Source organism: Danio rerio, chromosome 14 (genome assembly GCF_052040795.2).
Source record: "Danio rerio strain M-AB ecotype USA chromosome 14, GRCz13ab, whole genome shotgun sequence".
Taxonomy (NCBI): domain Eukaryota; kingdom Metazoa; phylum Chordata; class Actinopteri; order Cypriniformes; family Danionidae; genus Danio; species Danio rerio.
In genome coordinates this window covers 31,008,263-31,080,351 of record NC_141034.1, presented here as the reverse complement: position 1 = coordinate 31,080,351, position 72,089 = coordinate 31,008,263, and the positions used below count along the sequence as shown (strand labels likewise).

General features: G+C 36.1%; 2 long non-coding RNA genes across 3 annotated transcripts; one reads left to right on the top strand and one right to left on the bottom strand.

The window, feature by feature from the left end:
- Positions 1–50,585: 50,585 nt before the first annotated feature.
- Positions 50,586–56,413, bottom strand: LOC147833968 (uncharacterized). Its single transcript, XR_015507534.1, has 3 exons — positions 55,334–56,413; positions 50,933–51,609; positions 50,586–50,845 (listed from the first exon to the last, which is right to left on the bottom strand). It is a non-coding gene; the product is annotated as an uncharacterized LOC147833968 (long non-coding RNA).
- On the top strand, positions 52,216–55,066 carry LOC137487526 (uncharacterized). Of its 2 annotated transcripts, none has more exons than XR_015506961.1 (7): positions 52,216–52,329; positions 52,434–52,567; positions 53,191–53,268; positions 53,425–53,479; positions 53,579–53,654; positions 53,729–53,900; positions 54,204–55,066. It is a non-coding gene; the product is annotated as an uncharacterized LOC137487526 (long non-coding RNA). The 2 variants fall into 2 exon arrangements; XR_015506962.1 differs by having other exon boundaries at positions 53,191–53,302.
- Positions 56,414–72,089: the final 15,676 nt, after the last annotated feature.

Below are 72,089 nucleotides of genomic sequence, written 5' to 3'. Positions count from 1 at the left end.
TCATTTAGACAGTACATCTAGAATCCCTGAGAGGTCGACAGTAGATGTCAGACCGACAGATCTACGATGGAAAAGAGTCATCAAGGTGTCAAAAAGTTGCATATTTCTATAAACGGCCTATAATTTGTCAGCATGCTCTTAATTAAACAACAGAATTGAATTTCTGAGCTGGTCTACGACAAGAATGGCAGACTGTATAGTAATTTGGTGTCTGCCGAAGCTAGCACAATATTTCAAAAGTGGAACCTCTGTCAGTGACAAATGCCAAGGATGAAAGTTTTAAAGTAAAACATCAGATGGTCAATTACTCCATCAGGGGATCATTAGGCCAGCTGAGAGCGGCTTTCAGATGCACTTTAACTGAGGAATACAAGACAAAAAAAAAAAAAAAAAAAACTTCCTTTTTTTTACCTTAAATTTCAGCAATGTCATAGTTCTCCTCAGTTAGAGATTTGTATTAGCTTCCTTCTTTCGGTTGTTTTTTTTTTTCACCAAAATACAAGTAAAAATATGTTTTTAAATGAATTTTACTATGATCTCAAAAAATTAACTGCAGATATTAAATCAATAATCTATAAATAATAAATATATCACCCATAATAATCATTTATCAGACCAAACCTTGATGTTCAAACCTCAAGTTCTTATAATAAATTGAAAAAGACTTGCATGTGTTATTACAGTATATTATTACATTTTACCAAATTTAAGCTGAAATGGAGGCTCAAGGTTTTAGTCATGAAGATTATTGTAGCTGTGTGGGTGCAGTTTTTTCTGTCCTTGAATGCAATTGGATCAAATCTTATGGCACTGACGATGAATTGCTTTGCAAAGGCTATATAAGACAGCATTGGCTATGACTAGACAACTAGGGTCTAAATGGTTTCTCACACCAAGGGCGGTAACTATGAACATAATACAGGTAAAGATAGTTTTTAAAATCATTCTCAATATAAATTAAAAGACTTCAGACCACAGTCATAACAATAACTGTATAGAGAAGCTGATAAAAAGATTAGTTGCTAATCAGAATCTGTGTAAACATGAAGGGATTGTGCACTTGCAGCAGCAGACATTGTGGAGAAGTTTACTGCTTTATTATAAATCTTCTTTCTAAAGATAATGAGTAAACTAGAAAAACAATTAGTCATGCCTTTAAAATCATTGTTGAAAACTACTAACAGAGGCTTAATGCAACCATTGCAAAAAATAAGTTTTATTCTAAGTTTGCTATTAGCATAAATATATTACAGTTTTTCTAAATTGTTTTGGCACATTTTTGAAACAGTCTTAACATTCTCTAAAATCTGAATACAAATATCAAAACTGTTTGCTGGAGCTTCAAAACTTTATTGCATGTCTGCAAAATGTACTTACTTACCCAAAAATTTTCATTCTTGCTTTAGAACCTAGGTATTGTGTCAGTATTTTTTGCCAAGGCCACCAAAAAGTATTTTTGTTGTTGTTTGAGCTACACTGCTCAAAATGTTTAGTTGTTTTTTTACCATTAAAGTCAAGCAAGGAAATTAAGGGATATGAACATTTAAATGTATACAGTACATTTATTTTTGTACAAATGTATTTTGTACTTATGTATATTTTTATGAATTAATGTAATTTTGACATCTTGTCGCTTTTGTTGGTCTGTACAAAGTTTCCATCTACACCACATCTGATGTTTCCCATTGCCATGCACCTGGAGGGAAAAAAATCTTCTTAAATGTTGTTCCCATTTCCATTGCATAATCAGCAGTGATGTCATCACATGAAGCATTCATGCCATCTAACTGAGACATCTGATCTTGTGGTGTGTGATCATAATATTTCCACCTCTATGCAAAAAAAAAAAAAAAAAAAAAACTCAGGATAAATTCAGGAATGGAGAGCATGGGGGTATGCAGGAAAGAACTCCATTTTTTTCATGTACAGCAAATCACTTACTAACGGTGTTGGTTAGGTGCAAGCTGAAATTATTCTAAACAACAACATAATTTGGCCATTCTGGTCCAACTAAACCTTTTTCTTGTTTTGGAATCAGATGTCTGTAATGTATTTTTATGAACGCCAAGAGAATTTAGGTATTCTAGGGTCCAATGTGTGGAATATGTGTGCTCACACTATTCTCCTAAACGGTCATGCACATTGTGATATTGGCCCCATGTTGGCCTGGTGTGTCTGTTGTGGCTCTATGTTCATATGCAATCGCTGCCGCAATTCAGGCCTTTAAACAGATTGAACCTAATCTCATCCACAAAAAAAGAATGTGGGTGGCAATCAAGATCAGAGTAATAACAAAATTTTTGAAATTAAAAATTTACTGAAATCTTAAAAATGATTTGTCCACAGCTGCTTGGATATTTGTTTACTCTTTGCATTTGGCGGGATACATTTGGTAAAGTCTCACCTGTAGTAAGTCAGTCTTCCTCTGGGAACGTGCTGCAAACTGTAGAATAAGAAAAAGGCATTTATGTGAATTTCTGTAAAAAGTTTTCCTAAATATTAGTCTACTGTAAACAGAAAAAATAGATGTTTAATAAAACCTCAACATTTTGTAAGTCAATCTGGATTCTGATAATGTGCTGCAACTGTTAGAATGAGAAAAACACATTTGGGTAAACTATTGTAAATATTTGGTCTTAAATATTTGATTACTCTACAGTTATGAATGAAAGTAATGGTAAAATCTCCGCTTTAAAAAGGCAGTCTGCTCTCTGGGAACAACCTTTAAAATGAGAAAAGTACATTTAAATAAATTACTGTTTATATATATATATATATATATATATATATATATATATATATATATATATATATATATATATATATATATATATATATATATTGTAGCGAGGCAGAGGGAAAACACCGACACAGTTGGATAAGTTCACAGACAAGTCCCCGGAGGGTGCTTTATTTACAAAGTGCAGGGTGTGAATATGGTGCTCTTCTTAGAGGTGAGGTGCTCTGGTGCTCCGGGAAGTAGGTGAAGGACAGTGAGTAGTCGGGTGTTGGATCGTCACGAGCTGGAGTCTGCTGTGGAGGAGAGACAGAGAGACAAGCATTAGCGCAGGGAGTCATTAGTAGAATGAAGCTCGTCTTCCTCTTGCATGGGCTTGGCTTATATGCCTCTCCTTCTGATGAGGTCCAGCTGTGAGCGATCCGGTGTTAATGATGATCCAGCTGGTGTGGATCTGCAACCAGGGCGACGTGGCATGTGTGTGCTCGCTACATCCCCCCCCCCTTAGCGTCGTCCTGGTCCTGGGTTTACTGCGAAGGAAAGGTAAAGTATTGAGAAGGGGGGGTTGAATGTCTTGACAGACCTGCCCATCCTGACCAGAGCCTTGAGAGACCGTCAGCGTTTCCGTGGGAGGCCCGGCTCGATGTTGTACCGTGAAGTTATAATCCTGGAGCGATAGGAACCATCTGGTGACTCGAGCGTTGTTGTTTTTCGCTGTAGCCATCCACTGTAAGGGAGCGTGGTCGGTCACCAGGGTAAACTTCCAGCCAAGGAAATAATACCTGAGCTCCAGGATTGCCCACTTGATCGCCAGGGCCTCCTTCTCCACCGTTGCGTACCGGGTCTCTGCAGGGGTAAGCTTCCGACTCACGTACATGATGGGGTGTTCTTCATCGCCGTGGACCTGGGAGAGGACCACGCCCAGGCCCAAGTCGGAAGCATCTGTCTGTATAATGAAGGGGCAGCCGAAGTCAGGTGCGTGCAGTAACGGTGAGGATGTGAGTGCCGTCTTCAGGGCTTGGAACGCGACATCTGCTTCTCTGTTCCATTGGATCCTCTCCGGCTGCCCCTTTCTGGTCAGGTCTGTCAGAGGGCTGGCTATGGATGAGAAATTAGGCATAAAACATCTATAGTAGCCCGCTAACCCCAGAAATGCACGTACCTGGGTCTTTGTGGTGGGTTGTGGAGTTTCTTGTAGTGCTTTCATCTTGCTTTGTTGTGGCTGTATGAGACCTCTTCCGATGTGGAATCCGAGCTACTTGGCTTCTGCTAGACCCAGGTGGCATTTCTTGGTATTAGCTGTGAGCCCAGCCCTTCAAAGATCTAGGAGCACCCTCCGCAACCGGGATAGATGTTCTTCCCATGACTCGGAGTGGACGATAAGGTCGTCGAGGTATGCTGCTGCATATGGCTGGTGGGGCCTCAGCAGGATGTCCATCATTTGTTGGAATGTGGCTGGGGCCCCGTGGAGCCCGAAGGGAAGAACCCGGTAATGCCAGTGCCCACCGGGAGTGGAGAAGGCAGTTTTCTCCTTGGCGCTTTCACTTAGTGGTAACTGCCAGTAGCCTTTGGTGAGGTCGATCGTGGATATTAATCGGGCTCCACCCAGCCTATCCAGCAGCTTATCCACCCGAGGCATGGGGTACCCGTCGAACTTTGAGATTTCGTTGAGCTTCCTGAAGTCGTTGCAGAAGCGGAGGGTGCTGTCGGGTTTGGGAACCATTACTATGGGGCTGGACCATGGGCTACGAGATGGTTCGATGATTCCTAATTTCCTCATCTTTTTGATCTCCTCGTTGATAGCCAGCCGGCGAGCTTCTGGTGCTCGATAAGGCCTCTGCCGGACAATGGTGCCAGGTGGGGTGTTGATGTCGTGCTGGATGATGGTGGTTCGGCCCGGTTTCTCTGAGAACACATCCTTGAACTGACCGACCAAGGCTTGCAGCTCCGCCTTCTGATTCGGTGAGAGTTGCTCACCTATATGGACGACGGGAGAAGTTTCTTCTGAGAAGGCAACTAGATGACCTGGAGCTGCAACCCATTTCTTCATCAAGTTGATGTGGTACAGTTGTTCTTCTCTTCTTCGTCCCGGCTGACGGACTCGATAGTTTACCGGCCCTACCCTTTCTACCACTGTATATGGTCCCTTCCAGGATGCCAGGAACTTTGAAGATGTGGTAGGTATGAGGATCATCACCTTGTCCCCTGGGTGGAACTCTCTGGGTTGGGCGGGCCGGTTATATAATCTCTGCTGGGCACACTGGGCTTCGGTCAGATGTTGCTTGACGATGGGCATGACTTTTTCAATGCGTCCTCTCATGTCCCGTACGTGTTCAATTACAGACCGCTGTGGTGCTGGCTCCTAATCCCAGGCTTGACGAGCCACATATAAAGCCCACGTGGTTGGCGGCCAAACAGCAGTTCAAAGGAGGTGAAACCTGTGGATGCCTGGGGAACTTCTCTGATTCCGAATAACACGTACGGGATCATGAGGTCCCAGTCGCGCCCATCCTCTGCCACCACCCGGCGGAGCATCTGCTTCAGCGTCTTGTTGAACCTCTCTACAAGACCGTCAGACTGTGGATGGTAAACAGATGTTTTTATTTGCTTTACCTTGAGGAGGCGGCAGAGGTCTGCCATCAACCGGGACATAAATGGGGTGCCCTGGTCGGTCAGTATATCCGCTGGTATTCCTACTCGGCTGCATAGCAGAAACAGCTCCTTCGCGATCAACGATGACGTGGCTTTCCTCAGGGGAATCGCTTTAGGGTATCTGGTGGCGTAGTCGAGGATGACAAGGATGTGTTCATGTCCCCGGGCCAACTTCGGCAAAGGCCCTATCAAGTCCATGCCAATGCGGTTGAAGGGCACATCGATGATGGGTAAGGGTATCAGAGGGCTGGGGGGTGGTCGTTGGGGAGACGTTCTCTGGCAGATGTCGCATGCCTGACAATACCTCTTCACCTCTCCGTCCAGCCCGGGCCAGTGAAACCGATCGCGGATTATTTTAACTGTGTTGGCCGTTCCTATATGTCCAGCCATCGGGTGAGTATGTGCCAGCTCCAGAACCGTCTCCCTCTTGGTCCTCGGAACGACCAACAGTGTCTTCTTTTCCCCCCGCCTCTCTGCGACACAGTACAGCAGACCATTTTGTACAATAAAAAGCGGGAGGGGGTGAGGGCTGGGAAACCGTTCATTACCGTCAACGATTCTCACTTGTGGCCAGCAGTGTTTCAGCGTCTCGTCTTCTCGTTGCGCTCTTCCGAAATCGCCACCTGCAGTTATCTGTTGGAACAGATCAAAATATAGGTTAGCCGATGATGACTCAACCCCTCCTTCGCTCTCGGTGGCCATCAACGCTGGTTAGCGGTCCCGCTGAGCCCGTCCTTTGTTCTTTTTCTTCGGACGAGCTGATAGAGCCTGATGGTGGGTGAGGAGATCCTCGAACCCCGGCCAGTCTCTGCCCAGAAGGAGGGGTACTGGAAGATCCGGAACCACTCCTACCTCAATGCGCCAGCTGCCCGGTTTAGCCGCGATGGTCACTCTCTGTGAGGGTTCGTGACGGGTATAATTGGGATTCGGCCTTTTCCTTCATGATAAACTTTTAAAGTTTTCGGGTGAACTAGGGTTATGGCGCTTCCTGTATCCAACGTGGCTGTTTGTGTTTTCCCATCTAGAAATATTCTTCGGGAGGGACGTTGCAATGTACCACGCACCCTGCTGTCCAGGCCGGGGTCGAGTGTGATGTGGGCTCTGTGGGCATCGGCTCGTCGACTTGGCTGGGGACCGCCGGTCTGCTGCCTGGTCGTGCTGTGCCCTCCACCGGTCGCCATGGTGCATTCACCCTCCGGGTTGGCAGAGCCACTCTCTCCCCAGTCTCCCTGGCAACGTGAGCTTCCGCTAGCTCCACCGCCTCCACCAGGGTGGCCAGCGATTCGGGATTCCTCATACTGGTAAGTGTGCGTAGTCGTCTTGGTAAAGCTCTTATCATCTTTTCAACTACCACTTTCTCAGTGACCTGGACCGCGGAAGGATCTCCTCCTAGTAACCATAATCGCCCCAATCGAGATAGGTGAGCTGCTTGGGTACGTACCGGCTGCTTTACGTCATATGACCACAGAGAAAATTGTTGCGCTGCGCTGATTGTGGAGAATCCCATTCTGGCGAGTATCTCCTTCTTCAATGCTTCATAATCATCATTTTTCGGTGTCTCTAATGCAAAATATGCTCGTTGAGCTTCTCCAGTTAAGAACGGTGCCAACATCCTCGCCCAACTTTCCTTCGGCCATCTCTCTCTTTCGGCAATCACTTCAAAAGTGTGAAGGTAAGCATCTATATCATCCAGGTCGCTGAGTTTGGTGATATAACGATGAGCGCTCACATCAGGGAACTGGCCAGGACCGGCCGCTTGGCGGAGCTGTTGCTCCATTCGGTCTTGTCTGGCGGTGAGCAGTTCGGTTATTACCTGTTGTTTTCTTGAAATTTCCGCTAGATGGCGTACTATTTCTTCTAACGACATGACTCAGGAGAGGATGACAAGCAAGCAAGAGAGCGTGAGTGGGGGAGAGAGAGAGCGGATGCCTGTCTGTAACAAAGAAAAAAATTCAGCGATTATTTCTCCTTACTGGTAAGTGTTGATTTCTGAATTTTTTCCCTCTGCAATTGCCCGCATTCTCCACCAGTTGTAGCGAGGCAGAGGGAAAACACAGACACAGTTGGATAAGTTTACAGACAAGTCCCCGGAGGGTGCTTTATTTACAAAGTGCAGGGTGTGAATATGGTGCTCTTCTTAGAGGTGAGGTGCTCTGGTGCTCCGGAAAGTAGGTGAAGGACAGTGAGTAGTCGGGTGTTGGATCGTCACGAGCTGGAGTCTGCTGTGGAGGAGAGACAGAGAGACGAGCATTAGCGCAGGGAGTCATTAGTAGAATGAAGCTCGTCTTCCTCTTGCGTGGGCTTGGTTTATATGCCTCTCCTTCTGATGAGGTCCAGCTGTGAGCGATCCTGTGTTAATGATGATCCAGCTGGGGTGGATCTACGACCAGGGCGACGTGGCATGCGTGTGCTCGCTACAATATATATATTTATTTATTTATTTATATATTTATATATTTATTTATATATATATGTTTTTTCCAAAATATTGTATACTGTACATAAACGGGAGATCCATTCAAATATATATAAACATAAATGTAGATTAGTCAGGGAACTGGAAAAGTGAAAACATTTTTTACACATATTAGGATATTGCAAATTTAAAACAAAAACAAACTTTACAAAGATTTGTAAATGTGGCCAAACACCACATGTATTATTCATTCATTTTCTTGTCGGCTTAGTTCCTTTATTAATCCGGGGTCGCCACAGCGGAATGAACTGCCAACTTATCCAGCAAGTTTTTACGCAGCGGATGCCCTTCCAGCCGCAACCCATCACTGGGAAACATCCACACACACACAAACACACTCTTACACTACAGACAATTTAGCCTTCCCACTTCACCTGTACCGCATGTCTTTGGACTGTGGGGGAAACCAGAGCACCCGGAGGAATTCCACAATGAACACAGGAGAACATGCAAACTCCAAACAGAAACGCCAACTGAGCCGAGGCTCGAACCAGCGACCTTCTTGATGTGAGGCGACAGCACTGCCTACTGCGCCACTGCTTCGCCTCACATGTATTAGCAAAGGTCTAATCTGCATTTATACTGGGAACCATCATACACTGACAATCATATATGTCGTTTTACAAGTTATAGCACACATTTGAAAAAGCATTACTTACCAATTGTGATGATTAAACAATTTACTAATTTGATTAAAAATATACCATGTGGCAGTTGTCAAACGGATTTAATGGTGCAAATTCTTCTACTTAGATGCTTATGCTTATGATGTTTCAGAACTGGTTTTTAAGTTGAGTCGACAAACATTCTAACGGTTAAGTTGAATTACAAATATTGTTACTAACTTACAAAATTAGTTTGTACAATTGAAACATTAAGTACATAAAATAATAAAATAATTCAACATTACTGAAGTATACAGGTAGTTCATAAAATCAATAGATTTTTAAAGGGAAGCCATGCTAGCAAATAAAATGCAAAATCACTTCAGGTGACCAGTATGTGTACACCAGAATATGATTGGAAAATTCACAGTTAAATTAGATGTAGAACCATAGCTAGATTCACTGCTGTATGCTAGAAATGTATAATAGCATGCTGAGACCATCTCTATACATTTTATACTCACAACAAATTTCATCTCCTTCTGTTATATGAAGGATGTCAACTACCAACAGCTTTTAGACAAGTTTTTTTTTTTTTTTTTTACGCATTGTCTTTATAGGATGTAGAACAACAGCAGACCTGAATTTGAGGTGTCCAAACTCGTGCTATCTAGCCATGCAACCACCTGTCCACTCGACAATGGTTCAGATCTCTCTGACAGGTCATGCAGGGTGTCTTGGAGGGGAGAGGTGTCCAACCTACAGCATCTAAACACTGGGGTACCTCAAGGCTCTTTTCTTGGGCCACTTCTCTTCTCCATCTACACGTCATCTCTAGGACCAGTCATCCAGAGACATGGATTCTCCTACCACTGCTATGCTGATGATACCCAGCTATACCTCTCTTTTCATCCTGATGATCCCTCGGTTCCAGCTCGCATCTCAGCCTGACTGTTGGACATTTCACACTGGATGAAAGATCATCATCTTCAGCTGAACCTTGCAAAAACGGAAATGCTTGTAGTTTCTGCCAACCCGACCCTACACCATAACTTTTCAATCCAGATGGATGGGGCAACCAGTACTGCATCAAAAATGGTGAAAAGCCTTGGAGTAATGATTGATGACCAACTAAACTTCTCTGACCACATTTCTAGAACTGCTCGATCGTGCAGATTCCCACTCTATAACATCAGAAAGATCCAACCCTTCTTTTCTGAACATGCAGCTCAACTCCTTGTTCAAGCTCTTGTTCTCTCCAAACTGGATTACTGCAACTCTCTACTAGCTGGGCTTCTAGCTAACTCTATCAAGCCTCTTCAGCTGCTCCAGAACGCAGCAGCACGAGTGGTCTTTAATGAACCTAAAAGAGCACATGTCACTCCGGTGCTAGTCCGTTTGCACTGGCTGCCAGTTGCTGCTCGCATTAAATTCAAAGCTCTGATGTTTGCCTTCAAAGTGACTTCTGGCCTTGCTTCTTCTTATCTGCTCTCACTTCTGCAGATCTATGTGCCCTCCAGAAACTTGCGTTCTGTGAATGAACGTCGCCTCGTGGTTCCATCCCAAAGAGGGAAGAAATCACTTTCGCGAACGCTCAATTTGCCCAGTTGGTGGAATGAACTCCCTAACTGCATCAGAACAGCAGAGTCACTCGCCATTTTCAAGAAACGACTAAAAACTCAACTATTTAGTCTACACTTCACTTCCTAATCTGCAATTGCCTCTCTGCATATCACACTAACTGTACCCAAAAAAATTTATAAAATAAATAAATAAAAAATAAAAACTTAAAAGTTTAAAAACTGCAGTATTTAGAAAATTAATTGTAATTGTGTGCTGCAAATATACTTTTGTGATATTTATATAGGGGAATGAGAACAGGTTTTTGTAAACAAAATTCTCCACTCTCCAATCCATAAAACATCAGCATTTGCAGACATACCATAGTGCTTCAAGTAAAGAAAATACGGTAGTTAATCAAACAACCAGTATTTCATTTTGTTTTGCATTGTAAACAAGTAGATTAAGAGAATGGCAGGTGGCTAGGCTGAAAGGGTTTTGCTGACAGTGTTTGAGTTATGAGTTATATATATATATATATATATATATATATATATATATATATATATATATATATATATATATATATATATATATATATATATATATGTGTGTGTGTGTGTGTGTACATATATATCACCCTTGTGTATTACTCTGCCCACATACAGCAACAAGCAGAGGATACTCTACAGTTTGACAAATATTGCTGCTGTTGGACAACATAATGTACTTTTGAAGCTTTTTTTTAGGCGAGAATGTAAAATCTATTTATTTTTTATTGGTTTGTTTTATGAGGAGAGGCCAGGTTACATAATTAAAATACAGACAAATATGAAGAATATCAAGTAGCACTTATTTATAATAATTTATGTTAAAATATGAAGCGATGATTAAATGCATTTTGGTAATATTTTACATAACCGAGTTAAAAAAAAAGAGTGGACCAAAGATTAGAATGTGCACTGTGGTTTAGCCTTTTGTGTGATTCTCATTTCTTGTGATAAAATGCAGAGTAAGAAGAAGCTTTTGTACTTGTCTTTGTTGTCTAGGACAGACAGAATTGTGCACAGTCCATCAATCATGAGCCCATGGTTAAGAATGAGCCAAAGTTATTTTAGATGCACTAGAGGAGGTGACAGATAAATTTAGGGGGAAAGTCTAAGACTCAGTTCAAGAAGAGAATGTAGCAGAGACACAAAAGAGTGATCAATTTTTCTTTTCTCAGGACTGCACTTAGATTATACTCTTTCCTCTGTGTGTAACGGGACTCTGCTGAGCAGCACAATGGGTTTTTGTTTGTGATACTGAGTCTTGTTTTAGCCCGTTTTTTATGTAGGGTTCTGACTGAGTATAAAACAAGTCTTTGGTTTCACATAATGACGATTGAAATGTAGAAAGTTCAGCTTTAATAGTTTGAAAGAGGTTTCTGGCATGCCTGATCTATGTTGCTGTGTGTAAAAATGTAGCCCAGAGTTGTGTATTAAACCTGGGTAATTGTATTTCTTGATAGTCACAATAAATGAAAATATCAGCAGAGAGGAACAATTCATGTACAATAAAAACAAAATGAGATCATAAAGGCTATGCAACGAAGCATCACTGTAGAAGATTAAATGAAAATCAGGCAACCAGTAAGGCTTTAAAACTATACTCTGTCATATAATAATGGCAAAGTGTTACCGCTAACATGCGTCTTAATATTCAATTTCTAAATAATAAACTTTTACCCCATAAAGATTAAACAAAATAAGACATCAAGGCTATAAGGTAATTGTGACTCTGCCAAGGCTAAGAAGATATGCAAATAACAACAGAGGAGGAGAATTAAATTATCAAATTGAACAGAGAAAAAAGTAAATAAAGGTAATTCAAAGCTTTCTAATAAATTTTGTTGTTAAATGCATTTTTCTCTTTTCTTCTGCTTTGATAATCTAAATTGTAAAAGCACTAGAGAAAATTTGTAGATTTTTTTAAATTATTTTATTCATCATAAATCTTAAATAAATACAAAAAAATGTTTTAACTGACTTTGCATGCAGTCTGTTGTTTGCCTGACAATGGCATTTGAGTGGCTTTAAAATGCCAATTTTGTGTGACTGCAAAGTCAGGTACTATTATGCATATTCATAGATCAATGTGTAAAATGAGCAGGTAAGGTCTATAGTAAAGGTGTTGTAATCGGTAGGTGTTATAGTCACATCATTACATGTACACTCACCGGCCGCTTTTTTAGGTACACCTGTCCAACTGATCCTTAACAGAATTTTCTAATCAGAAAATCACATGGCAGCAACTCAATGCATTTACAATTGTAGACATGGTCTGCTGCAGTTTAAACCGGGTATCAGCATGGTGATTTAAATGACTGTGAACGTGGCATGTTTAGATGGGCTGGTCTAAGTATTTTAAAAGTATGGTCTGAAAAAAACAGTATTGAGTGGCATTGAGTAGCAGTTCTGTGGTCGTAAATGTGTTGGTGATGCTAGAAGTCAGAGGAGAATGTTGAGACTGGTTCGAGCTGATAGAAAGGCAATAGTAACTCAAATAACCTCTCATTACAACTGAGGTATGTAGAAGAGCATCCCTGAATGCACAACATGTTGAACCTTTAGGCGGATAGGCTACAACAGCAGAAGACCACACCGGGTGCCACTCCTGTCAGCTAAGAACAGGAAACTGAGGCTACAATTCGCACAGATTCACCAAAATTGGACAATAAAAGATTGGATCAACGTTGCCTGGTCTGATAAGTCTTGATTTCTGATTCGATCAGAACTTGACATGAACAACATGAAAGCATAGATTCAATCTGCCTTGTATCAGCGATTCAGGCTGCTGGTGGTGTAATGGTGTGGGAGATATTTCCTTGACAAACTTTGGGCCCATTAGTATGAATTGAACATCGTGTCAAGGCCACAGCCTACTTGAGTATTGTCGCTGACCATGTCCATCCCTTTATTACCACAGTGTACCCTTCTTCTGATGGCTACTTCCAGCAGGATAATGCGCCATGTCATAAAGTTTGAATCATCTCAGACTGGTTTCTTGAACATGACAATGGATGTGCAGCCTACAAATTTGCAGCAACTGCATCATGCTATGATGGCGGTATGGACCAAAATCTGTGGTAGTTCTAAAGGCAAAAGGTGGACTATCTTGCTACTAATAAGTAACTAGTGGCCGGTGAGTGTATAATTTAATGTTTCCTCTAGGATTTTTTCCAGTTGTGGCGACAGGCCTCACACAGATCTACCAACTACCTATGGCGTAGTCGTGTTTGCTACCCTCACGCATCACGCACATGTCAGTCAGTCATTTAGCATGTCATCTTAAAGGTGACACGCAAACGCACAGAACTACTATGATTACAGAATAGTGATGTTTTAATTCACTTACCTTTTAATATGTTTTAGTGCAATTATAACCCACTATAATGAAACAACAACAACTGAATGATTTGATTAAGAAGCTGTAATGTAGCTGTGGCGGGATGGATTTTGATGTGGCGCCCCACCATGAAAGAATTAATTTAGCGGAAACCATGTAATTATTATGTAAGTATTTAAAGGTGTTATTTTGATTGCCAAAGATGTTTTAGGGGCCATAATAAGTAACTGCAGGTGGACTTTAAAGTGGCCATGAATCAAGGAATCAAATTGTACTTGATATGAATTTGTCATGTTACAAAATGACTTTATTCAAGCTACTCATGTCCAATGTACAAATAGTAGGAATTGCTACTTTAAATCATTTAAATCATGTGGGTAACACTGTTTATTATTATTATTATTATTATTATTATTATTATTATTATTATTATTATTATTATTATTATTATTATTATTATTTGTTTTTTTGTTTTGTTTATATTTTATTTCAGCTTATTGTATTTTAATATTTTAAGATGATGCAGTGCTGAATTTATAATGAACAACTCGTGTCAGTACATACTGTCTGACATGCAGATAAATGAGTAAGTATACATTTTAACCCATTTTTTTCATAATGGTGCATAACAGCAGTTTCTATAGTTTTAATATGCATAATTGTTACCCAGTCATAGCAGTAGGTGTTTACTTTTGTTTACTGTGTTAGACTAACTAGAACTTGTCACAACACTTGCGTATTGCTTAATGTTGATTTGCTTTTTTGTTGTTATATTTGCTTATACTCTAGTGTTCCTTTTTGTTTTTAATGCAATTATGACCTCATTGAACATAGAAAAAAAATGCAATTTAGTTCATAACCCCATTAAAGAAAATGTTGGAAACATATAGAGTCTTCATAAATTACAGATGCAGTTATTTTGTTTAACATATAACTATTTAAATGGCCTATTATAATCCTCAACACTGTGTTTATTTATTTGAGCATTTACTAAAAGTTTCAAAGACCTTAATTTGATTTTGAGGTAGTTAATATGTGCTGTTGAGCTGTTATTTGAATATTTTCACAAAAGCAGCAGAGTTCTAAACACGTTTCACTTCTAAAACTGGCAATGAACAAGCAAGAACTAAAGCAAAAAAAAAAAAAAAAAAAAAAAAGACTGTGTGAATGTTTGGTGTGTGTATGTGACCCTCTTGGGTAAGTTACTAAAATCAAGCAATCAAAAATACAGATGCAGTTACCTGTTTTCACAAGAGCAGACAGATGGTTTGATATTTCAAAGAGAAAGAAAGAAAGAAAGAAAGAAAGAAAGAAAGAAAGAAAGAAAGAAAGAAAGAAAGAAAGAAAGAAAGAAAGAAAGAAAGAAAGAAAAAGAAAGAAAAATGGCCTTGGTAAAATGCTTACACTTTGAAAACTTGCATATCTAAAAGTCTTAAAGAAAACATTTCATAGTTAAATTATCACATAATGCAGTTTGCCTTTATGATATTGAAAATCTTGATCTTATGGAATTAAATGCAGATATTATGAGACATTCAGTTCAAATCTCTGAAACTTTATTACATTGTTCTGCAGCAGTAGATTCGTTTATTCACAACAGAAAAGCTCCATACTCTTTGTACCTTAAGGCCAAATGTGGGCAAATATGATGTGGCATTCAGAATGGGTCCAATGAACAGGTCATAGTTCACAAGACATAGCCTGTACTTCTTTTCTCTATTTCTGAACAAATTCTGCAGCGGACAATGGCATACAATCCATTGGCACTGATGCACAAATGATTAGAGATATTGACGTTTCATTTATGTCTGACTTTTCAAGCAATTAAACCTCACATTGCTATGTGTATTCATCTATTGAAAAACGGGTCATTTCTTTAAGAAGCCAAGGCCTGAGAGCATTAAAAAGAAAGTCATCTTTCTTGAACATTCTTTGCAAGGCTGTAAGATTATTCAGCCATGGCAATCAATTTTCAAAACCAGACATATTCTGGCCCTGTCTTCCTGTTCTGAAAGGTGTCTTGAGTTGTTAGTTACCATGACAGTTTTAACCCTGACCATACTCATTTGCGGTGGTTTTCAGTCCTGGTCCTGCATGGCAAGCTAGAACACAGCACATTTAAAATGTGTTTCTTATTGAACACACTGGATTCAGATCATCGGCTCATTAGGAGAGTGTTCCATGAACTGAACTGAAGGTGTCAGATAGGAGAAACAGAATGGTCACTGCTTTCACTTATTTGCACCCAGAGCCTGATTCTATCTTTTCGGCAAACCTGCCAATGAATGGTGACATTAGAAAATTGATCAGCATTTCCTTTCTTTTTTACTGGCTTTGAAATTCTTTTTGCAAAAATAGGCAGTTTAGACTAGGGCTGGGCGATTCATTGAAAAGTTATCCATATTGACATTTAGATTTTTGTCAATTACTTTCCCGACTGTGGAGTCATGTAACCCCGCTCTATTAGCCACACTTTGCAGCCACATCTGATCTCTGGTCAAGTGGGATGATTGACCCATTCTTTAGCCTTACTTGAACAATGTTTGGAAGCTGCGCTAGAGATACCTTGAGATGGTATATTTTCATTACATTAAAAAATAATTATTTACATGATGCCACTTTGAAAAGAGTAGGAGTTTAACCTCAGCATCCTGGCCTAATTTACCCACTGGCCTCTGTCCATCAGGGTCTCCTAACCATCACCATATTATTGTTGGCTTCATCACTCTGTCTCCTTTTCACCAATCACCTGGTGTGTGGTGTGCAGCCTGGCGCAATATGGCTGCAGCCGTGTCATCCAGGTGGATACTGCTCACTGGTGGTGGAAGATGAGATTCCCCCCCCCCAAAATGTTTAAAGTGCTTTGAGTGTCCAGAAAAGCAATCCATGTATGCAATGGATTACTATTATTGTTAATATCAAAATATTTGTTTACAGAAAAATACAAAAAAAAATTAAATATTAATTTATTTAAAATAGTTTATTTAGTTTTTAAAATCAAAGTTATTTATTTTTCACTTTTTTATAAGAAAAAAGTGACGGTTGGTTTAGACAATATGTGTCTTAATTTCAGTTGTTCAGCTTTGATGTTCAATAAATAATCATAGATAGTAGATAGCAAGTGTTTCCTTCAGTTATTATTTTAAAATTAAGTAAAGCACTCTTTATTTAAAAATCTCTCACTTGTAATTTGAGAGCATATTTACTATTTTATATTTTGTTCAATTAATCGAGATTTTTTGTTTGTCATTGCTGAACTTTAAGATCATAGATTTGGTAACTTTTTTTTTTTTTTTTTTTTCCAAAGACATGTGGTATAGGTGAATTGGGTAAGCTTAATTGTCCGTAGTGTATGTGTATGAATGAGTGAATGGGTGTTTCCCAGTAATGGGGGTAAAAACGTGCTGAAGTGCTATAAGTTGGTGGTTCTTTTTCGATGTGGCAACCCCAGATCAGTGGGTTCTCATTTTCACACAAATTTCCCTTACCCCTATCCTCAGACGGGGCTCTGGATTCTTCCTACTGGTTTCACAATTACTAAAATAATATTAAATGAAAAACTGATCAGCTAGACCATTGGATGCTAATTACTTATAATAGTTGGGGGATTGAACTTAAAGGTATTGTCAAAGAATTGTCAAAATGGCAAATGATCAGCCAGATATTAATCAAATCTCCAAAAAGTTTACTGTAGTTTTCACTCCATTGCAGCATTTATTTTATTTTATTTTATTTTATTTATTAATTTAATTTTTTTTTAGGGGGGCGGCTGACACTAGCTGTATTTTCATCCAAATATGCGAATAAAATCTATGCGCAAAACTGAAATTCCTCATAAAGATGTGCAAATAAAGCAACGTTTCCATCCAATGAGTCAAAGAGAACAAAATTGTCACTTCCTGATTAACTACATATGTTTTTATCAACCAATTTGTTTATGCTCTTATCCAAAATATATATGAAAATAGGTGGATGGAAATATAGCTTATGTTGTTAATACTTTCAAACAATATTTTTTCCTACACTTTGCATTTGGTGAGTTCATTTTAGACCTCAAACTTGTCCAATTCTTTAAGAGTACACTTAATCTGTTCACCATTTGAATGAAGGTCATCTGAAAACATTTAAAAACCAGAATGGTAAGTTAATATTTAAAGGAAAAGGATAGTCTTTTTTATTATTATTCTCTCTGTACTCTTCAAATCTTAGCTCTTTAGCTCACTGCATAATTGAATAGAGACATATATTGATTGATTTTGATCTGTCTAGATAACACTTCCACAAGACCTGAAGAATGATCACAGCATTGAAAAACGCTGAAATAAAGCTACGACCTTTTTGATGTGATCTGAATCTTAATTTCAAAGCCTGGAAGAGTAATAAATGAAACTAATTTATTACATTTGTGTCAAGCAGGAAAGTAATTTCCTGATGTGTTTAAATGATTGACATGAACACAACAAGCTACTGTAATGTCTTATCAATACAGCAATCTATAGCTTTGGAAAACATATGTCAAGGTCCTTGTGCTTTCCTGCCTTGAGGCAAGTGAATGAGTAAGGTGACAAAACTCACAATCACTAAAGCTCCTGACAGCCAGCAGTATTACTTGTACTCATTTGTTGGCGCTCTCCACACTGATTGCTGAGTGACTCATCATTTTGAAGGAAATTGGCTGCTTGAGCAATTTTTTTTTTTCCCAAAGAACAATGTTGCCTCAATTTTTAGGTGAAGAGAGACTTTAAAAACAGGAAACTATACTCCACATCAGTATATGTGTTGTAAAACTCATCTGTCGCTTAGTTAATTGATGCAAACATTTTATACATATTTTATAAGTCACTATTTAAGCACTAATTTCTTTTAAAAAATCTGTAAAAATAAACATCTGTGTATTTTTTACTCTAGTTTTGTATTAACAATGTATTTTAATGCTCCAGAATGACTGAGCTTATTCTCGTATTAAAACAGGCCCTCAGAGAATAAAGCATTAAAGGATTAGTTCTGAAATGAAAATTCTGTCACTGTTTACCCACCCTTACTTGTATCCAGACCTTTTCCAAACCATTTTCCTTCTGCTGCAGCTATCAAATTTACATTTATGAACATGGACATTCATATACACTAAAAGAGTGTTTTTTTTTTTTTTGTTTTTTTTTTTTGTGAATAAATAATAATATTTCAATCTGTCATATTTATGAGAATAATTGAAAACACAGGTTGTATCGACTGATTTTATAATGAATGTTTATGATTTTTGGTGAACTGAACCTGGAGGTTACACTTTATTTTTCTGTTCTCTTTAAAACAAATCTGTTACTTCAAGTATGTAACCAGCAGCCAGTATTAGTAGACTGCTTAGCTGTATAACTGCAGAGGTAAATTTATTAAATTATTTAACTAATAATTTAAAAACATCTTTTTTTATGAAAGCCTGACTTGTACTAAATGCATGTATATTCCATTCTAACAATGTTATTTTATTAAGATTTCAAACCACATAAAACAGTTCTGAGTATATTGAATAGCCAAATTAACCCCATGCATTTCAGCTTCCGCTACTTATTCCTTTTCCTTTCAAAATGTGTGCTTCTGTTGCCTAGCAACGTTCTGCTAACAACAACATAACTTTCTGATAGTTAAAACATAACTTTACTTCAGATGTGTCTTTCAAACATTTCAAAAACAACATTTCACTGCAGTGAAAACACCTTGCTCTTCCAATTGTTGGACAAAGTGATGCACCTTTGTGGGCAGACTGTAACTTGTACACAACAATAGGCTCTATTACAATAATGATTGTATTTTAAGAGTAATGACTACATAAATATTAAGACAGACATCGAAAGCTTAATTCTAAAATCTTTAACACAAGCTTAAAATGTAAATATCATGTCTTACAGTCCCGTTGGAACTGGAAGCTGCTCCCGTTAATACAGTATGTTTTGTGTCACAGTTCCTAGAGAAGCCAAATATTAAATGACAAAAACAGTGAGTGTGGCTTGTTTTTTTTCCACTGCAAGTTGATTGGATGTAGGCATTTCATTCAGAAAGATCGGGGAAAGTGTTTGGAGAGAATTATTATAACGCACTGTAACAAACACTTTCTTCTCACCATTTCTGTTTGTTGTCAGAAGTGACTGTTGGAGCTGCATGATTAAATATGTTAGCCACACCCATTTGTAAACATATACATAATTCAAGATATTAACTGAAACAAAAGTACATTTTTAGATTTCATTTAAATATTAGCATAGACATTTTTGTTGGATGTCGCCTACACTATTGTTATCTATTGGAAGGAATGCTTCCATATGGCTGCCATTTGAGCAGACTGCAGCACTCTGTTGAAATGAATTTAAGACAAATGTGAAGTGGAGAACTCGCTATCTGGACCCTATGTATACAATTCTGTATCGGTCCAGGAATAGATCATAAACGGTTTTTGTGTACTGACATCATTTATCTAAATTGCGGTAACTTACCGGGAGGTAAGCGCGATTATTTCAAATGCTTCAACTACTTAAAAATGCAGAAACTATACACAATTCACTGCGTGTGTGTTTGCTGCACAGTTTTTCACTGACATTTACGGCAGAAGCCCCTGTTTCACTGTTAGAAGCTGAAAGTAAGAGCTTGTCTGCAGAGCGAGTTTTCTTCTCCACGTCTTTTATGGATCAGCTGTGATCCGTTTATCAGTGTCACTCATTGGTGTGCAGCGGCAGAGCATTCGAGCCAAAGCGAGCAGGTTATTTACATTTGTTTTTTTGCTAGCAATGTTGTTCTGTGCATGTACTTAAGTTTTTAAATGTACGGTTTATATATCTGACTGTTTGTATTAAAGGATAAAATTGTATTGCAAATAGCATATAAATATAAATATATTTATTAATTTTAATACAACAATTGTTGTGCTGTGAAGAAAATATAAAACTGTGTATGAAAAGCATCGTCAATTTACCGTGATGCACTGAGATATCGAATTGAACTGAATTGCTGTCATGATAATCATAACTAAATTGAACTGTGAGACCAGTGTAGTTTTACACTTCTAATGTATATGTTTATAACTGGGAGTTTTTCCCGGTGGTAAGTATGCAAATTTTTTTTTTTCAAATTACAGAAATTATAATTTAACATCATATTTATACATAAAGGGGTGGCGCAGTGGGTAACATGTTCCCCTCACAGCGGGTTCAAGCCTCGGCTGGGTCAGTTGACATTTCTGTGTGAAGTTTGCATGTTCTCCCCGTGTTCGCGTGGGTTTCTTTCGGGTGCTTCAAGAGACTGTAGTGTATGAGTGTGTGAATGTGTGTGTGTGTTTCCAAATGATGGGTTGGGGCTGGAAGTGCATCTGCTGCAGAAACATATGCTGGATAAGTTGGTGGATCATTCCGCTGTTAATAAAGGGACTAAGCCGAAAAGAAAATGAATGAATGAATAAATATCTATATGGATGGTTAAGTAACAGCACGGGCATAAAAATGTATTATCCTCCCTCACTGATGAATTTGATCTAATTTGTGTCCTAAAACACACACCCTGTATTATCATCATTAATGTTACTTGTTGAGCACAAAAGTTTGTACAAAAGCATAAAAAACGAAACCCTACCTATGAAATGTTCTTCCTTTATGCTTTCTTTTCTTTGTTTGCTTCTTACAATACCTATGCAGAGTGCTAAAGTCCAGCATCTTCACACTGGCTTTAGTCTTGACTAGAGCGGTTGAATGACAGTTGTCCTGAGAGCACTGTACAAATGTCACGATGCTATTGACGCATGCTCAGGGTTTGTATGCGACATTTAGTGTATATATCTATAAAAGAGTAGAAGAGCAAACTTTTTTCTTAATGATCTGCAGATGAATTGTTCACCTCAAAGTACTTCTGATCACATAACTCTTTTTTTTTCACCTTCACTGGCTCCCTGTTCACTATCGTAAACAATACAAAATCCTCCTCTTTACATACGAAGCTATTCATAACCTGGCCCCTATCTTTCTGATCTTATTCATTTGTACACTCCTTTGCGGTCATTGAGATCATCTTCTGCTGAACTGTTATCTTTCCCAAACTTTAAGATGAAGTCATTTGGTGGCAGGGCTTTTAGTTGTACAGCACGAAAATGAAGGAATTCCTTGCCTTTGCACATTCGTCAGATGGACTCTATTTCCAATTTTAAATCTCAGATGAAACGATTTTGTTTAGGATAGCTTTTAATGATTTTCTGGTTTAATATTATGCTGATATTATTACTGCTTGTATTTTAATGATGTGCTTGTGATCTGCTGTAAGGTGTCCTTGAGTGCTTTGAAAGGCACCTAAAATTAAAAGGTATTATTATTAAAACCACCGCAATGAAAGCTAACAAAATCATACGGTTAGTTTTGATTTCTTGGGGACTTGACCACTGCGACCATTTTAGTTATAAAACTCTGGTAGTTCCTTTGTTAAAACCTGCTATTTGTTTTGATACTCCCACAAGAGACATTACAAGAGACACAAGAGACATAAGCATGAGTACCTTGCAAGTATCTAAACTTATTCAGTGATCATACTGTAATAAGTTTGCTAATGTAATAAGAGTTAGTTGACATGATTTTGCTGTTTTCATTATAGTCAACAGTATGTGTAAAGAGGGTCATCAAAATAATGTGTGAGCCAAAATAATGATTTATGAGTTTAAACCCTGACTTTCCATTAAATAATACTTATTTCAAAACAGGAATAATCACAAGTTCACATTCTTTCTTCAAGTGAACCAGTTCATTAACTTAACTGTTGGCTGGTTACTGTTGCCAAGCAACTTAACACATTATAGAAGTCAACAAATGTGCGTCTGAGTAAGTCTGCTGCTTTTCTCTGACTTCAAACATAGCTTCTCGAAGCAGCTTTTACAGCATATATATATATATATATATATATATATATATATATATATATATATATATATATATATATATATATATATATAGTTTTAGTTTTATAATAATGCAATAAACATGATGAATGAAGAAAGTTTAGGTTTATGATTAGATGACATCCATAGCATCTTATCTCTTATCTTATCAGAGCAACAACTTACTGTTAACAAAAGCAACACCATGCTGTTATTTAGAACCAAACACATCCATTCAGCTTGTCACTAACCTGCAAAGATGCTATTCATTATACACCATTTTTGTTCCCCCTTTAAAATCTCTGCTGAAAATCAATGTGGTTAAACTGGCACGACTCCAGCCACCAACGTAGACCTGCAGGAGATAGCTGCAATAATTGACACAGCATTGACAAATAAAGCTAATGAATAAAGCTGTGCGGTTTGTGAGTAAACCCCAACTTGCATCAAAGAGAATAGATAAAGTTTAAGAGACGGCACTTAGTAAGAGTTTTAGAGATGACCTTGTTTAATCTTGTAGAAAGGTGAAGAGATGCTTGGATATTTTGTAAAACTCTCTTCAATATGTTTGTTTCATTTTTTGTTCAGTCTGAAAGTTTGAATGTTTAAGATGTTTGCGAGTGCATCTGCAGTATTATTATAAAATTGAAATGTCCTTCAGAGTTCACTGAGAGTACAGCGCATCATTGGCTGCCAGGACCAGAAGGATTCATATGTCCTTTTACATTCAGCTTTAGATATAAAGCTTTGCCTGTAAGATTTGATATCTTTGATGATTAAAAAAATCAATAAAATCGATAAAAATGAAAAACAAAAATAATAAAACAAAATGCATTGACATATTATTCATATGCTGCAACTCTTTGATGATGAAGTGCTTCATTTTATCTCACTTGTAAGTTGCTTTGTATAAAAGCATCTGCTAATTATTTTTTTTATATTAATTCACAATTATGTCTTATAATACTGAGAAATTTGATAATTTACCAAAAAATTTATTTTTATGGATTTTAGGCTTTGCATACAAACACACGTCAAAGGGATGTTTGTTTAAAATCACTTACTTTCATTTAGCTTGGTCCCAATTTTATCAGGGGCCACCTCAATGGAATAAAAATTCACTCATACGCTCTCTCTCATTCACACACACACACACACACATACACACACACACACACACACACACCTGTTCACACACACGTATTCACCTGTACTAGTGGTCAGAAACTTATGGCTCACATGCCTCATGTGGCTCTTTGATTAAACATATGTGGCTCTCCCGTGTCAAACAATAACTTAAATTTTGACATAATGTTTCCATTTTATTACTTGCAAACTAAATTAGCACACACAGAAGAAATCAACTTTATATATCGGAGTGTTTAACTTCTAGACTCCTGTGCAATCTGTCAGTGCGGTGGGTGCATGGTGCGTCTTCTTGTTACAGTACCGAGTCTTTGAGAGTGATGATGCTTTCAACAGAAGGGGAAGTGCGTGGACACCACTCCTCGCCACATGACATACTGATCCAGTGCGATCAATTTTTGCTTACAAGTGATCCAATCCACCTTTTATCCTGTCGTTAGTCAGAAAATCACAAAGAAAACGTGAAGCACTGTAGCCTTTCATTACTCAGAAATGTTTGATCAAACTCCTATCTTTTATCAAAAACACCATTCTTATTTAAACCTTATGCAGCTACAAATAAATACATCATTATTTCGCCATCTCCAAGGAAAGTAAATTAAAGGATTATTGTAATGAACAGATTGTGCTGTTATTCTTGTGTAAAATGTAGTCATTTTTATTCCTGTAATATGACAATTGGTCTTGTTTTTGTATGAAATATTATTGCTTGGTTTTTTTGAGACACAGTGTCAGGCAAGTGCACACATAGGGCTCAACCTGTGCAGTGCACATGGGCTTTTTAGTCTTGGATAGAAAGTGCCCTTCCAAAATGATCTGAAGTGCCACCACTATACAACGTAGCATACGCGTGCGCTTGACGCAGAAGTATAAATCAGCCTTGACACATATCTCATTTTATGTAACGTCCTTCGTCCATTGCTGCAGAGTTAGTTTGTGTTGTGTTAAGTTATTTAAATGTCTGGGCTTTGCTGCACACCCCTCACATTAACCTGCATACTAATTATTAATTGTAACGTCAAGAGATTTGGTGAACTCAACACTGGCATTGTGTTGCAACTCCATTCTGATTTTTTGGATAACCATTGCATATGGCCAAAATGTTTGCATTGTGAGGCCCCTGAAATAAACAAGAATAACTGAAACAGAACAAAATTTTACAATTTCTAAAAAAATTTATCACTTTCTGGCTATTGAATATTAGGCATGAACATATATATTGCGATCCTGATTTTCAACAATATTACAGTACTTTGTAAATGTTTATTACTATATAATATATATAATAGAGCATATTTTATATATATATATATATATATATATATATATATATATATATATATATATATATATATATATATATATATATATATATATATAATAGAGCTCTTGGACCCAGAAGCCGTTTTGTGTGCTGTCTTGCTTAACGAGCTGAGTATATTTCTGAGTAGAACAGAATTCTGACATTTAATTTAATTTTCCAGATTCTGAGAGTAATTTTTCAGATCCAATGACTTTCATTGTAAATAATGTAACTTTGTTTGGTATTTAAATGTGTGTGTGCATGATTAAATGTCTCACAAGTAATATTTAAAGCTATTGTATTTTTTTTTTTACTGTAAACGACCATACTGTCATCTTTTGTTTTAATTATCTAGTCCATCTTTAAAGCAGCATTGATTTAAATATTTTTTGCACCATCATACAGTAAGTAGATGGGTGCTAACTGACTTTGACATCTGTGTAGTTGTTATTGATTGTTCTGTGAAACTTAATGAAAGCTGAATTACTCTACAACAAAAGGCGGTATTAAAGTGATAAAAATATGCACTCTTTCTGACAGGTTAACAAGCATCAAGAAATTAGCTGCCACTTCTTGACAGATACCTTGAAAACACCTCCACCCCCCTTGAACTCTGAATTGATAAACAGAAGTGTTTCAAGTAAGGCAGTGAAGGGTGCGAAGAATGTATTGACATGGGAATCCTGCAGAGCTACAGCATGGCTTTATGAGATAAATAGAGGGTGTGGTGTGTTTCAGTTCAATTATCATGTGCTGTTTTGACACATCTGTCGCGTTCATGATACACAAGCCCTTTTGTTGAAGCTTTTGTCCTTTTTGCAAGGTTCTCGCAATGAACGTTACCATTCTGCTCTTTCAGATGCTTTGGTTATCATTAATTAAGACTCCTCGCTGTTGGCTTATTGACCTCCATGGCACAGGGGATTTTGATGGGTTGTGAGGAGCTCATGGAGTCTGGCCCAAAGCCTGTTTTTCCCCCCATTCGGTCATCCACAGTGTTTGATGCATGGCAATTTAAATCCCCTCTTCTAATTAAATGTGATCTGCGCTTGAGCTAAATGACATTTTTACAGAAGGCTATCTGGTACCTTCAAGACAAGGTGACATTCCACTTTCCATTATACAGGATTATAACAAGTAGCCGGACTCTCACAAAGTACGACTTGAGCGGTGGCTCTCCCTGCAAAAATCAGTTATGGTGATGTGCAGGCAGCTTTAAGGAATCAAAGGGATTTGGGACTTAATTCACAGCTTAGCCATTACATCCCAGGTGTCAGCACAATGCAAAGTTCAGCACTAAATCATTAATAAAATAATGTCATCAGTTATTTCCTGCAGAGTTTGTTAAATGCTGGAGATTCCGCTTTATTTTAAGGAAATTTTGCTTAGTATATACTATATACTGTAAATATTTCATATATGTGACCCTTGACCACAAAAAAAGTCTTATGCTGCATAAGTGTAATTTGGCAATAGCCAAAGTAAAAAAAAATACATTCCTTTAAAAAAAAAAAAAACTTTTATTCCAAAAACCAATTGCAGTCACATTACATGAAGATATTTAGTAAATTTCCAACTGTAAATATATCAAAACTCAATGTTTGATTAGTCTTGTGCATGGCCAAGGACATAATTTGAACAAATTTAAGGGCAATTTTCTCAGTATTTTACAGATTTTCAAATACGCAGCAGGGGCGCTGTCACAAAGTGAAGGGCGGGGAGGTGGGCAGGGGGCTTGTTGGGGAGTGCCTGCTGAGAGGGGCACCTCAGCCAATGAGGGCAAAGGGGCAGTGACTTTAGCCACCGGGCCACCCCCCTGTGCACGACCCTGCTATTTTGTGTTTGCCCCACTCACATTTAGAGCTCAATTTTAACGATCTAGGCGCAAAGTCTAAAGTCCATGGTGCAAAAGCATTAAGGACATGTCCGAATGCACTTTTGCTATTTCAAGGATGTAAAAATTTGCTCTGCACCCTGAATGGTCTAACAGGGTTGTGCTTATCCTCTTAATGAGTTGTGGGTGTGTTTTGAGCATAATGCCCATTAAACCAATCAGAGTCTCATCTCACATTCCCTTCAAGAGTCAGTTGTGTCGCGCCATGGTGCATTTGCTATTTACATGGCGAACTTTGTACGTGGAAAACTGTGCTTCACTGCATGAAGAAAAAACTTTTACTTTTTACTTTACTCCTTTACTTTCATAGATAAGGAAACGTTGTTGTAAGCACTGCACTAAAGACATCCAATGGCCTACAAATTTAATTTTGTTTGTTAAGCACAAAGATTTGCTTCAAAACTATTTCTAAATTCATTTCTAATTTCCAGCAAATTACTAAATGAACAATAATAACAAATTATTATAACATTATTAAAAAATTATTATAACAAATTTCTCCTTATTATTCCTTATTCCTCTTCTTATTCCCCATATGGGGAATCATACAGCTCCAAAATCCGACAAGTGGACAAATATAAATAATATAAACCGGTTTTTATTAAAAAAAAAAAATAAATAGGATAGTGGTTTATATATTTGTGTAGAAAATAATCATTTTTGTGACATTTTAATCCTTTAATTTTTTTTTTCATGTGTAAAGATTTAGTTTATTGCTGTACATCCTGTATGTATTAATCAATATGTCTGCTTTTTTTGTCTTGCTTTAGACCAGCTTTCAGTTGGTCAGTGACATTATCTATTTCACTTTCTCAAAATAGCAACAAGCCAACAATGTGCCTTGACTCACTTCTTTTCTAGACCGGAACACCCCTGAGTCCACAAAGTTGCGCAAATGGATTTGCTATTTACACAACGTGACGCAAAACCTGAAAATTAGGGTTCCGATTATCTGAAAATAGCAACAAATTGTGCCAAACACATCTTGCGCCTTATTTCACCGGGTGTATGGTAGGGCCCTTAGTGTTTTAGTCATAAATAAAAAAATCAATAAATAAAACCCCCATAAACATCGCTCACATATGGGTCACAACATCAGAGTATACCCTTAAGGATCTTCTCGTCCATTTTGAAATGGAATCAAACCACTGTTTCTGGCACGGGAGGAGGAACTCTAGTAAGAACGAAGCCTCTAATGTCAGTTGTTAATACACCTCTTGAGGCAAAGGGAATGAAGGATACTTGCACAACTCCTTCTAGTTGACCTCCATTAAAAACTCACCCTTATACCTTCCATACTGTCATGACACCAATATAACAGCTCAGGTTCTAGCTAAACCCTTCAAGTGAAAAATTAAACATGTTTCTGACATACAGTAGAAGGCTGGCAAGCTAACAAGGATGTTGAAGCCTCTTGCATCAATAGCTAGTGTGTCACATAAGGCCTGTGAAGTGAAGTTTACTCACAAAACTCCTACAAGTTCATCTTCATTTTACCCACCCCTCTTAAATTTCACTTCCATTTGGTTTGCTCATCTACTTTGACAAGAATTGAAACTAACATTTGTGGGATGTGGACATGCAAAGAGGAATGCAAAGAATCATTTCTTCTTGCATCAGTTTAAGTATGCCACTTAAGGCCAGGGAAGTGTGGTTAACTCAAATAACTTATATTAACTATGCACATTTTACACACCCCCATTAATATCACTCTCATGTGGGTCACGGCACCAGTATTTCCTACATGGGAGACAAGTGCACTAACAAATATGAAGTCTGTCACCTTAGAATTATAGGATTCTATCTGACATTTTGTCTCATTTGATTTGACATATTCGTATTAAATGGCAACTTATTTACATTATGGAATGTTTTTATAAGTTGTTTATATTTTAAGACTTTTTATTTAAAAAACAAATGTTCCACACATACTGTTTGCTATATGGAATGCAAAAACTCTGAAGCTGAATATCTCAAAATCATTCAGAATGTAGATAGAACCTTATAATTCCAAGGTGACAAGTTCTTGAGGCAAGCTGGCCAGTTACACTCACCTCTCTAAACACCATTCCTAGTCAGGTTAATGTATTTCAGTAGAACAGAGATTATTTTTATAAAAACATTCAGTATGTACTGTATTTTGTTGGGAGTGTTAAACCCAACTACTGCCGTTAAGAGAACATCTATTAGTTCTAAAGTTTAAAAGGTATTTAATTAAGTGTATGATGAAAAATCCACATAGAAAGCAAACAATTTTCATATATGACTGTATCTAAGGTGGATTAATACTACTACCATAAAACACAGATAATGCCACTTACTCACTCCTGAGCAGCAAAGTTGGATTTTCAGTTAATGCATACTGGAAAAAAATGTGCATGACTCATTGTCTATTGTTCATTTCTCTTCCTGGGAGATCCATTTTTATCTTTCAAGTGGGGTTGCCGTAATGACTATGTCTATATTTAGGAAAGCTAGAACTATTCAGTGGCCGGCAGTGGATGGATTTTCCTTGTTTGATGATGAGAAAATAATTATATTCACTGAATTTCGACTGGAAGGTTTTAAATCCAGCATTATTGTTGAAAAAAACGTATGAAACATGTGTTATGAAAGTGAATCAAATGAAAGGTAATCAAAGTTTAAAGTAAAACTGACTTGCATAATGCTAAATGTGTTAATGTAATTATTCATTGAACTAGTTTGTTTTAAAGTGCAGATATTCTAAATTCAGGAAGAATGAGGGAATTGTTCAGTACATTTCATAGACACCAATACTCCGATCTGAATACAATTAAGAAAATACTCTGATTAAAAGTCTACCATATAAACAGAGATTTATGATTACCTTAATTCATATTTACTGTAATCACAAATTGAAGCACGTGGAGTATTCCTATTTTAGTTGCAATATTGAAGTACAATTCAGATACTGTACGTAAACACCTTAATCAAATTACTCATAACTGATTGTAGGACTTTTCACATTTATGTATTCTCTACAATCAGTACAGAACATGCACCATGAGGTCGAGGATTCATCACACCCTTCACCGCCTAACACAATTTTACAAATAATGTCCAGGAAATGCAGAAGTTTCCTTTCTATTCACCATTTGGTATCAAAAACAACTCACTCCCACCAGTCCTTACTTCATAATCTCATCCAATACTTCAGATTTTGTCACTGGGGCATGAATGAAATGTTTCTGAATGAAAGTGAAACTGCTGAACTGCAGTTGCGACAGCCGAACACCCGAAATTGCATGAAACTTCAAAAGAAACATTGGATAGTGTGGTGATGGAAAGGAGTAATGGATCTATAACTAGTAAAATGGGAATATGAGAGGAACATTCTAAAGCTACTCATATACAAACACCTCAATCATATTATTGACTTGTTCAGATTAAGGTAGTCATACAGTATACAGTAGTCATTGTATCACTGTGTTTATGTGACATTACCGAGGTGATGATGTCTTTAACATGGTCTGTTGTTCGTTTCTTTTTTTGGGACATACAATTTGTTTTTCCAGGTTGCCCTAACACACATGTATTTATATTAAAAGTCCAGGACTATTTTAAAAGCAAGTTGATTGTTCATGTTGTATGAGAATACATTTACTGAATTGTCATTAGAAATGTTTGTTATTTTTTAATAAAACCTGATCAAGCTGAATTAAAGTGAATTTTTATGTTCAAAGAAAAAATCGCAATGAGTTTACCAGAAAGCCACTTCCAATCAAACTTATTGTTAGGTCAAATCTGTCTTCAAAGGGCAATACTGTGTCTGCCAGGCTATATTACGTTCACATGCTCAGTGACATATAAACAGTGCAAACAGCTCTTCTAAGCAAAGAATCCATGTATAAAGATAAAGCTGACTTGACCTTGCAATTTTTTACATGATCCTGATACACAATACAGTACAGCAATTTCCCTCACTCTTTGCCAGTTGGGATCTACAGAAATCCCCCATTTTGTTTCCGCAGTTCATCATCTACAGTAAGAATATATAGTGCATTTTATGTAAGTGTTGAATGCACCCTAATTGCTGTATGAAATAAAGAGTGCAAGAGTCTTCTGCTTTCTTACATACTGTGCGACCTCCGAAAAGCCTCAGCAAGAATTATTGCTTAACATGATGGCACATTCCCAGTCACTGCAGATTTAGGGTTGGCAATACCATTAGCACATTTGCAAGCCTTTGGAACAGAGAAAAGCAGCAGTGTGCCGCCAGTGCAGTCAGCAGGGAAGATCAATGAAGGACAAGAGCGTTTAGTGGCTGGGACTGAGAAGCACATTCCCTCTTGCATTCCTTGTAACATGGAATCAACTCTGTAAGCTCTGAACATTTTTCCATATAAGACACATGCAGGGTCATATTCTCTCCAGCAGTGCAATTCATTGGGTGATGAACATCGGGTGTCCAAATATTCACCATTTGATGGGAGAACATCCCCCCACGGTTAGAGCATGTCGGGAGTTGATCAGAAATCAAGTTTTGCACGCTGAGTTGTTGATACTCCAAGACAGAATAATTCTCTCATCAGGCATCATTTTTTTTAACTTAACTTGACTAGACCTAATATGGCTGGTAGCTGCAGATCTAATTTCGGTGGCTTTGCTAGAATCCAATTTCCAGTGGCATCTAGCTTTGCGATAGCAGTGTTGAAGGTGTGATAAATTCTGCTTGATAAGAACCAATAATGACAGACTGGTAAAGGAAAGAAGATGATTATGTTTTACATACTAACCTTGGCTGCCAGGGCCTGTCCTTTAATGACAGCATAATTCAGCGTTCACCTTGGGAAGCTGCCATGGATTTTAGTTTATGAGGTCACCTGCATAACCTCAATCATTCAAGTACAAGCTCTGTCTTTGCATCAGTAGCTCTCTCTTTCCAATTTTTAAGGAAAGGCTTGTGCCACTGCTGCCCCCGCTGACTTCTTTCCATATTCTTTATAAACTGTTTACTTGAGATTTGCTACCATAAAGTTTCTGACATCAGCCAAATATGCTATAAACCATAGTGTGTGTATAAGATATAATTGTTTGTTTGCTTTATGTAGTTTTTTTAATTTGATTGAATTGCATTTGCTCTATGTATGATTGAAAGAACACTTTGCCCCTTGAGATTAGAATGGCACCATCACTATCTATTTGTAAATCACTTTTAAAAATGTACTTGTTCAGTTTGGCTTTTCAATATTAATATTTTATATAGTTTTGTCGATTGCTTTGTTTTTAAATTTATTCAGTTGTTTCTCCTGGTTTTACCTCTATGTTTTACCAATTGTCTCTATATTTTACTTTGTCTTATCTACAGCACTTTGGTCAATTTTGTGGCTGTTTTAATGGAGCCAGATCAGTCTCAAAAATAATAGATTTACAAAATGAAAATTCATATATGCACAAAACAATTAAAAATGTGAAATATTTTTGCTAAATGAATTGGTTTTGTGTATTTTTGCATTGTGTTTTGAATTTACCAATTGAGTTTGTGTATTTTTTAATCAGGTTTTGAACGTACAACTTGGATTAGTGTATTTATGAATCATATTTAGAATTTACAAATTGGATTTGTGTATTTATAAATTGTGTTTTAAATTTAAAATGAAGCTGTGTCACATTTCAGAGGCTGCGCCCTACAAAGGATGCATTTAAAGTGCGCTGCGTCAATGCGGCATGACAAAGGCTGTCTCATTTTTAAAAAATTCGAAGGCTCCTTCAAAATGCAACCTTCATTCCCAGGTAATGAAGGTCACAACCGGTGGATCCTTTGCGGCCTCTAAAGTCCCAAGATTCATTGCGTGCTGATAACGACAGGACATTTTTAAAAGAAAACTCTGGTTTAAATTAATGAATTAAGTTTATTTTACTTGGATATCTAAGCACATGTTAAAAAAACAAAAAAGTATGACATGTCTTACTAAAGGGTGATTTTACAGACAGTTTACTTTTTTACGTGTACATTTATGGATCAAAGGAAACATATTTACAGCTTCTGTATACCTTGTTTTGCATTCAGAGTTTTAAAATCACTTTGAAAAAAAGCCATAACAAATTTTATTAGTGCTTAATAACAGCACCTGTTACAAAATCCGTCCTCTGTAGGCTAGATCGTCTCATTTCAAAATGCTTCGTTCAGCCGATGTGGACTTTAAAGGACTCACCTTTGAAGTCTGCATCCTTCGAAGGATGCAGACTCTGAAATGAGACACAGCTTACAAATTGGATTTGTGTATTTATGAATCATAATTTGAATTTACGAACTGAATTCTCATATTCTTGAATCGTCTTTAGAACAAACTAATTAAATTTGTGTATTTATAAGTCGTAATTTGAACTTACAAATTAATGTATTTTTGAATTGTGGTTTGAATTTACCAATTGGACTTGAGTATTTTTTAAAAGCATTTTGAATTCACAAATTTAATTTGTGAATTTTTTTAACCGTGTTTTGAATTTACAAATTGAATTTTGCAAATGGGCGGCGTGGTAGCACGGTGGGTAGCACTGTCGCTTCACAGCAAGAGGTTTAAGCCTCAGCTGGGTCAGTTGGCATTTCTGTGTGGAGTTTGCATTTTCTCCCCGTGTTCACGTGGTTTTCCTCCGGGTGCTTCGGTTATCCCCAAAAGTCCAAAGACATGCGCAATAGGTGAATTGGTGGGCTAAATTATCTGTAGTGTTGGGTGTTTCCCAGTGATGGGTTGCAGCTGGAAGGGCATACGATGTGTAAAACATGCTGGATAAGTTGTAAGCTGTGGCATCCCCTGATTAATAAAGGGACTAAACCGAAAAGAATGATTTTGTAAATGTGAATTTTGTTGTGGATGTATGCAATTTATTTTGTAAATGTATTATTTTTGAGACTGATTTAGCTCCATAGCTTTTAAATGTGGTTCTATTTGACATTTTGATCAAAAATGAGTTATTGACATATTCTCAATAAATGACGACTTATTTACATGATGGGATGTTTTTTTTTTATAAGTTGTTTACATTTTAAGACTTTTTATTTAAAAAAAACAAATGCTAGACACATACTGTTTGCTATGGAATGCAAAAACATTGAAGCTCATCATCTCAAAGTCATTCAGAATGCTGATAGAACCTTATAATATACTGATTTATATGTCTTTGGCATGTTATAGGCAACAGCTTTTTCTAACCCTAACTAATTCTGAGTGTAACTTATTATTTATTAAACAGTCTGGTTGATATTTTATGTTAAAGTAGGATCTGGAAAGCAGGAAAATGTAAATTTCCACATTCAAATTGTGAAGAAGACTTAATTTTATACATGAGTTTACCACCAATGTTTTCCACTAAATTATTTCCCAAAAGACCCAAATACATTAAACAAGTTTTTATCACTACAGTAATATTTGGGTCAGTTTTTTGTCCACACAGCATTCAGCTTAGTGAGAGTTAGTTTTGCCTTTTTTTTCTGCTGAGGAGAAGTATGGTCACTATAGTCAGGCTTTCTGTCCAAACTCTCTTAAGCATCAAGACACTGTATTTCTAAGATTCAGATCCTTACACTATTCAGAGCTGAACCGGAGAGCAGTTTTAGCTGCAGTGTTGAAATGACAGACCATTGAGATTCTCTGCATTGTTCTGTCCTCTTTCCCAGAGATGGGTTGCAGCTGGAAGGGCATCCGCTGCATAAAAACGTGCTGGATAAGTTGGTGGTTCATTCTGCTGTGGCAACCCCGGATTAATAAAGAGACTAAGCCGACAAGAGAATGAATGAATGAATGAATGAATGAATGAATGAATGTTCTGTCCTCTCTCATGCCTTTGTTTTGTACAGATGGCCAGCCTTTTTGGGGGACATGAATGAGTTGGTGACATTGCAAAGATGCAATATTCTAACAATTACACTTTTAAAATGACCAACTTCTTGCTATGGGTAAAGGGTCTTTATGCCTTTGGCCTGTGAATTGCTTTCAGAAGGTTTCAGTCACTTAAGAATGGTCTTAGAATTACCTTATCTTGAAAAGTCTGTGAAAACTGCAAAGTTAGGCTGTCAATTAATTGGGGTTTGTCAAATAATTAGGAGATTACCACCAAATTATTACCAAATAACTGGGGGGTATCTGAAGGTGTTCACTAATTTTGTTTTTGTTTTAAATGTCTTGTTTAAGTGTTTTTAAACTGCTTCAGGGTATATTTAAATGGTAAAATATGCTTAACAGTGGCACTTTTATTAAACACGATCATTTCTAAAAAAGACAAAGTCAAGTCATTTAAGTACAGTTTTCACTGCAAATGACTTTTCAATTTTCATGCATGAATATAAAACTGTATCACTTATTCAATGTATTTTCCTTAAAATGGCATTAAAAATTAATAAAAATCCATGTTTGTGTGACATACAGTGTCGATGAGACCTTTTAAATAATAGACTGTTGATTAAGCATGATGTGTGGAAGACACTTGAAGTTTTTGAGCTCCACCAACATTTCAGTTCACCTGATATGTGTAGCAACTTCTTCTGCCACCTCATATTTTGTGAGCTTCTTTTGTATAGGACAAAGTGTCCCATGGGATTTGCATTATTAAAGCACTTTGATGTGCTTTACTTGTTTTCATTCCAGAGAAAGTGTTATCCTGTGGTGTGTGAGGGGTAAAGTAGCACAGATATGTTAAAAGGCACCGCCAGCCTCCAACCAAAGCATAGGGAGAGGATGCTTTACTCTTCAGACATCACAGAGTTGCCATTTGTGAAACAATACATAAGGCAATGTGCCTGCATTGAAGGGATGAGGAAGTTTTCTAGATAACCTTCTCAACCCTTTTATTTTGCTTTATGCCAGATCACTCTGTGATAGTGCCTAGCTAGCATATTCCCTCAGGGAAAGGATTTTCTGTCTGTGTCACTTGTCAACATTGACATCCATACACAGATCACAAAGGGGCTTTAGTTCTAATGCTGCAAGTGTGCACGGCACAATGACATTGCTGTGTATGCATTTTTTAAACCTAGCAATTTCTTACCCTTGTCTTCATTCCCTTTAGAATTTTAAATGTCAGACACTGAAATGATTTGCAGCTGCATTTTTAATAAATTTGCCCTAACAACTTTGTTAAATCAAATTGACATCGCTTTTATTTTCATTATTTTGCAGCCACTAAGTCAAAAGACTTTTTACAGCAACTAATGTGTCTTTCGAGCTATTTTTCAGTCTGTTTGTACCTTTTTGTTAAGGACCACTTTAATGCTAATGTGAAATAGCTCTCTGAGAAATCACTGCAAGGTCTGACATGCCTTGCCAGTTCAGCTCCTTTACCAGGTCCTGTCACTGTTCCTCATGCTGTAGACAGCAGATGAGTTTGAGAGACACTGGAAAAGGTTGGCATGTAAGAACATCATGCATGTCACAAACCAGCTGTCCAAGAAGATTTTTTTGAAGGATTTAGCTATTTAGTTTTTCCCTGTGAAGTCATGAGTGAAGTTTATTTTTATTTTTTTATTTACTTTATTTATTTTTTTGCATTTAGTCATTAAATAGTTAAATAGTTTAATAGATTCAATGCAGCAATCTACCATGTATACAGTGGTCAGCATAAATGAATACACCACAGTTATTCTAATGAAAGATAATATAATTAAATTCAAGCAATACAATTTTTTTACTTAATTTTTAATTTATTTATTTTTTGCTTCTTTATTTTTTTCTCGTATTAAAATTTGTATTTAATATTTTTCTATAACATGTCAATGTTGGTATACTAGTTTTTAGACCATTATCATAAGTAATTTGGTTACATAAGCTCCAGATTTGGGGGCGCAGTGGGCAGTATGATCGCCTCACAGCAAGAAAGTTGCTGGTTCTAGCCCAGACTGGGTCAGTTAACATTTCTTGTGGAGTTTGCATGTTATACCTGTGTTCCTCTGTTTCCTCCAGGTGCCCCCACATTCCAAAGACATGAGCTATAGGTAAACTGAATAAGCTAAATTGTCCGCAGTGTGTGTGTGTGTGAATGCAAGAGTGTATAGGTGTTTCCTATTGTTGGGTTGCAGCTGGAAGGACATCTGCTGTGTAAAACATATTCTGGATAAGTTGGCGATTCATTCCGCTGTGGTGACCCCTGATTAATAAAGGGACTAAGCCGAGAAGAAAATGAATGAATGAATGAATGAATGAATGAAGCTCCAGATTTGGCTTTAGTACTGACTACTCGAATGCACAGATATAATATTGTATAGCCTACTATTAAAAATAGGAATTTTAAAGATGGATTTGTGAGGGTTGTACTTATATATGCTGAGCACTGTACTGTATGTGAATGTATTTTTCTTTGCATATGAATGCATCTTTCATCATTTGAGGGGGAAAAAATGTGATTTTGATATATTATAACAATTTAATATAAATATTTAAGTATTTTTCTATTTGAACATTTTTCTTTCTTATGACAGTTAATTTTCTGCATAACAAATCCAGACTTTAGAATCACATGATCTCTTCAAATCATAATGATATCCTTATTTGCTGCTCAAGAATATTTATTTTCAGCTTCAATGTTGTAAACAGCAGAAGAGCTTTGAGAGACATTAGAAAAGCTAGACCAGCTGTCCGTGGTGATTTAGATACAGACAGGAATGAGCAATTTAGATCTTTTCCCTGTGAAGTCACAAGTAAAAGTTTTTTTTTTTTTTTCCTCTCTCTCTTCTTTTGCATGTAGTCATTAAATAGTTATGGATTCAGCAGAGCAGTCTACTAAACATGTTACACTTAAGTGGACAGAAATTACACACTGCACAACCATTTATGTAAGTTAGGCATTCTATTTATAAATATATGCGTATGAAAGCATCTTTCATCATCTTGAGGAACCTGTCAAGTGGCCTAACAAACAATTTTGAAATACCTCAGATTAAATTAAGAAAATTAGTGGAGATGCTCTAGGCTGTGTGGTGAATTGCTGCTCTCTAGACATCCATTTGGACTGCAAGATGTGCACGATTCATTTTACTGTGTCACTACATTGCCACCTAGTGATGGTCACTCTTTTACCTTTGTCCTAAAAGATCTGAAATTATTCTAAAATTAAGAATGCACTGCTAGGAAAATATTGCTTGTGAGAGATGGCACTCAAAATCCAATGCAGTTCATTAAAAAAAAAAAAAAAAAAAAAAAAAAAAGTGTGGAGGCCTTCTATCAGTATGATTCATATGAGAAGGGTAAAAATTATATTGTTAATAAAACACCTGAAGTGATTGAAACACTCAGAAATGTAGCTTGCTGAATTTTGCATTATGCTCACTCTAATAAACAGCACAAATAGACTTGTTTTCTTCACCATGATCCAGAATTTACACAGTAACTCAGATTGTAATAAATTTTTAATCTGCAAAGTGTATTGCGTGTCACACTGGGTTATTACTTGACAAACTACATTAATCCTAAAAAGTGATTATCGATGTTACAGTAATGCAATGGTGATGAAGACAATGCATTATGAATGACGTTTTGCATAAGAAATTTGTTGACAAGGACCCCGTGAAACCTATTTGAATATTTGCTGCAAAGTCAAAAAGAGAGAAACATTGTGATATTTGGGTAAAGTTGATGTTTTCAGCCATTTAAATACTAAAAACAAGTTCTAAAGGCCTAATGTGAATACCAAAAGGCCCCTAGTGCACGAAAGTCTCTTTTCATATCTTCGGGGTTTGTGGATGTGTTTGTACGACTTGCCTAGCTTAACTTAAGAAACAACCTTAGGGAGTTTTCTGTCCAATCAATAGTCTAGTCATCAATCGGAACTGGCTCATCCCGGCTCGCTTGTGCTTGATCAACAGTTTACATGCACTAGGGACAAAGCCTTCACTTAAATTCCAAAATTGGCTCAGTGAAAACTAAGGAAATATAGCATAGTCTTTAGTGAACTGCTGTTGTAAATGGGCCTAGAATAACATTTCCTTATCCATTGGTTTTCTGCAGACCCTGACCTAGGATGCTCCATCTGCAATAAAATAGATTACTTTAAACTTTAGGTTTTCTGATGGAAACTAGCATAGCAGAATTACCAAACCTATATCAGTAGAAAATGAAACCATAATAATAAAAATCATAAAACCATAAAACTAAGGTCTTTTGTTTACCTAATAACCAAATTATATATATATATATATATATATATATATATATATATATATATATATATATATATATATATATATATATATATATATATATATATATATATAGGAAGTCAAACTATGCAGTATAGACAAACTATTTTTAAATTAATAATTTAAATCAAAAAGAAGGGGCATCATGGTGGCACAGTGGGTATAGCGCAGTTGCTTCCGTGCAAGAAGGTCGCTGATTCAGGGGGCAATGAGCATTTCTGTGTGGAGTTTGCATGTTCTACCCTTGTTCGCGTGGGTTTGCTCCGGTTTCCACCACAGATCCAAAGGTGAATTCGGTAGGCTAAACTATCCGTAGTGTATGTGTGTGAATGACTGTGCATGGATGTTTCCCAGTGATGGGTTGCATCAGGAAGAGCATCAGCTGCATAACACATTTGCCGGATAAGTTGGCGGTTCTTTCTGCTGTGGCGACCCCAAATTGATAAAGGGACTAAGGTGAAAAGAAAATTATGAATAATATTAACAATGATGAATATCTAAAACTAATAAATAAAAATAAAAATAAAGCAGGAAATAAATTAAACAAACTAAATCAACTTATTACTTAAACTTGAATGGTTATTGAAAAAATACAAAACAACCCAAATAGACATCAGCTTTGTGCGTGCACGCATGTGTGTGTGTGTGTGTGTGTGTGTTTTTATGAAAAAGAAATTAAAGACTACTTGAAGGCTGCATAATCTTGGGATTTGCATGATTGCTAGACGGGGCTGACTTAGTGATTTGGGGGCCCTAAGCAATTCAAGATTTGAAGCCCAAGCGTTGAAACTCAAAACATTCTCCTACTCTATAGATATATTTTTTCTGTTGTTAAATATGGGTAGGGCCAGACAGAATCTGCAGACATTTTTTGCTATTTCTACTGAGAATTTTGTAAATAAAAAAAATCTGCAGATTTATGCAGAATTATTTTGGGAGTGTTGTAACTAAAACTTGAATATATGAAATAAAAAATAATAGCTTTTTAACTTTTAATGTTTACAATGCATATCCAGTTACATCCACTTGTTATGTAAAGAAAGCAAGTCTCTCATACGTATAATATATGAACCAAAAGACAGAAAATATGACTTTACAAACTGTATTGTAAATAAATTAAATAAACACTTTCATATTAGTTAATGCTATTACTGAAATTAATTTAAACTCTGAATTAATGTATATTTACACACATTTACACAAGTAAATAAATACACTCAATGATAGGCTAAACATCTGCGGATTTCAGTGCGCGCAGATTCTGTGCGTACCTAGATCTGGGTTATAGGGGAAATATGCACCCAGTATGTGTTCATTCTGTGAAGTTCACTTAAAAAGTTGTAATTTTTTAAAGTTTTTTATTTTACTTTTTTATATATATATATATATATATATATATATATATATATATATATATATATATATACGTTGTTTGAGAATTTCAAATGTGTTCATGTGTTGTGATTGAAGATAAAGTTATTTCATCAAGTATGGATTTCTTAACTCTTAAGTAAATAAAGTTAAATTGACTTTCAGTTTCTTCATAAGATTTTAATTGCATTGCCAGAGTATATGGAAATTATAGGTAAGGACTCAGATCAAGCACTTAGACGTTGCTATGGTTGCAAGACACAAGCTAACATGCATGACCAAATTAGTCACAAAAAAAAGAAAAAGTCACAAGAAAAAACTGTTTGGTCGATCTTTAATAATGATGATCACATTACATCAATAAATTGTCAAATATAAAAATACATTTAAAAGCCTAATAATATACATTTGAACTCAAACTATGAGTTATGCGGTCTACCCTTGTATATCCTGTTACATCAGCAATACATCCTTTCAAACTGAAGGAGCTTGTGCAGCTTATAAAAAACAGGCAAATGGATTTTAAATGCATGTTTATTTAGAACATTGTGACAAAATTACCATCCGCATGTCTAAGTTAGGTCAGTTCAATCAAGACTTATTTTCTGCAGATCATTGCTGTTGTAAAAAAAAAAAACTTGAAACTAACATTGCTTACTACACTAGAATACACAAAAATGTCAACGTTTTTTCCTTCTATTAATGTATTTCATTATTTTTACAGTATATACATAAAATGAATTCTATATCAGATGACAATTTTAACCCATGTCACTTTGCTTGCTGAATAAGCACTGTGCTATTTACAGGCAATTGTGTAAAAAAATTTCCTATATAGGAAAATGATGTATTTCCCCCAAATACATTCTACTGTTGAATAAAACTTCTTTGCTTTATTCTTTTTTTGCACAGACTAACCAAACTACAGTAATTGGACAGCTTTATAAGCTGAACTTCACCTGGAAATGTAAGAAGTGTAACAGCGCTGCGACAAATGTTCTTGCACCTTTAGCTATAGATGAGATTAAAAAGACACATTGTTTAAAGAGATATCACAGATATGCCGTAGTTGAAAGAAATAACCACCATCTCTACACTCATAAGCCCTGCATTCATTAATCAAATATAATGTAGTGGACTTTTCAGTTGACTTTCAGTGCTTAATCCAGTTTTTTTTTTTTTTACATTTTACATACAGTTTTTTTAGTATATACTGTGCATGAATATGACACCCATGTTCTCTACAACTGAACTAACTCCCAGAAAGTACAGGTAGAGACTGAATAAAAAAAAAAAAAATGTGTATAGTACAAGAAAACACATAGACTAAGGAATGGCTTGACCCATTTTGTGGCCAGATCTTGCTAAAAAAAATAAAAAGATAAAAAATATATGATAAATCATAAGCATAAAACTACTGCTGCATATCAAAAATACCTAAACCGAAAAAAGCAATAAAAATTAATAATAAGTGAAATAAGCAGCTTTCCAAACATAAATTGAACTAGTTGTTAGTAGCAAATTTAAATGTATCAAAATTGGCTCTCTTTTGAATCCACGGAGTAAGAAATTACAGGGAACAAGCTACATCTTGGCACATTAATGTTAGCCAGATCTTGCTTAAACAAAAAAAAAACATACAAAAAAATAGCAAAACAAATCAAAGCCCATGTCAAGTAAATGAAAATATCTCAACCTTTCCCTCCTTACTTTTTTAACTTATAATATGTGGACTTGTCAATGCTTCAAGAGCACCTAACATGAATACTAAAAACATCTGTCCAACATAAATACTGTACCATTCAATGCTAAAGCATGTGAGGGAATGAGTGAGAGTATTTCCTTTCTAATTATTTTTGCTTCATCAATCTAAATTCCCCCTTGTGATGTGCTGGTTCAAGAATGTGTAAAATAAGCAATCTAACTAAATTAATATTATTAAAATATGGCTTAATCTATGGAGACTGTGTAGAGGTATATTTCACTCAAATCTGCAATACACTGTAATAGTCATTTGATCAGGATATCTATATTAATTTATTGCTACATAAAATAGCAAATAATCTCTAATTAATAACAAATCATTGTGACGCAGTGGTGCAGTAGGTAGTGCTGTCGCCTCACAGCAGGAAGGTCGTTGGTTCGAACCTCGGCTCAGTTGCCGTTTCTGTAGAGAGTTTACATGTTCTTCCTGCGTTCACATGGGTTTCCTCTGGGTGCTCCTGTTTCCCCCACAGTCCAAAGACATGTGGTATAGGTAAATTGGGTATGCTAAATTGTCTGTAGTGTGTGTGTGTGTGTGTGTGTGTGTGTGTGTGTGTGTGTGTGTGTGTGTGTGTGTGTGTGTGTGTGTGTGTGTGTGTGTGTGTGTGTGTGTGTGTGTGTGTGTGTGTGTGTGTGTGTGTGTGTGTGTGTGTGTGAATGCAAGAGTGCAAAAGTGTTTTCCAGTACTGGGTTGTACCTGGTAAGGCATCCATTGTGTAAAAACATATTCCAGAATAGTTGGTGGTTCATTCCACTGTGACACCCCTGATAAATAAGGAACTAAGCTTAAGGAAAATAAATGAATGAGTAATAACAAATAAATCAAAAGAAAAAAGTGGTAATCAAGCATCAAAAACAAAAAAATCAAGAAATAAATCATCTTATCATCAGCTGACCAGTCACATGTATACGCTAATTTCATAACTGTTAATGTAATTGAGGCAATTATTTAAGAAATTAATTTCAAAAGCAAAGACAAATAGTGCAGTACAAGAGCAAAATGAGTGTATGAGGCATGCATTTACCACATTGGCATTCACTCATATGCTCTTCATGATGCTTCTGTTGATAGTGGTTTAGTTGCAGATCATGATAAGTCTTTGGTCACTGTGTTATGAGATTGGACAAAAAATTGAGGATACCATATGACCAGGAATGTTCCTTTGGTTACCACTGAGTGTTTTCGGAAGTGAGTCATGCTATGATAATTTAGGGGTATCATTCCTGTTTTTAAATGTGGTTGTCACTCCTGAAACTTGACAGCGTATATGTGGCCCATGGCTATCATGCTATTCAGTAATGAATAATTTGGGTATTGTGCATTACAAGTTATGTTAACCACAAAAAGAAACTATTAAAAAGCACATTAGCTCCAGGCACTTACAAAGTAAATGTGGCAAATTCTGATAGATTTTAAAGCAGAAATATAAAGCTGACGATTTTTATCAAAGTGTTTACATGAATGCTTAATAAGAAACATGTTGTTTGAGGATTAATATGTATAATTCATTTTTTATTGGTTTATGGTTTATGATATTGCATTGTCATGGCAACAAAGTTGCAGTGGACTTTATGCAGAAAAGATTAGTAACTAAAATTGTAGCACATACTTTTTCATTACATGCAATGCTATTAAAACTGCCTACTTTTTTGAGTGTCTATTTAAACATTTACAAATTGATCCAATTTGAAGATTGTCTCATTGTGACCCAAATGTGTACTTTTTTAAAGGGCCCCTATTTTACATTATAAAAGGTCATATTTTGGTTTTAGGGGTCTCCAACAACATGCTGATATGCGTGCACGGTCAAAAAACACGTTAATTGTCTTATATTATGTATTTATTTTACCTAATTATTCCTACAACTCCCATATGATTTGTTCAGTGATTTATTTGTTCCCAAACCCCTACTTAGTATGAAGCTGTTCTGTGCTGATTGGACCGATGACCCAGTCTGTTGTGATTGGTTGACTGCGTTCAGCACAAGACCGAGAGAAATGCCCTTCACAGCTACAGTTTGAAGTAGCAGAAAGAATATAAAAGCCTAATGCAAGAATGCAATAATGCAGTTTAACACCGCTATATTATTCTACTCTTAAACCAAACCCCAAGTAATAACAACGACACACATTCAGTATTAATCCACACAGTGGGAAAAGCGTACATGTACAAAAACAGCTGATGGTGGCCATAGCAAAGGCAAACAGCAGAGGATCGAGAGTTCATAGATGCATTTAAATTGGTAAAGGGAGAAGCACACATTGCACTTTCAACATGGTTTTGGACTCAATGTGTGAATAGCCTTATTGAGATTTAACCTGAGAGATACAGTACAAGCACTGAACTATAATAGATATGTAATTTTAAGCTACGCAGGGCGATTACAACTTATAACACACAATTAAACACAAATTTTGCAAACTACACAAAACGAGTCAACAATTTTAATTACACTTACTTATTTTGATTCGGAGGAAGAAGAAACTGATCCATATCAACTGTAACAGTTACTGACAAAGTCCCTGTCAAAGTCTGACAAAGTCCCATACATAATATTGTCGGCTGCCTTCCTTCAATAGCAAATGGCTGGCGAATCCCACGTTGCAGCATAGGTTGTTGTATCAATTATCAGAAAGACAAAAGCAAACACATCACTAGGTTGGCTATACTGTGGTATTGTTGTGAAAATGAACTTTAACTGTTTATTCTCTGTAGCCTAATCTTCATCCTTCTTTACTTCATCTAATAAATGACTTGCACCTCAGAAGGCAATCCTGACACGCAGTGAACGTGCAGTGACGTTTGAAGGTGTCAGACGCGGAGCACAGACGCTCTTGATTCTGGAGATCATTAATGATATAATAACACTAATACTTTACAGTAAGGCGATTTAGATTGACCAAACAACGTTTCAGGTGGTTTACAGTGTGCTCAGCCTGCTGGTTTATCCATATACACACATTTTTATCATCACATGATCTCTTATCACAAAATCACATGACCCTTTTTAATGCGCATACTGAAATCTGTATGGTAAAAGTGTTTCCATCGTAGTTTAAGCACAGCTTTCCTTATCGAATAAAAAGTTTATCCTACTTATTTATGAACATGAGTTTTTTATGTGCATTTTCAAAATTTATGTTCATTATGACGTTTCTGTCACCCTTTTTTATGTGCATATGTAAAATGCGCATGAAATATGGTGGATGGAAACATAGCTAGTGATTGTCATCTTCGCGACATGATCAGTCCCTTGACCCCTGCACTCTGCTAGTGTCTCATGGAAAGCGCGTTTTACCGGATATGATACTACAAATTTGGTGATGCACCGTGTCAACGACGAAGCATTGAGGCAAAAGATCTAAGCCGAACTCAATTTGTTTATTTGACTGAGTCGACTATTTCGTGAAGGAGTATTTTCTGCTGTTCCATTTTATTTCAAAAACCCATAATAGGAGCTCTTTAAGAAAGAAGTACAAGTGGAAATCACTTTTTTACATATAATCTGCATTATGCCACAAGTGCTGTCAATTAGGCTTGACTTGCACAGAACCAAAAAAATGCCTTTAACATATGCCTTTTTTAATAATGCAGTGCTCAGTGTAGAAAGTGTACAGACTCCATCAATACCAGAACTCAGATCTGTTCTATTGATGTAGCTACCAATAAAAGTGAAAAACAGCAGAAACAGGGACCTGTCTTTAGGACTTAACATAAAAGTAGCAAATTTGAAATAATTCCGGTTGGCTTTTATGAAGGAAATAAAGCAGTGTGTGAGTCAGACTCCCAGTATGTTTGACAGAGAATAATAACACAGGTGTCAATGAGCTCAGAGGCGGCAGCTGAAGTGTAGACTGCTGAAATAGAACACTAGCAAGACTACTGCAGCATGCAAATGAATTGATAATGGATCTTTAGTAGCACACTAGCGCGGCCAGTGTTATCTTTTAAGAACACAGAAAGGTAATCATAGTTTTATTCATCTCTGTGGGGCATTTGCATAGATTGCAGCTCACTTTTCCCAGCGGAATTCCATGTTCCTGCACATAGGCTTGGCATTTTAATGCTAACCTAATGGGTGAAGATAAATGACCTCTACGATTTGAACTTGCCCACTCCACCTACGGCAAGCGAGTAAAGTTGCAGTTTGTCTTTAGCAACAACTGTGTGTCCTTGTTTTTTCTCCATGGCATGTGGTTCTATTTATGGTCAGACTCATACGTTTGTGCGGTTGTTAAATCATCCCTATAAATTAAACAGCAGGTGCTAATTGAAGAAGGGAAATACGCACCCATAATTATTAGCATCCAGCAGAGACAGGTGTCGGAGGACAGGCATCGGACGCTCTGCTGCCTTGACAAATCTAAAATAACTGCTGCCGTATGTGTCAGCAAAATACAGGTTAAATTTGAAAGGCATAGCATTTTCTTTATCACTTCTTTCCTGAAATAAGTGGATTTGCTGTCTGGCTTTGTATTAGTAATAGAGCAGTGCAAGTGAGCAATGCAGATATGAAGCGACACATCAATTTATGTGCTTCCAAAGCAGGAACTGCTCATTTTTGCAGGTAAACTTGATTGCATGTTGTGGGACTGGATGTATCTCAATCGTAGGAATCGCTCGATTTATTATATTGTGTCGCCAGTACAAACTGATTTAACGAACATCTGGTTTTCAAAGTGTGCCTAATGATGTCACATTCATCTTACTCTAAATGGCTTAAGTGCATGCAATTATATTTTTAATTAACCATGAATCTGTTTCTGTCAATTGCAGCAATTTGTCATTTTCTTATGAAAAATACAGTAAGATGTGAGACGGGATGCTTTCTGTCAAATAACGTATCAGTTTCCCGGGATCGGTTTAGATTTTCTTTTGAGCATAACAGTGAAATATTTAATAGGTTCTTAGCCGCACCAGCTTCTGAGGTTTCATAGTAGGTGGCAATTTGATTACCTCAAGACAAAATTGCATTTTTCTTTTCAGTCTTGCTCAAAATGCAAAACCAACTGTAATACATTGAAATAAAATAGATATCCCGCTAATTAACATAATCTTTTAATGCATCAATTGGCACTTTTGTCAGACTTTTGTCATCTTGATGAGTAGCATGCATCAGTCAGGCAGTCGTTCCATCTCCTCTATTCCTTTGATAGTCTCTTTTTTCCAATGGATCGCTAATTCCTCATTAAAAATGATGAGCTTCTTCATCACCTTGCTTTTGAAAAGGTTACTCCTTAGCCCAGAGGAGCAGAAGGGAGTCTTTCGCCTCAACCTGACAGCTTTCTCCCAGGTTTGCTCGTATTGATCAGGGACTTCAGGTTGCCTTTCCTCCATTTGAACCCAATGTGGCGTCTGCAGTGCGGCATACTAAAATGATGTATAATCAATGATTCATAGCACCAACCTGGCTTGTGCAAAGCCATCAAAATTATACAGTAACACAGGCGCTCACTTCATGCTGAAAAGACCCTGGGTCCATCGACAAAAGGAGAATAAAATGTAAGCCTTGGTCTATGCTAAGGTATTCTTTAACAAGAACAAAAATAAAAAGCATACAAAATGGTGAACCATATGTGCTATAGATTTGTAATGTTTAAAAAAAAGTGTTTTGCTTATTTCTTATTTTTGGCTTTGGTTCTGTTTTTGTTTCTTTTTAAATTTGTGTTCAATGTATTAAACTAAATACAGATTTATATGTTGTGTTTAAATATTGAAATATTCACAATGAATTAATGATATATCAAAAAATTATAAACCTCCAATGATTTTTGGTTTTCAAGATGTAAATGTTTTGTATTTTATTTTATGAATAACTGATAAAGTTTTATTAAAAAATTAAAATGTAGGTATATATAATTAATTTATGTTTTCCAACCCAGCAAGCATTTTTTTTTTTTTTTAAAGACATCTAAGCATAGTCGTCTTGGCCAAAACAAGGCATGTCAAAACTTGGGCTGTCAGTGAAAATCTAATAGATGTCTATTAGAAAAATCTATCTATCTATCTATCTATCTATCTATCTATCTATCTATCTATCTATCTATCTATCTATCTATCTATCTATCTATCTATCTATCTATCTATCTATCTATCTATCTATCTATCTATCTATCTATCTATCTGTCTATCCATCCATCCATCCATCCATCCATCCATCCATCCATCCATCCATCCATCCATCCATCCATCTATCTATCTATCTATCTATCTATCTATCTATCTATCTATCTATCTATCTATCTATCTATCTATCTATCTATCTATCTATCTATCTATCTATCTATCTATCTTTCTGTCTGTCTGTCTGTCTGTCTGTCTGTCTGTCTGTCTGTCTGTCTGTCTATCTGCTAAAAAGACCCTGGGTCCATCGACAAAAGGCATCATCAGTGCGACCCTTTTTTTATTGGCTTTGGTTCTTGTTGTTGTTGTTTTCTTATAAATTCATGTGCAATTTATTAAGTTAAATTCAGATTTATATATTGTGTTCCGGGCGACGCAGTGGCGCAGTAGGTAGTGCTGTCACCTCACAGCAAGAAATTCGCTGGTTCGAGCCTTGGCTGGGTCCGTTGGTGTTTCTGTGTGGAGTTTGCATGTTCTCCCTGCTTTCTCGTGAGTTTCCTCCAGGTGTTCCGGTTTCTTCTACAGTCCAAAGACATGAGGTACAGGTGAATTGGGTAGGCTAAATTGTCCATAGTGTATGAGTGTGAATGAGTGAGTGTGTGGATGTTTCCCAGAGATGGGTTGCAGCTGAAAAGGCATCCGCTGCATCGCTGCATAAAAACGTGCTGGATAACTTGGCCGTTCATTCGGCTGTGGCGACCCCGGATTAATAAAGGGACTAAACCAAAATGAAAATGAATGAATGAATATTGTGTTTCAATATTGAAAGACACAGATAATAATTTTTAGTTCTCAAGATTTACCATTATATGCATGTTTTGTATTATGTTTTATTTTATTTTATAAACGACTGATGACGTGACAATAAAAATTTTCATTTAAGCTGTTATTTGCAGAAAATGTAGGTCAGTATAAAATTATATTTATATAATTATAGAAATATTTATATTTATAAATATGAAAAACATATTGTTTTCCAGTCTTTAAAGATATTTAAATAGTATTATCTATACCCAGCAAGCATTTTTTTTTTTGTTTTTAAAAGAAAGACATTTACTAGACACCGACTAGTCTAGTTTTGGGCTATTCTTAGATGTCTATTAGACATTTACTTACAGCCTAAGTTTAGCCTTGTTTTAACCAATCTGTCTATGTTTAGATGTCTATTAAACACCTATTAAACCCAAACATATATGCTTCTATCTATCTATCAATCTATCTATCTATCTGTATTATCAGGTGTTCTTACAGACACAAGTGTTCTCAAGGTCTCCACTGAGTTCTCACATGATGAATGTCTTCTACACAGATAAAATGGCTTTATTGTGAGAGTTCTGACACGTGGTAGAGCTACAAACATCTGTATCAAAAATAGAAGTGTCCTTGAGGATGAAAAATCAGTTCATCTTATTTCAGATACTTGTGTGGGAGAGCCATAATTGAAAAAGTTAAGTTGTTGAACTAGTTTGCAACACACTGTATACTGCATGTGTGCGTGTGTGAGAGAAAGCGAGCGAAAGAAAGAGAGTCAGATTTAGTCGCGTAAATTGAATCAGGTCAACTGTATCATCACGAATACAATTTAGGCCATTATATTGCTATTCTTTGCCATTGGACAGAGGGGTAAAATAGCTCTATAATGACAAGAAAATGATGTAGAAAGCAAGGGCCATGAAGATGTGTTGAGCATGACTTCATATATGAGTGGAAAAAAGTGAAGTACAAACAGATATAATTCCTCCTCCACCTCTTTAATCATTTTGCCTCATTTTAACAAAGAATCCATTAATAATGTCATGGATATTTAGAGTGTGCTTTGATAAATGAGATCCTGCCCCCTCTGTCTGGTGGGATTCCCATCCACTTTTGAAACCCTGAATTAATGCAATATTGCTGCCTGCTCTCAAAAGGACTTCACACGTACTAGTATTAATTACAAGTGGGAAATGACTTTGTTCATCAATCAAATAATTTTCTTCAACTTGTCAAAAGCAATGGCATCGCACTATGCATGAAGCCCCCTCTGCTTTGTTAACGGCGCTATTGTTTTGACAGAGAGTGAAAGGAAAGCAGCTGCCTCTTGTTCGTTCGGTCGTCACTAGCTGCTCAGCCACCCTGCTGAGGCAAAGTTCACTTAAAACCCCCAAACAGAGCAGAAACAAATTATCACATCAAGGTAGATTAATAGCTCGTGTTACGGAATAATCATTGCTGCTTTGAAAGCAAGAGACGTCTGTGACAAATGCTGGAAGATCTTACAGATCAGCCTTGCCTGTACTCCGTGAGCAAGCTCTGATGTAAAGGGCAGCTCAGATTGCAAATCGTGCTGTTCTGTTTCTTGGATCCGCCGATTTGAGGGACAATTACACCAAACATTGTCATTCGCATGTGCCAAATTCTGTCACAGAAACACAACCCACAACATGGCAATTCCTAACTATTTTGTGTTTGAACAAATTATAGTGGCTTATTCAAATAAATTCCAATAATCTCATTCTAATGTTTTTTTTTTTTTTTTAATCTATTGACCCCCCTTTGATGGGTACGTTTTGGATTATAGAAGGGTCTTCATGCTTTTATTTTCAATGCAGGCTCATTGGCAATATGTGTCTACATGTCGTCAATTTAGAATTATAAGGTTCTATCCGACATTTTTTGTCAAAATTGAGTTATTCACATATTTTTATTAAATGACAACTTATTTACATTATGTGATGATTTATTTGTTGTTTACATTTTAAGACTTTTTGTTAAAAAACCTGGCTCTAAAACGTTCTTTCTGTGAGCCAATCAGCATTTTGAATGCACGCACAAAGACCAATCAGGATCAGCTATCTTTGTCATTTTGCCAGATTGCTCCATTGACAGTGGAAATGATCAGAAAAAGACACAAAATCAGAGTCGACTTAATAATGCCGCACCTCCCAAAATTGAGAAGAAACTTGAAACTGAAAAGATGTGTGTAAATGTGATGATTTAGAAGCATTTTTGACATTAAGATGAAATGTAAAATTTTGCGTTGTTATGTACACGGTTAATAAACAGTGTTTATTAAACTCAATTGCGCAATGTCTGTCTTTTAAATTCTTTAAATTTGATATTAAGGCTCAAAGGGCAAATGCTTAATTTAATTTATAGGACATATAGTTCAATCAATATAATTTAATAGTTCATATAAAGCAAAAAATTAAATAAATATTACCATATTAATTACATAAAAATATAAATCCTAAAACATTTTATAAATGTTGCAGAAAGCATTTTACTAAACCAATTTTTATTTTTTGTTTGACTGTATTTCTTGATAAGTAATGCTTCAGTTAATGATCAAGTCCTGCCTTCTCATCTTGTGTATTTCATGTTTTACAGAAAAAAAGTAGCTTGATGCACATATTTGCAATTTTGAGTGACTTAATTAATACAGTTAAGTCACTTAGACATCTAAGGATCTAAGTTTTGTTTCCCTGTGTTTTTCTGGGTTGTGAAAAATATGTAACTGTGGCAAAATTGCGGAAAAATTTAGTTTTTTCTTGCATGTGTACACTCTCAGAAAAAAAGGTACAATGAGGGTACAATTTTGGTCCTAGAGGGAACAAAATATATAATTGTACCTTTAAAGGTCCCAAATTGGTCCTTAGGGCACAATTTTGTACTCAAATGGGCCAAAAAGGTACAAACGTCCAGATTTAGGTTTGAAAGGTACACTTTTGTACCTTTTATAGCACATTTGGGTACATAATTGTACTGTAAAGGACCATTTTGGCACCTTTAAAGGTACAATTATATATTTTGTTTCCCTATAGGAACAAAATTGTACCCTCAGCTTATAAGATCAAGACACCATATAACACTAATTTTTAATTAATTAATACTAAACATTAATACTAAAATCCATCATTTAAAATATAAAATTAATAAATTGATTGAATAAAATACTTTAATAATTATTTTTTTAATGTATTCAAATGTAGTTTTTTCTCAAAAAATATTTACAATTTAATGTAGAATTGAATGTATTTTTAAAAATTAAAAGCGTAAATACTGGTCTTTACTTACTGTTTAAGACCTTAAATGGGATTTAGAATAAGGATCATGCAGAGTGACAGTATCTTCATTCAGGTGGAGATGTTGCTGTCTCTTTAAGAATGCGGCTTGTTGGCAGTGTTTGTTACTGAGGCGGTCGAGTTTGCTCATGCTGGCTGTTAACACAGAACTTCGCACGATTTTCAAAGAAAAGTCTATTTTGGAGTCCACACTTTTCAGGTAAATATTTATTTATGACATATTTTCAGTTTCATTTTTACATGTGACGCCATGTTCTACTGCTTTTGTCTGACTCTCGTGCCTCGGCTTTCCCCCGCTTAAAGACCGCGAAAAAATTCTCCGGACTGCTTGGTGTACGTTTGCCTGCAGGATGGAGTTGGCTAAGAGGTCTGCAGCTTATTAAAGAAGTTAATACAATATGATATTGAAGTCACCGCGGGACATAACGTTATAGAAGGTGAGTAAGTTAACTATATGCTATTAGTTTTCTCGGTGTAAAAACACACTTTATCGCCTACGTATTCGCGCCTCATATCTTACGTTACTGCTTTATTAATAAGTGTTGCCACTGCAGAATATTATCGCAACCCAGATAGCAAAACACTCGGGCCAGTTCCGGCTAGTTTCTCGCCTGCCGGAGACTTACCCCTCGGCCCGGCTTCATTTGCTGTACTCGGACCGGATGCCTATGGACTCACTGCTCTATTCGGACTGCTTCAATCGGGCAGCAGTAAGCGAGCCGAGGCTGCCGCATCCGAGCCGGAATCGGCCCGTGAGCAAAGCGAGCGATTATGTAACCGTGGCTAATTACAAACGTGGTGTGTGTATTCCTGTACACATCTTCGTTTTAGTGTCTACATTAACGTTGAGGAGTGTCCACAAACTCTTATGTCCAGAATTGTTGGTGCTTCACTCTTGTTTATGCTTATGTTAATGTATAATTATTAACGTACCACGTTGTATGAATCGACGTTTTAAGTAATGCTTCGTTCTTTAATGTAATACCTTACAGTATTTTAACTATTTTATAAATATCTAAAAATAAACAAATAGTTATTATTTTCTCTTATTGCTTTCCAGAAGTTTTTAAAGTTTCCATTTGACCTTCAGGACAGTTGGAACAACAGAATGCAGCCTGACAGCATCAGACCAGTGAAGGTATTTCATATGAAAGCATGGCTCAGTACAAGATGCAAGTATTTCTCATTATCTGTATACCATGGTTTTAATGGCTTACATACTATTTGAAATTTGTAGGTTTTTACTTAAAAACAACAATACATGTACACATATATGTTTAAAATTATTTTCTAGGTATTCATCGAAAGATGAGAGATCAACTGAAAAATGCTATGGACCTGACACTAAGGTACTCTTTCTAAATTTTCTCTATTTGATTAATATTATTAAATTCTAGCTTTGTATGGATTCCTTCATATTTGTTTGTATGCCACATCTTATGTTCCAGGAATTGATTTTACAGCAGCACTTATCATGTTGCCAGCCTTGTTCAGCGAGAAACTTCAACATTTTGCTGTACTCAGGTGCGTAAGTTGTTTTCTGTTTAGTATATGCTGTGATAAATGCATTTTATAATTCTTGATATTCTTTATATTAGGATTGCAAAGCGGGTAGTCCCCTTACAGCAAAAAGGTCGCTGGTTCGAGCCTCGGCTGGGTCAGTTAGCATTTCTGTGTGGAGTTTGCTTGTTCTTCCCGTGTTCGTGTGGGTTCCTTACAAGTGCTCCGGTTTCCCCACAAGACCAAAGACATGTGCTATAGGTGAATTGGGTAAGCTAATTTGTCTGTAGTGTATAAATGAGTGTGTATGAATGTTTGTGTTACTGGGTTGTGGCTGGAAGGGCATCTGCTGCGTAAAATGCTGGATAAGTGGGCAGTTCATTTCACTGTGGCGACCCCAGATTAATAAAGGGACTAAGCCAAAAAAATTAATGAGTGAATGAACTTTATATTAATCATTTTATCTGTTATACTTTTTTTAAAATCAGTGAATATTAATTATTTCACATTCTATGCATGTTGACTTTCTCTTCATCAAAGATATTAATGAAATTATTGCTTTGTTATTTACAGTGAATCATCTTCACCACATCCAACAGTTCAAGTACAGGAGGACACCACAAACTGGACAACAAAACGAGTCACGGCAGTCTTCAGAGTTGATGGCATTGTGATTGGCCGGGTTAATGGTGTGGACGAATATACATTTTTATCCATCTCATTTGAAGAACACCTTGATGTTTCTGCAGTGGAATGTTTTAAATGAACTGTGGACGATGACAAGCCTCGACCCACTCCAGCTACCAGAGGGATCAACCTTGTTTTTTGTTTCTCTAAATGCTCTTGGATAATAATCACAATCATCAAGTTAATCCAGCACACTGCTCTCATTCATGCATAAAGCAAATTTTTAAATAACTTGTGGTCCTAATGAACATTTTCCAGTTATGAGTGCCTTACATGTCATGTTTACCAAAAACATAAACGTATTGTTACAACAAATTACAACTCTTCTTGAGGAAGTTGAGGAAGAATCTACTGATGTTGAGGAAGAGGCTACTGATGTTTTTGGTTTTCTGCACTGTTGATGCAATTTATAGAGAAACATTGCCTTCATTCTGAAATACAGAGAAAATGTTGATGACAAATTATTTATTATGACTGAGTATTCTGACTAAAGACAAATACTTTGGACTTTATAAAGTGCAGTACTTGATGTAGCCTGTGTAATGTGTTTATAAATCTTAAACAGTATTCTTGTGGTCTTTGTATTAAGTGTAGATGATTTACTGAACAGTGACATCTAAATTGATCTTTTTACTGTTTTACATGTCTGGTTTATACTTGCTGTGTAATTTTATTACTTGACACATTCAGTTGTGAATTGTAATAAAATATTATTACATTTCTAAATAAAAATGGACATCTGCGAACCAAAATAATTTATTTATTTGTGCATGCAGTCACCAAAGGATCAAAATGCCTGGGTCAGTACCCTGAAAATGCTATATGATATAAGAAGGTACATTTTCGTACCTTCCTTGGGGGTACAAAATTGTCCCTTAAATGGTACAAATGTAGAAGGTACAATTTTGTACCTCTAAACAGAGGTACAAAATTGTACCCTTTAGGGTACCACCCCAGTGACGGGCCATTTGTACCCTAAAAGGTACAATTTTGTACCTTTTTTTCTGAGAGTGTACTAGGGTTGCACGATATTTAAAAAATATATAATTTTACTTTCGATATGATATTTTCATTTCGATATGATTATTGCAGATCCGCACATTGCGATATCAATGCAGAAACAATATATTGTGCAGCCCTAATGTGCATCTTTCAAAGTAAAATGTCCTGTGAGTGGCACTAAAATGTTCAGCTTTATCAGACACAAATAAGCATCACTGTTTATTTGGTTAATGCATATGTTAAGAAGTCAAATGGCCAGTAAGTGACAATAAAACATGGTTGTGTTGAAAATAACCACCTAAAATAAACATCAGTACAAACCTAACAACAGTGCTTAAACAAAATATGTGTTTTAAAATGTGATGTTTTGCTGTGGCATTTCGTATGTGGTGAAAAAAAAAAAAACTATGTTCTCATGCTTGCTCGATAAAGTGAGGTATGCACCTCAAGGGAGTCTAGTACCTGTGCACAATTATATGGCTATATTCCAAAAACATTTAGATGACATGGCAAATTCAATTCCGATCTTACTGTATTCTGGTATTTCCATTGATAATGTAGGTTTTGTCTATTGAGCTACATGTTTTTAGTTACATTTGCCGGAAGCTAGCTCTCTGCAACTCTCACATGATCGACTGCTGAAGTAAGCAGATCTGCGCCCGGTCAGTATGTAGGTGGGATACCACATGGGAAAGCTAGATTGCTGCCGGAAGTGGTGTTAGTGAGGCAAAGCAACGGACACTCAATCTGCCGTCTGTGTGGGTCCTAATGCCCCAGTATAGTGAAGGGGACTGTATACTGCTCAGCGAGTGCCGTCTTTCAGATGAGACGTTAAACCGAGGTCCTGACTCTCTGTGGTCGTTAAAAATCCCAGAATATCCTTTGAAAAGAGTAGGGGTTTAACCCCGGCATCTTGGCCAAATTTGCCCTATGCAATCTCACAGCAATTTGTAACGTTTTAATTTAGTGGCTAATTCGTATTTGTACTAAATTTGTAAAATTTAGTATGATTTGCTCATAACCCAATGACGGTTGGGTTGGGTGCCACGCCTCCTTTTTAAAAATCATACATTTTCATACGATTGAACTCATACAAATTCATACGAATTAGCCACTAAACTGACAAAAACTTACATTTTCTTGTGAGGCCAGGCAGATTTTGCCCACTGGCCTCTGTCCATGATGGCCTCCAAACCATCCCCATATCATGGTCTCCTCTCCATCAATCAGTTTTTAATCACTAATTAGTGCTGCATACTAGTGATGGATTTCCCCCCTATGTGTAAAGCGTTTTGAGTGTCCAGAAAAGCGCTATATATAAATGTGAGGAATTATTAATGTTATTATTTTTTATTTACATTTTATTTTATTTTAATGTTCAAATGTAAAAGGAAGTTGGAAAACACCTTATATCTGCTGCAAAATATTGTTGATGATAAAATCGATTAATTAAGAATCCTTACATAGCTTTTACAGCTTGTGTCTTTGAGATTCTGCTAATCAAAACAGTGGTTTGTTTTGATTTGTGACATAACACTGCAGCTGTTCATCATCATGAAAGTTTATTATGTGCATGTGTTTTAAGGCCATGTCAGTTTAAACTGATGATATACAATTCCATACAACTGATGCAGAAAGCAGCTGTCAGATGACACATATCGCATGAGTATTAAGGTTTTCTTGCATGTCTTACTGCACTTAAACTATAAAAATAAACTCTGGGTTATATCAAAAACTCACAAAAAAAATTCACATAAACATTGTTAAATATATCTGTGATGTAGCAAAGGAAATTGAATATTGATATTGGATGTGTGTATTAAAATCATCATTCCAAAGCTGTCACAGAAACAGCTTGTTTTGACAAAAGGTTTATGATTTTTTTTTTTAATGTTTTTTGGATGATGTGTAAGTTGTTTTGTCTTCTGGTGTTGTTGTTATTATGTGATTGTAATTAATTGTGGGACCCCCTTGAAAATGACATGAATAAATGAATAAATATCAATTTTCGGTAGTACTACAAAAAATGGTTTGAATTTTTACGATTATAGAGTAGTTGTGTACAAGCACTGTAGAGATACTTTATTTCAATATCTATTTATTATTTAAAATAAAAAATTATTCTTACCCTGTTGCAATAGCATTTCTAAAATGTTGATTGTAGGGGAACTGTTTTTTGTATGTTATGTGATTTTCATATTTTTTTCTGTTAATATTAAGTATTAAAACAATGCAGATAAACAATGCTATCAGCAGCCCTACTTCATGAAATGTCAAAATCAAAGTTTCAATAAGTCTCTTATATATTTGCACATTGTACCAAGATCACAGAACTTTGTGGCTCGACTGTATATCTTATAATGTAGTGAACTGTATTTTGACTTATTTTTTTCTAAACATTTCTCTGTGAGCAATAAAATGAAGTGCTTCAGTCGCACAGCTTTGATCACTCGACGTGCTGCTTCACTGACTACAGAGGAGTTCTGCTTGTCGTCAGTAAAATTTTGTGTCAACAAGACTTCAGTTAACAAGAATTTCTGATAAGAGCTCTTAAAAGCGGAGATGCGCTGAGAAATTCACCTCACACACTGTTTGTTTTTACTTTCTCCAACAATCAGAAATGTTCACAAAACAAGTAACAATCTTATCTCCATATTATTCATCTTAACCTTTGTTTTCATTCCGAGATTACAACGAACATCACAAAGCCTTCATTATGCTTCTAGACTAGATTGGTCTAGAACCAGCGCATGATACATGGAGCCAATTTCAAGCTGGTGTTTAGGAAATATGTCATGCTCAACTCAACCTTGCACTTGTTGAAACACAGTGAATAAGATGTGGGCTCTTGTGGATATATGTTTGATGAAATTGACACATATTATTGATTTTTCCTTGCAGGAAAATACACAATGTATAGTCTAACATGTCAGCTGGAGAAGTAAAGAGATTTAACTTTCACAGAGGGCCGCTCTCACAGCGAGAACATAGCTGGCAAAGCGTTCTTAGGATGCAGCCACTGTCTATTTATTTAGCCCGAAGCAAAGACTGATATTGCTGGATTTGCATATACATGCATTTGTAAAGATCCAATCAGACATCAAGGTGCAAACACAATTCCAGAATTCAAAGCTTAGACAGGGCTCGGTGAAACAAATGCACATAGCCTGGGGTGGCAGAGAAGCAGATAAAGCAGCTCACTGTATCTAGCTGATAGAACTGAGTGAACATTACCTTCTTTTCAGAAAAAATAAATAAATAAATAATTTGTTGGTTGGCATTTTTAGGGAAACATTGTCCAGATTCTGTACTTGCGTTTTTTTTTTTTTTTTAACATATTTGGACATGTTTGTCCCTGTGGACTTGAAAGTAATAAAACTCTCTTTGAGCATTCCTGTTTATCTAGTGGGAGGATGTGTAATGTTTATGACAGCTTTTAAAATATTTACACCACATTTCAAATAATCTTTTTTTTTATTTAATCACATTTTGTGTTATAAATTGCATTTTAAGCATTATTTATTTTCTGATTATAGCTAGCAAGTGTTTTTATGCAGGTTAAATTCACAATGAAATAATATCTTGACATTCTATTTTATTATTTGCATTATTTGCACATAATTATACATTATGATTGCATAAATAAATTATAATGTAATATAATTTGTGATTTTGTTTCTTTATGTTATTCTATTTGCTCATTACATTACATTCATTTAAAAAGTTTAATGTGAAAGCATTATTGTGTATTATAGTATTTCTTTATATATATATATATATATGGTAACACTTTATTATTACTACACACTACAAATAATTTATTAAGCATTAGCAAATACTGAATTCGTTATCTCTTAAGCCTTAACTATACATGAATAAGCATTAGTAAGCAGTTTATAACTGCAGCTACAAATGCTCTATTGTTGACTTATAAGCACCCATATAATGTGTTTAACAATTGTAATTTCATACTTAGTTAATGATTTATTTTTCATTACTAAATTAAGTATCACATTATTTACAAGCAATTTGTAATTAAGAGTAGTTGAGGGTTTTAGGATCATTCAGAATAAGTTAGTAAATGATTAATAAACTATTGAAATCAACATTTATATGTCTTATTATTCAGGCATATATTAATGGTTGCTATGTATATTAATATATTTATCAAGCCTCTTCAACTGCTCCAGAATGCAGCAGCACGAGTGGTCTTCAATGAACCTAAACGAGCACATGTCACTCCGCTGCTAGTCCGTTTGCACTGGCTGCCAGTTGCTGCTCGCATCAAATTCAAAGCTCTGATGTTTGCCTACAAAGTGACTTCTGGCCTTGCTCCTTCTTATCTGCTCTCACTTCTGCAGATCTATGTGCCCTCCAGAAACTTGCGTTCTGTGAATGAACGTCGCCTCGTGGTTCCATCCCAAAGAGGGAAGAAATCACTTTCGCGAACGCTCACGCTCAATCTGCCCAGTTGGTGGAATGAACTCCCTAACTGCATCAGAACAGCAGAGTCACTCGCTACTTTCAAGAAACGACTAAAAACTCAACTATTTAGTCTCCACTACACTTCCTAATCTGCAATTGCCTCTCTGAATATTACACTAACTGTACCAAAAAAAAAAAAAACACACTAATACTATTAATACTTCCCTTCTTAGACTTTACAGACCTGAAACTTGCCTGTACCACTTATTCATAGTTGCTCTTAGTTGTGTAAATTGCTTCCTTGTCCTCATTTGTAAGTCGCTTTGGATAAAAGTGTCTGCTAAATGACTAAATGTAAATGTAAATGTAATAAATGCTTTATCAACTCAACTTCATCTAGTTTTGTGACCTAATCTAAAGTGAGGACTATTTATGCTCTATAAATCCCCTATAAATTATAAATAAAGCCTCAGTTAAATTCTAAACAGGAAAAATTACATTATTTCTACCCATTCATTTAAAGATACACAAATGAAACTGTACTTCAAACGAAAAATAAATCTTTGCAACCTTATCTAAAATAAAATCAGTGTAGAGTTTAAACATTGCATCTTACATTATTATATTGTTGTTGTTGTTTTATCCAGTTTTATGTCGTATTTTGACACTACTGTTATTCAGCAACGTTTAAACTTTACAGTAATTTTACTTTTTAGAAAAGATTGCAAGGATTATTGTTCATTTGAATCTGAGCCTGTAATAGTCATTTATAAGGGATTTATAAAGCATAAATAGTCCCCACTTTAGATTAGCTCACAAAACTGCATGAAGTTGAATTAATAAAGCATTTATTAACATATTAGTTAACTATTAGTATATGCCTGAATGATAAGATATATAAATGTTGATTTCAATAGTTTGTTAATCATTTACTAACTCATTTTGAATTATCCTAAAAACCCTCAACTACTCTTAAATACATCTCGTTTGTAAATAATGCAATACTTAATTTAGTAATGAAATATAAATCATTTACTAAGTATGAAAATACAATTATTAAACACATTATATAGGTGCTAGTAAGTCAAGAATAGAGCATTTGTAGCTGTAGTTATAAACTGCTTACTAACGTTTATTAATGTAGAGTTAAGGCTTAACAAATAATGAATTCACTAGATGCTAATGCTTAATACATGACTCATAGTGTGTAGTTATTATAAAGTGTTACCTATTTGGTAAAGCTTTTATGGTAACACGCTATGAATCATTTGTTAAGCATTAGCAAACAGTTTAATTCATTGTCTGTTAAGCATTAACTCAACATTGAATGATGTTAGTAAGGGGTTTATAAATACAGATATAAATGCTGTATTCTTGACTTAAAAGCATTTTCATACTTTTTAATGATGCTTTTTTTATAAATTAACTATTGCATTATTTACAAACTAGTTATTTAAGAATAGTTGGTGCTATTTTAAAATCAATCAGAATGTATAAGTAAATGAAAAATAAACTATTCACATAAACATTCATAAATGTTATTATTTAGGCATAGTTCATTTGTATGTTAGTTCTTTATTAAGTCAACATCATTCAGTTTTGTGGCCTAGGGAGGTCTATTTATGCTTTATAAATCCCTATAATTGTCATCCCTATAAATGACAATTAAATGTTTGTTTATATTCTAAACAGGAAAAAATAAATTACTTTACTTTTTTACCTGAAGATACAGCACACAAATAAAACTGTACTTAAAATGAAAAATAAATCTTTGCATTCTTATGTAAAATAAAATTACTGTACAGTTTAAACTTCGCTAAATAACTTTGGAATGTTGTATCATAAAATATTGTTAAATTATTATATTGTTATTGTTTTATACATTTTTAATTGTATTCATTTTTAATTATATTTTGACACTCCGCACTGATATTCAGCAATGGGTAAAGTTTACAGTAATTTTATGTTGTAGAGAAAATTGCAAACAATTATTGTTCATTTGATACTGAGCCTTTAATTGTCATTTATAAGGGATTTACAAAGCATAAATAGTCCTCACTATGTCACAAAACTGCATGAAGTTGAGTTAATAAAGTAATTATTACCATATAGTAACCATTACTACATGTCTGAATAATAAAATATATAATTGTTAATTTCAGTAGTTTGTTAATCATTTGCTAGCTCATTCTGAATGATCTTAAAAGCCACCAACTCTTCTTAAATACAAATGGTCTGTAAATAATGCGATACTGAATTAGGTAATGAACAATTAATAAGTAGTAAAGTATGAAAATACAAAGATTAAGTACATTATAAATGTACTTATAAGTCAAGAATGTAGCATTTGTAGCTTTATTTATAAACCGCTTACTAACATCTATTAATTTAGAGTTGATAGTTAACAGATAATTATTTAACTATTTTCCAGTGTTTAATAGCTGATTCATAGTGTGTAGTAATTCTAAAGTGTTACTGTGGGACAGTCATTATGTGTGTAAAAAAGCATTTTCATACAAATATTAAAGTGGTTGTATTAACTTAAACATGAGAGCTTATGTAAATTTACAGCATTATATTTTTATGATGTATTTTCTTATTTTCAAAATTCTCTTTCAGTGTAATGGCCAGAGACAAGGGTAGAACTAAAAAGTCTACACAGTGAAATCTTTTGAAAGGCAATAACAATGAATGTTCTTCAAAACTTTTCAAACAAATGTGTTTTAATGTGACCTTCTTGCAAAGCAAGATAAAAGCTGAAATCTGTTTTAATTAAATTCAAAACACTGAAACATAAAGGCACCAGAAGTTCATAAAACATCCAGTCTGTTCATCAAATACAACTTGAAAACTTTCATGCTGACAGATGCATGTAAGTTTAATTTGAATAGCGTTGTTTGTTCTTTGTGAATTATTGTCCCCGTGCAAAGTCAAGTTTATTCTTTAATAATTTTAATAGATATGAACTCTGTTGTAGTCAAATGCATCACTACAACTGAGAAAGACTTTCTGCCTCAAATCCTGCAAAGCTAAACAGAAGTGTGTTCTTACACAACATATTGTGTGTGGAATATTTTAAATAAGTTTTGACATAATATTATTCCGTTCACATCAATATGTCACATTGGTAATATTTTACTTCCTAGAAATGTCAATTCTACTCGCAATACTGTGGCAACGTATTATACAAATAACCGACCAATGCAAGGCTCAAATATCCAGCTCAAGACATTCACATCCCACACTCGTGCCTTCAAAAGGATTTTATGGTAAAAAAAAATCTCTCATACTAGTTAGACTGCGGTGATTTAAAAAGTTGAAAGAGAGCAGAAGTCAGGAGCTCTGGAATATATTAAACACAGTGCGAGAAGATAGCAGAAATATTCATCATTCTGAGACTTCAGAATGCATTACCAAAGAACAATTTCAACAAGCTCTTAGCGCCTCTCATTAGACGGTGTATCAAACCAGAACAAAACTCACTTCTCCTAACTACGTGGAGGAAGTGGATTGGAAAATTAAATGGAAGAGACATCACAGCCTTTGCCATGGTATTGTCGCCAGGCCTCGTTCACGTTCAAAAGTCCCTCAGCTGCTAAATTACATGCTCTTTAATATCACATCATTGCCTGTCTTTGAATGCCTGAGCATATCAGAAAACACATAAAAATAATTGCTTGAATGTCTTGAGTTCACTCAAAGATGCCCAAGTAGCCTTACTTTTGAAGAGAATGCATTTCAAAGTTGGACTGCTGGCATGAGCTGGCATAGCGGAGACCTTCTGACCGTCTTCTGCTTAAACCTAGAGTTGCAGAGCGTCAGTGGTAAGCTTGTCTGCTGGCTTTTTTTTTCGTGACACTGTTGTTCAACTCATGGTGAATATCTTATGAGTAATATTTAATTGGGCTGGCTTTGCTGTGTCAACTGCCCCTCCTCTTTGCTTTCTTATGCATTGGAAGCAGTCCTCAAATGAGTCAAGTCTCACATCTTCGTCTGCTATAGGGAATCAGATAAAAGTCTCTTCAGAGAAACCTGTTCCTTTGCATAAGCACTACAGCCAAATCAAACAATCCCTTCCTTCGTTGTGCTCTGACAGCAGTATGACAAAGGTATACCTTTGGTTCTCTCCAATGGGACAATAGTCGTATCGTACACATCAAGGGAAGTTTTAAACATTTCAAGAGCCCTGAGTTGTACTGTGCATGCAAATATTCTCTTTGCCTCTGTGCGTGTGTGTGTGGCTTGAAAGACAGAAGGCTCACGTTCCCCAGGGAACTGTGGGGTTTGAGAGCTCGGTTTTGCCCATCCTTTTAGCGTGCTGGCTTCATCCATATGCATTGCATGATGTTTTAAAAATGTATTCAAAATCAGACATGTCTGGGTTTTTTTTTTTTTTTCATTTATCAGTTTTACTGTTACAAATTCATTTAAATGCACATGCATTTTTAGTGTACAGAGTGAAACTGAACAGCGTGCAGAATAGAAAAGCTCATGTTTTTTAATGCAACACTTTAAAATAATGATCCATTGGTTAATTTTAGTTAAAGGGATAGGTCACCCAAAAAATAAAAATGTGCTCACTATTTAATCACCCTCAAGTGGTGGCAGACCTTTATAAGTTTCTATCTTCTGTTGAACACAAGATAAGATATTCTGAAGAAAGCTAAAAACTTTAATGATTGACATCCACCACGGGAAAAACGCATTCTGTGGAGGTCAATGGTTACAGGTTTCCTGCATTTTTCAAAATAAATGATTTTGTGTTAATAATGATGACTAAGGGCTTTATCATACACCTGGCGCAATAATGTGCAAGACATGTATGGCATGTTTTATTGTTATTTTTAGACCAACACAACCCTAATTTTCATGTTTTGCGCCATGTTGCATTTGCACCACTATGTGGACTCATGGGTGTTCCAGTCTAAAGGAGGTGTGTTAAGGCACATCATTGGCGCATTGCTATTTTGAGAAACTGAAATAGAATGCTTCATTGACCAAGTAAAATTTGGTCTAAAGTCCAGCACAGAGCATGTTATGCACCTAGGAGTCCAAACGCTTACACATTGCTTCATACACGCAGGATATTCAGCAATACACAAATATCTTTACATATGAAAAAAAATGAGGATTAAAATGTTAAAAATAATAATATTTTCTACATGATGGTAAAAACAACAACCTTCATGCCTTCTTCCTTTTAGAGGTTTTTTTATTCAGTTTAATAATGCAATTATCATGCATATTAATTATTTTATGCAATTTTTTTTTCATAAAACAAGTTCAAATTTGTCCACCTGCATGCATCTTTATATGGGGCACAATAATTGGATGTGTGTTTGGATATAACTCAGTGTTTTGAGCACACTTTGTGATTATTGTTCATTTATTAGTTTGCTGGAATTTAGAACTGAATTTAGAAATTATTTTGAAACAAATCTTTGCGCTTAAAAAAGTAAACTAAATATATAGGCTAATAGATGTCTTCAGTAGAGTGCGTACAACACCGTTTCCTTATCCACGAAAAAAAAAGAGTAAAGAGTAAAAGTAAAGAGAAAGTAAAGAGGCAGAATGGAGGAGGCTCATTCTTTATCCTCGCACTGCAGATGATCTTTTTAACTGTTTTCTCGCTAGTAAAGCATTCAGTTTTCCCTCTTACATAGTCTGCCATGTGAATAGCAAATGCTCCTTGGCGTGACATAACTGATTCTTAAAGGTGATGGGAGATGAGACTTATTGCACGTTATGCTCAAAACACACCCATAACTCATTAAGAGAATAAGTATAACCCTGTTAGATCAAGCGCCAGGACACAACGCGTATTTTCCCTATCCTTAAAATAGCAAAAGTGTATTCAGACGCGCCCTTAGTGCTTTTGCACTGTGCACTTTAGACTTTGCGACTAGATTGTTAAAGTAGATCCCAAAATGAGTAAACTATCCCTTTAATGTATTTACTAACGTAAACTAGGTAAGAACTTCTTTAATAATTATATTGTTTATGTTAGTAAATACATTGACATTAAAAAGTGTCACTGACTAAATTATTACAGAAATTGTATTTACAATGAATCTGTTTTATGCAAGAAAGTGCCTAAAAAAACTAAAAATGCTGTCTTGTTTTAACTCAAATTTGGGTAGAACACTACCACTGGGTAAATAGCTAATGCAGTGATTGGATTTGTCCATATTTTACTTAAATGTGGTTAAAACAACCAAGCATTTTTGATCTTAAAAAATATCAGAAGGCATCCTATAAGGACAATCTGGATCTGCAGAAAAAAGATTTTATTGCTTCTAAATATTTATAATTTCTTTTTATGGTAGTTAAATATTAAATAAACTTTTTCTTTTAGAAATGTGAGAAATTATTGGTTAAAAAAAAATTTATGAACAAGAAGTACATATTGTATATTTTATGTTCATTATCACATAAAGCCAGTCATAAACCTTAAATTCACTGTAACATTTTTATAAGGTCATATTTCAGATAAACTACTGTAGGTGTTGTGATATATATTGTTACACTGAATGACATTATATATTGCTCATAAAAAGTAATAATTATTTGCTTGCAAAATTAAACAGGACACATATTAATGTTTGTGGAAAATCAATAATCTAAAGCTTTTTTACACTTTTATATTTTTTATGCTTAAAAACCCCCTTTGGTCTTTGACCCACAAATACAAACATTTTGTAGCTTTATAGTTCACAGACCAACTTCCCCACTGTCAATACATCTAATGTACTTGAGCAATTAATGAATTGTCCTTGTTGATTATGGCAACACTAAACCACTTCCAATGCAGCATTTTCTGGCTCAAGTCTAAGATTGTGAAGTCTTTATTCCTCGACAATTGGTCTGGAGACGAAAGTCAACTCTAACACGGAACAGACAAAATAAGCATCCAATTCACTCAACAGCCTTCGCAATCACATATTGAAATGGAAATTACACCCTCTTGGAAGTGCCTAGCTGATTCATGAATTACTTTTGCATTGATTGTGTGTTTTGCATGCATCCAACAACTTGCATTTTGCACAGTTGCTGATAACATATGGAGTGTTGTAATCTACAGTCAATTGTGTATTTTCACCGATTGAAAGTGACACAAATCATTTTTGATCCATCCTGCGAGATTTATTTATTTTTTCAATGCAAAATAATGCCCCATTTTTTTTACTGAGGAGCTACTGAGGAAATCTGTATGAAATTATAGTGTTGGTGGGGTTCTAGACAGAGCATAGTGTTGACGAACAAATCAAGCAGATTGTGAGTCCCACGGCTTTGAGAAGGAAACAAATGTGTCATGACATGCCAAAAATAAGCAATTCACCTAACAGAGTTGTAAAACAGAGCAATGCAAATGATCAAGGTGATAATCTGTATTTACACACTCAGCTCTAAACCTCCTGCTGGTATGCAAAATTAGATTGTTTGTCATTCTGTCATAGCTTGGAAAATTGATCGTTTTAAAAGCGCATCAAAAAAAAAGCTGACATCTTGACTCAAGTCAGCCAGGGAGATGTTGTTTTTACCATCATTTAACCAACCCACAGATGACCTTCCGAATCAGGCCTGATAGCAGACACCATTGACTTGGCCTCGTCCGTGTCTCATTTGAAGCTCTGTTATGTACTCTGTGTGACACAACTATTTCTAGCTGATAGTGCATCTCGCCCCAAGTCTTTGTGATCTTAGATATCGTGTTTGACTTTGCCAGCTGATCAATATTCTATGAATTTTTGAAGCTCATTTAGTCTTGTAGTCTTGAGAGACAGAGAGAGAGAGAGAGAGAGAGAGAGAGAGAGAGAGAGAGAGAGGGGGGCATTACTGGGTTTAAATTAATAAATTAATAGGACTTTTCAGTGCGCAAAAGTTCTTTTTCTGTTGTGTTTTAAAACTGCATATTTAGTGCATTAAATGATCTGCATTTATATGCATAGTTTACCCAAAAATGAAAACGTTGCCATCATTTACTAACCAAAAAAAAAAAAAGATTTTTCTTCGAAGACCTGTAACCCCTGACCAGTGATTAATTTTTTTAATTGCAAGGTGCCGGAATAGAATAGGGTCACGGATCTGGCATCTTACAAGAGGAGGGAGAGGTATTGTTGACAAAAGTGTAGAGCAGGGCTAGGTATCGGGTATGGTGGCTGGTTGTTGCAGACAAACAGATGAAAGTGAAGAGCGGGGTGCGTGTGAGGAGAGAGATCTGTAAAATGAAGTGCCAGATCAGATTTCAGAGGGATCTGACGGTGTCACCGACTCGGTCCCAGTCATTCCCCTCGCTGGCCAGCAGAGGCCGCCATCCCCGGACTTCTAGCATTACATCATCCACTTAGACTGATTGTGCAGACACCTGGACTGAATCACGTTAACGACCCACGCCACCTATATAAGGCACACTCAAACCACTGTTCAGTGCGAAGTCTTGTTTAGCCCCGGCCAGCATTACTGAGTGTTATTTCCTGCCTGATCTCCTGTGTATCACTCCGGACTGTTCTGACTCTGAGTTGCCTTCTGCCAGCCCACGACCCTTGCTTGTCACACGGATTCTGAACCACGCTGCCTACCCTCCACCCACGCCTGTTATAAGGACTCTGAACCACGCCGCCTGCCACTGATCTAAGCCTGGTAAATCTGTGTCTGTCAGTCGCCAGCCCAACGACCTTGATTGATTACTGTTGATGTGTGTTCGCACTGTAGTGCGTATTGGATGTTTGTGTTTGATTGTGATTAATAAATACTGCAAAATGGATCCCTCCGTGTCAGTCTCCCCGTTACAGACGGGTTTCAGCACAAATTAAACCCTGCCCCTGACATTCATAGTCGAAAAAAACAAATACTTTATAAGTCACTGGTTATTCAAGAGAACAAACACACACATACAAGTCAGTTTGAAAAGTCAACCCATGCTTATTCTGAAAACGTACCACTATACATTTCTGGAGAGTGTCAAATACATCAGGAGGTGTGTGTTTTTCCAGTTTTTGTTTTCGTGAAACCACCAGAGGCCGCTGTGTAAGCTTTTTGAGATGTCAAATATCTCTTGCAAGAGGCATTCATGCCTGCTGTTCTCACATAAATCCACCACAGGTCACTGTCGAGCGACTGACTGACCGACCGATCGACTGACCCACCCACCTCCTCCTAAACCCAACCACAGATTGACCCAACCACCTACTTGCCTAAATCTACCCAACAGTTTTAAGAAGCAAAACTGATTGTCTGATTTTTACCACGTTTTCAGATTTTACCTCATTCTCACCCTGTTATTTACGTATTTATTTAATTTTTTTGGCTTCTGCTTTTGTCTTACCCACTTTCTAGAACCGTTCTTCACCGGACTCAAATCCCATCGTCATGGTCAACTCCTCTATGCATCTAAAGTCCATCGACAAAAATGAGGAGCTGCTGGACAAACTGGTAACAGCAGAAAAGCCGTCTATACGGAGGTAAGCGGTCGGTTGGGATGCGTGAAAAGGAACAACATCATAGCGCCTCGTAATTTTAATGCTTACATAGTGTTATTTCCTGCTCCCTATTTGACTGACACAGTACAGTATATTGTCTCTTCATTTTGATCAAATGACCATAATGCAGCAACCTGTGCCCTATCCTGCTGTCATTTCATTTAGCAATACTGGAATTGTAAGACCCTCATACTGTGCTTTCTGCCTGGAGATTATTACACACTTCAATATAGGATATGATTTCAGAGATGTTTGAAAAAATATGAAGGCAAGCAAACTCACTTCCTTTCAGAAACTGCTTTGTAATTTGTGAAATAAGAGTCATTCTGAATTGAAATAACCCTAATAGTGTTGTTGTTTTACGTTAGGAATAAAAACATAAATATTTCTATATATGTGTATATTTGATAAACAATAGTGATTTTAATTTCTTATTTCTGACCCTTATATGTGATAAGTGTGTTGTTGTGCTTTCCATTGATGTGTACTTTGTTACTATAGGACAGATTTGGTCAAAGTACAATCTGAAATTTAAGTTAAATATACTGAGAATTAGGTTCTAAATCACTCAAAAAAGTTTGTTTTTATATATTTACAGTACTATATTTACAAAATCTCTTCGTGGAACATGATCTTTACTTTTACAAATTAGTTTGGGCATAAAAAGAGCCACATGTGTAATATTAAAGGTGATGGTTTGAAAAAAAAATGTTTTAAGTTGGCAAAAACTGTATTGTATTAATATTGTTTATATTTAGTTAAGCAGTTAAAGAATTATTGGCTATAGAATGATACTGTTAGACGTGAAACTTGAAAAGCCAAAAGAAACTAAACTATGGGATATGTACAGAATGACTAAAGTGGATAACAATTTTTTAGTATCCTTACTATTTTTATGATTGTACGTTTATTAATTATATTGTGAGTGTCCACCAAATGACATTTCACTTGACGTTTTCCAGCTGGCTTTAATTATTGCAGAGGTCAGATTGTTCCATGCATATGTTCAATCATGCTTATTGCAGTGATTCTGTACTATAGGCCACAGATAATATCACACCCTTGCTAGTGTGATATGTGACACTGCTTAATTATCAAGCATAGAGTTACACATTCTTGGAAAATATACCATATATCATGGCTGAAACTTTGTATGTTTGTGGGAAGTACTTTTGTTACAAGAATTTCCCTGGAGACAATGCAACCGGACCTGATCATAAGTTTAGCCACCTGTCCAAGAGATTAATTTGAGATGGTTTGTAGTGGGCTTAATGATTAGAGGTACACTCTGCTGCAAGAAAAATAATCACATCAGCGAGTGTCATTAGCACTCCTTTCCCCAGAGGTTAGAACGTGTGCCACTGCGTACAACTGAAATTAATTCCCTGACCTAATCAGAACCACATTCCAAGACACGGGTTTGATTTTCTTTTCTTAAGGCTGTTATAGAATTTATAGATTAGATACAATGTGGCTTCCGTAATTATTAGTTACAGCCATGTAATTATATTCTGCAGTAGTATTCCTGTCTTAAGCCATACAGCAAATGAAGCTCACGTAGTTTATACCTCACACACCTCAGTGTTTATCTTCATCCCACAAGTTTTAATGTGCCTGTTTATTATGCTGTTGTTATAATCACACTGCCATAACACAGTACACGAAAAAAGCTACAAATTTGAGGCTAAATTGAACTTGACACTGTGAATTTTAAATTGTAAGTCAGCCACAGGCAAGACTTTCACGTTTTGAAGTCATTCAGAAAGTATACTTGTGTCAAACCAATTGTCATTTATGAACAAGATTACAGTATCAGTTAATAAGAAATCCATGTTTTGCTTTCAAAATGAAAACATTCTTATCTTTATCAGGCACCTTCAGAGGAAGTCATTAGAACTGACGGCTCCTCGGGTCTTAATTCTACAGATTCCACTTGTTTTAAAATGCACAAACAAATCACTGATTAAACACTTAATTTCAAACACAGTTTGTATTATTTTTGTGCTAAAACTGAGTGATGATGTTGGCAATGCGAGATTAAAAAAAAAAAAAGTTGTTAAATGCTTAAGGATGATTCTTTTTCTAACCATCCTGAAAATGTATTTTGTTAGCATTGCCTTATCACTTCAACAATGTTGCCCTCCGATCACCGTGACTACAAAATGTGGATGGGCAGAATTGTGATTTGGCCAGCAGGCTTCAGCTGTCACAAACATGGCTCTGACTTGTTTTAAATGCTATAAGAGAATGACAGGCAAGTGTAAAATATGCTTTCAGACATTACCCTGTGTTGGTGCCAGTTCTTTAGCTGTGCCACCACTTGCCACAACTTATATGAATCATTTCCACACTCCCCTTGCTGCTTGTGACACAAAATATTTATTGTAAATCTATTCAATGCAAGTATGACTTTCAAATATGGTTATGCATGCTACTGAAGAATGAACTGTTTTATGTATGTTTTACTGACCATAAACATAACTTTACAAGCTAAGGGCCTGTCATAAAACATGTAGGGTGTGTGATTATGAGTTTTTCGTGTTTATCATACTGAACGACAGTAGCAAAAGCATATGAATCTCCCTCACTCTATTTGACTTATTCCCTTTATCAGGGGATGCCGCAGTGAAATGAATCGTTATTTAATCTGGCATATGTTTTGCTGGCAGATTTCCTTTCTAGCCTAAACCCAACCTTGATAATGCTTTAACGCAGGGGTCACCAATCTCGGTCCTGGAGGGCCGGTGTCCCTGCTGGATTTAGCTCCAACTTCCCTCAACACAACTGCCTGGGTGTTTCAAGTATACCTAGTAAGACCTTGATTAGCTGGTTCAGGTGTGTTTGATTAGGGTTGGAGGTAAAATCT